Source organism: Equus quagga, chromosome 10, assembly GCF_021613505.1.
Source record: "Equus quagga isolate Etosha38 chromosome 10, UCLA_HA_Equagga_1.0, whole genome shotgun sequence".
Lineage (NCBI taxonomy): Eukaryota > Metazoa > Chordata > Mammalia > Perissodactyla > Equidae > Equus > Equus quagga.
The window spans coordinates 116,776,903-116,848,991 of record NC_060276.1 but is presented as its reverse complement, the minus strand read 5'-3'; the positions used below and the strand labels follow the sequence as shown (position 1 = coordinate 116,848,991).

At 42.9% G+C, this 72,089-nt stretch overlaps 1 protein-coding gene across 1 annotated transcript in view; it reads right to left on the bottom strand.

Moving 5' to 3' along the window:
- The window catches only part of LOC124245931 (antizyme inhibitor 1-like), a 1,366-nt gene extending 441 nt beyond the window's left edge, over nucleotides 1-925 (bottom strand). The window contains 2 exon segments of the mRNA XM_046673765.1: nucleotides 1-529; nucleotides 531-925. The exon segment at nucleotides 1-529 is cut by the window's left edge and continues 441 nt beyond it. Of these exon segments, the coding sequence (XP_046529721.1) occupies nucleotides 1-529; nucleotides 531-925 (924 nt within the window).
- Nucleotides 926-72,089: the final 71,164 nt, after the last annotated feature.

Below are 72,089 nucleotides of genomic sequence, written 5' to 3'. Positions count from 1 at the left end.
CTCATCACTTCTGGTTTTTTCTACTCCACAGGATAATTTATCATTTTCAACAACTTTCTTCGCAATGATATTAACTGCAAGTGTAAATGCAGAAGACACATAGTAGCTTCCAGGTTCTGAAATTATCTTAATGCCAGATCCTTCAGGAAAGTAGACATCCAACACAGGGCTGATAACATGATTAACCTCTTCCAACTGAAATGCAGTTCCTGTGAAGCCTCCACCAATGTCTAACATGTTCATCGTGAGGCCAAATTCTCCAGCCATGTCAAACATACATCGAGCATCAGACAGAGCATGTACATGTGCTTGAGATTCTTTGCAAGCACTTGAAACATGAAATTTAACCCCAATAATTTGGACACCAAGTTCCTTAGCACATTCCAAGAGATGCCTACAGTTCTTCGGGGTAGTGCCAAACTTCACGTTACCCTCTTCATCTCCAATATTATCTTCTGTTGCAAAACGTAGTAAGACCTTGGCATTTGGGTGATTACGTGCAATTTTCTTCAATTCAACTTCACCGTCACGCTATGATATTCACTCCAACTTTTGCTGCGTACTTTATCTGAGAGACTTGTTCGGAAGGACTTATGTAAATGATGTTTTCTGGAGATACACCCAATTCTTGCACTAAAGCCATTTCAGTTTTACTGGAACAAGCAAATGCAGTTCCAAGAGCTGCCGAGATCTCAAGTACCGCCGGGGCAGAGTCGCCCTTTACCGTGTCGAATGGCTGTATCTGAGCCACTACATTCTACCACTGACTGCGCTTCTTCACAATCTTTCCAAGATCTCCCACACAAAATGCATTTTTCCCTGTCAGGGTATGCTCATAAACATAGTTATCAATAACATTTCCAAGGTTTCTTCCTTCACCCAACAGGCCAACAGAGTAGTTTGCATCGTCAATAAATCCCTTCATCTCAGCTGTATTCCACAAAGCCGAAAGTCATAAACCAGGAAAAACAAGAGACGGGCCACTAAGACTTATGTCTGGGTCCTTAGACTATGCAACAAAATGGACAAGTTAGGAGATGGTACCCCCCTATCATCAGCTAGGTTCCCAGGGTAGCTCAGCGTTGAAGTCAACCTGCTCTCTAGACAGCACTTCTCCTAGGCCCTCTGGGTAGTTGTATACTTGGTCAGAAAGTTTGCCGTGAGATAACGGCCCAAAGAGTCGGGTAAAGCATCTTCTCTTTTTCCGTGGAATTTTTAAAGAGGGATGTCGTTACCTTGAGCAGAAATACCCAAGGCGGCCTGGGCCATGGGCTGCGCGGACGACGTGGGGGGAAAAGCGCAGCATCGACACCAGCTGTGCAGCAGTAGCGGCGGCGGCTGAACGGGAGAAACAGAACAGCGCGGGGACAAGAGAGGCAAGGGCTGGGTAGGGAGAGGATTCGGCCTCGTCACACTGCAGAGCAGGAGAGCGAGAAAGGATGAGAGGAGGAAGAGAAAGCGAAAAAGGCAAACACCGCAACCCAGCGAAGAGCCAGAGAGTGTCTCTTTTTTTTTTTTTTTTACCGTGGCACAAGTAAGGGTTTGCTAGTTGTGCCTTTGCTTTTATACAGCTAATTTAGAATTGCAAAAGAGCCTGCTCTCATCCTCCAGCAATGTCGGCCAAGACAAAAGACATACAGGTGACTGTCCCTGCAGACTACCAGATTCCTCTGTTTCAGTTCCAGACTCTCCTTACCCTGTCGTTGTTGTTTTCCTTATAGAGACTGGGTTCCTGCAGAAATGTTATATCCACAGCTTTTGTTTGCTCAAAGCCCTCCAGCATCACCCTGCGGTTTCCAGACATAATGCTACTGACTATTTTTCATTGTGTACGTTCACCTTTGTCTGCATTTACCCAGTCTGGCCTGCCTTCAGCACACGTTTGAAACTACTTCTCGCCCTGCCATTCAGTTCCTCTCTTCTTGACATGATAATTCACCTTTATCTCTCTCTGTATCTCTCTCTTCTCTGCCTTCCTTTTCACCAGAAGCTTATATCCCAAGCTATGTTTACATCAGAGTTCCTCAAACCTGTCACTATTGGCATTTGGAGCCAGATCATTCTTTGTTTGCAGGGCCTGTCCTGTGTATTCAAGGGCCTCCACCTACAAGATGCCAGTAACCACTGCCACCCCCCAGTTGAATCTCTTGATATTGTCAAATATCCCTCGGAGAAAGGGGGCAGAATCACACACGCCCCCCGATTGAAACCACTTGCCACAAGAACAATATGAAAAGGGCTCTTGGGATCCCCGCAGTGTAATTTTTAGGGAAAGCACTCACCCACACTGATGGACAGAGCCCTTGCTTAGACCCCAGTATGGGGCTCCCCAAGGCTGTGACTGAGAGTGTGACCAATGCTTGGAGACTGCTGGCTCTTCCTGAAGACACAGTCAGCCAGGCATCCCTCTGAGCAGAAAGGATGTGACATTTGGAGGTGATGATAGAGGAGAAGCAACCAGGGGTAAAAGGAGGAGATGGAGTTTGCACAGCAGGCAGGCCGGGGGAGGAGACTGAGAACGATTAGGCTAAGGCAGCACTGACCAGTCAGGTGCAAGATATCCAGGTCTGAAACAGAGCCACCGTTCTGGGAGCTACTGAGTCAGGAAGACATGGTTAGATGGTCCAGGTTCAAGTAGGCTGGACCACAGTCGCCATGGCCAAGAACCACAGAACACGGAGCTAACCCACAGAAAACACTGCTTACACCCAGCTTCCAAGGCAAGGTTTGCTTCCCATGGAGCCTTTTTCATGTTGTTGTGGAATGTGGCCCAAGCCCAAAGATGAGTCAAAGATGACTGCAAGTGAAAGATGCTTTGTGGGTGCTGGGCAGAGGAGAGGGGCCTCACCTCACCTCCACCTCCTTGCTTATCCCCTGCATGGCTGCCTCCACACCGGTCCTCACTCCCTTCCTCTGGGAAGCCTCTTATCTGTTCATGTGTCTAGAATTCCAGCACCTCACACCACTCATGCACTACTCGAGTAAATTACCCTTCAGTCAAGATACCCTAGGAAACAAAAAAGCAGAGGATAGAGAACATTATGGAGCCAGGGAGTCAAGGGTATTCTCCCACTTGGGGTACTTATTTCCACATCCCAAAACCTAGGGTTAACTTTTTTACCTAGGATAACTTTTCTTTTACATCTAAGGCCAATAGAACCAATTTGTTTCCTTTCTACCTCCCTCTCCAAGATAAAAATGTAAAGTGCTTCCCAGTAAACAAGAATGAGCTACTTACTGATCCACGAGTCAACATGGATGGACGTCATAGACACTATGTTGAGAAGAAGCAGCCAGGCATAGAGGAGCTCACACTATCTGCTTCCACTGCATGACATTTTAAGGACATATGACACTAACGGACGGTGATCAGAAGACAGAGATTGGTGCAGACACAGAGACTGGGCAGGGGTAGGAAGGGGACAGTGGGTGCTGACCATGAGCTGGTCTTGGTCTAGGTTGGTTACAGAGGTGCAGACAGATGTAAGAGACATCATGCTGTACACTTAAAGGTTAGTGCACTGCATGCCCTTTAGTAAATTATCGCCTAGTTTAAAAAATTCACATTGCTTTCAGGTAACGTAAGATACTGACAACAAAAATAACACAGGAAGCATACTGCTTCCACGAAATCTCTTCTTTTCTGACCTCAGAAAAAGGCACAATATATTTGTCCTACATGTATCAGAAAGCATTACTAATCTTCTCAAGAGAGCACCCAGTTACATTCCCCACTCTATGACGGTGACATTTCAAACTGGATGATAAGACTTTTGTAGCCTTGTTGGTAGATGAGAGGCTTGCAAAAGGAAACAGAGCAAATCACCATGAGCAGCATCAGTGCAAAGCTTCTGCGGATGGCTGCCACCTGGAAACACAGCCTGTGTAATAAACATCCTAGGGGGTGTCGTAGAGCCTTGCCCCTGATGACAAACGGATACTTGCCTCAAAAGTCCACCAACGGATCGCCTCCAATGTGGATGCAGCGCTCCAGAGGGAGGCTTCAGTAGTACCTTGAACAAAGCCGCCCCGTAACGCGATTCACAAAGACAGCAGCATTTTACTCTCCGTGTCAGACACAGCCAAGGGAACAAATTGGCATATGTGAGTCTATCTTCTCAAAATCCCTGAGTTGGAACAGGATAGAAGGCACCTGCAGCTCATTAGCACTACAGAAGAGTGGTTTGTTCTTAAGTGGACATAGATTTGAGAAAACTGAGGGCAAGCTTAGACTGATCTCAAATCTGAAATTATGTGGAGAGAGAAATCTGCCAATCGTTGATGCCAATCGTTCCTAGGCAAGGGTCTAGGTGTCCCCAAGTGTCCTCAATCAAAGGCCACACCTAGTTTCCACAGCATAACTGAATTAAGTGTTGCCCAAATGTGAGGCCTTGGGTGCTCCACAGATGCCCAGCATCTTTTTAGATAGAAGCCTCCTCTCTACACTGCAAAATAACTTGGGCTCTGATCCGTCACAGTGGTGATTCTCAAACTTCAGCAAGCACCAGCTTCACCTCGTGGGCTTTTTCAAACTCAGATCCCCGGGCTCTAGCTCCAGAGCTTCTGATTCAGTAGCTCTGGGAGAAGGCTTAAGAATTTGCATCTCTAGCAAGCTCCCAGGTGATGCCGATGCTGCTCGTCCCAGAAGCGCACTTAGAGTAGCTCGCATTAGGGCCGGTCCGCCAGAACCCAACGTGTCTCTCTGAGGACTGACTCAGAGCAGCTAAGACACCAGCCACCTTCATTCAAAGGACCTGAACCTGGCTAAGCTGATGGTTACTACCACCAAATGGGCTCATTTTTGGTGTTTTCTGGTGTCTGTGTAACTCCTAGCACTTGTCATGTTGCCACAGGAAGACGTAAGTAACTTGCATCTCGACAATTAGATGGCAAAACTACACTAGAGTCTGAAGCCTGTGTATAAAAAAGAGGGCCTAGACAACGAGAGTCATCTTTATGGCCATCCTTTTGGTACTCATGTTCTTGGATCTTTTTTTAATTTCGTTTTTTTTTTTTTCAGCTGAAGACCTGGATCTACGAATACCAATATCTTCACTGTTTTGTTGTAGATATTTTCAGGGGTAATAATGTAAACCTCTTTTCAGCCTCCAAGTTGGAAACGAAACATGGATTCCCTGGAATAGCCCGTTGTCAGAAGTAGCAAGCACACTCCTCTGGCGAGGGTCTGCAGGCCACACAGTCTCCTCCCTGAGCTGGCTGGCAGATACAGATGCGCAAGCCAGGAAAGCAATAAAAGTATGAAATAGAGATATTAAGGATGCAAGGAAGTTGTTTACCGCAAATATTGTCTCCAAGTTGTCTGCACGACACAAGCCTGGCGCTACATTCTAAAGGCACCAGTACTAACAGGAGAAATTTTAAATGTCAAGAAAATTCAAAAGAAGACAAGGAAATGATTTTCAGCAAAGTCTCACAGCATCCCTTCGAAAAGCCTGAGGTGAAAATGAGAATTTCCTGGAAATTCGGCTGGCAATACATTCCTACACCAACATTTTAACCCACTGCTCTCCCAATGCTTCTTACTTTATTCACTCCTGACTGAATTTCCCAGGTCCCTCTCCACTTATTTCCAGCTGTCACAAACACGGACTTTGGAGTCATAAAGTTCCAGGTTTGATTCTCATCTATACGACTGATTTAGCTGTGTGACCTTGAGCAAATTACCATCCTCTCTGAGCTTCTGTTTCCCTGTCTCTTAAATGGAGATAATAAAACCTATGTCCTAGGGGTCAAGAAAGATTAAACAAAGTATTCAAATGCATAGCATGCAACAAGGCTCAAAAACAATTTGTTAAATTTTATTTTATTGTGGTAGGACACAACACAAGATCTACTCTCTTAACAAATTGTTAAGTGTACAACAAGTACTGCTAACTATAGGTACCATGTTGTACAGCAGATCTCCAGAACTTAGTCATCTTGCTTAACTGAAACTTTATGCCCATTGATTAGATCCAGCAATCCCACTTCTGGGATTTTATCCAAAAGAACTGAAATCAGGATCTCAAGAAGATATTAGACTCCCATGTGCATTGCAGTACTATTCACAATGGCCAAGATGTGAAAACAACCTAAGTGTCCATCAACAGATGAAGGATAAAGAAAAGGTGGTATATAAATACAATGGAATATTATTCAGCCTTCAAAAAGAAGGAAATTCTGCTATATGCAATAACATGGATGAATCTGAGGACATTATGCTAAGTGAAGTAAGCCAGTCACAGAAGGACACATACTGTGTGATTGAAATATATTAACTAACACTTGGTCCCTTCCTGCCTTGGCACACTCCCACTGCTAAGATGGGCTGCCTGATGTCATCTAAACTCCAAAGTACAGAGTGAAGCAAACAAGCCTCGCTGAAAAAATCATTCCTTCACTAAGCCTGCTTGAGATTTATTACCCTCAACTGTTCCTTTGTGCATTTTTTTCTCTCCTTTTCTCCTAACTCCCATTTCTTCTTGACTTTTCTCCTTGCTTCAAAAATTCCCAGGCGCGAACTCCCATTTCTCTCACTGATCCTGGCTTATTCTTCCACCACCAACTACTATGCAAGCTACAAGCCCATCAGAACCACCAGGCCACAAAATCAGCCTCCTCCAGCCTTCCTGTCCCTGACGGCATGAGCAGTGTGCCTTGTCTGCAATGAGCCTATTGGGAGTTTGAGTGGAATGACTCTGGGTCTAAGAAAGGATGTTCACATTGATAGGTGTTCTAACCCATCAGCTTTTGACAAATGATAGAAACAAGAGCCGGATGGAAGGGCAACGGATACTGTCACCCACCCACCATGCCTACCCTGAGCTAGGAAGTCATGCCTTGGGTACTTGGTAAGTAGGAGAAGCAATTTAGAGAAGCATTGCTCCCACCCAGCTCTGCCTCATCACCATCTCCTAACCTGGCCATCGGCGCTGACTGTTCCCAACATAATACTCCTACCGGTTACCTTGAGAAGGAGAACTCCAAGCTTTTCTAACTCTGTTATAAACTTTTAAAGCTCTAAGTCTACACTGTCTAATTCTGGATCAATAAATGTTGAATGAGGACATAAATCTCTGGGGAAATTCATGCAGCTGTAATAACAACACTGCAATGATTAAAGATTCATAAATAAGAAAAAAATCAATTTGCTAGTCTCAAAAAGAGTTCTTGAGATACACTAAGGCTTTCATTTGAATCAGCCTAGTCGAATGTTAAATTATACTGGAAGACCAGAAATGTACATACACTCGTCATAATATCAATACATCTCTTTATCTCACTTACTAAGAGGGCATGTAATCAAAGTTTGGAGACTACTGTTTTTAATTGCCACCAGGTTACCTACTCCTTCTCAATTCTACATCCTAGGATTTTAATAAATTGTTAGTGAACAAAGTATTCTAAAATCAAGAACAAAGTTGAACATTCTGGACTTGTCTATTTTTTTTCTTGAGGAAGATTAGCCCTGAGCTAACATCCATGCCCATCTTCCTCTACTTTATATGTGGGACACCCGCCACAGCATGGCTTGATAAGCAGTGCATAGGTCCGCACCCAGGATCCAAACCAGCAAACCCCGGGCCGTCAAAGTGGAACGTGCGAACTTAACCACTGTGCAACTGGGCTGGCCCCAAGGACTTGTCTATTTTTTGAGTCCCTCATTTCCGTGCACTGCCATCACTTATCTGCCTGCTATGGCCCCAGTGCGGGAGTCGGACGCAATCAATTTGCAGCTGGGACAGAGTTGCTGACTCACTGTTACATTTTTCAAACCATGCGTCACCCAATATTTCCATTATTTTCCCATAAGGTAACCATCCAGGTTCCTCAGTATAAGGAAACAAGCAGGAATACAGTGGTAATCAATTTTCCATAAACACTCCCAAGGACAAGTGTCCCAGCAATGTAAATTTCTTACATGCTAAACTTGAGAAAATCACATTGTTCAATTGAGCTTAAAGAACAATGAAACTCAACACTTACCATTTGAAAGCACAGGAATTAAATATTTGGTGGTGACTCCTAAATTACCAACATTCATTGAAAAGCATAAAAATAGTTTCAACAAAAGCCTCAGAGAAACAAATGCTCTGCGCGGCCAGCTGTGGTAAGCATGCCCAGTGCTTCTAAAGGTACAATCCTATTTAGTTCTCACGACGATGGTAGATGGCAGAGCTGGAACTCAAATCCAAATCTTCTGATTTTAAGACTAGCAAATCTTTCTGACAATCAAAACCATCTGTATCACAACAGAAGTCACAAACTGAGTTTGCACCCATCGACTTTCCTTTGCATGGTCAGTACCACAGACAACGCAGAAGAGGGCACTGCGATAGGCAAGCAGTGGGCAGTCCATCAATGCTTGTCCTTTGCTGGTCTCAAGAGCCCAACTGAGTTTAAGACCCCTAAAGGAGACCAGCAGAGTTCCACAGTGGAGAAGGGGCATGGTCCATCCAAGAGAAGGATAGGTAGGGTTATTGAGATCCACCGGATGGACGTGAAGGAACCCGCAAAGGACTGACCTATAGAACATACTCACAAATATTAATTTCTTTTAAAAGACTGCAATAGAGAGCAGCACTTGGCCTTTCCTGCTTTTATGTCTATCTTCTGTAGAAGTGCTCTTCTCAAACTCCGTATGTTCATAATTTAACTTACCTTCTGCATGGAGACTTTCTTGGTAAATGGCACTACTATCTACACAGTTGGGTATCTTCCTAGATGCCAATTTGTTCTCCCTCTGATGGAAAAAATTCCAACCCATCCTTCAAGGTCTAGTTGAAATAACACCCATTTCATGAATCCTTCCCTAATTCTCCAACTAGTGGGGAACTCCCCATTTTCTAGAATTCCACAGTGCTGTGCAAACTCAATACATGGCATCTTGTGCTATAAATATTTCTATGCACATCATTTCTCCTTCTAAAGTGCAATCTCCTTTAAGTAAGTTTAAGCAGGAGAGCACAGTGATGTAGGAAGAGCAAAGGCTTTGGAAGCAGGCAAGCCTGGGTTCAAATTTTGACTCCCCACACCTGTTGGCTCTGACTTGCGCTACGCAGGTAAATTCTCTGAGCTTCCGTTCCTTTGTTTGTAGTGTGGTGAGAGTCTTTCAGCAAATGAACGTAAGGCACTTAGGACAGTGCTCCATCTCCCCGTACGCATACACCTTGTACCCAATAAACAGTAAAGCAATAAGAAATCAATAGATAAGCATGTGTTTTCTCCCCCAGCCACAGGGGAACTCAACCACTTGATTCCAAGGCCACTGAAGAGCGCAGTGGTTAGCAGATGGGAAGAGAATGGCAGAGTCCCTGGAGATTGAAGGCGAGAGTTCGACAGCGCACTGAGGAAGATGAGCAGTGTGGCCAGAGAGCAGTGAAATCCAACTCTATCCAGCTCTGGAGTCCAAGAAAGAAAACCAAGCAGTTAATACCTGGTCAAAAGTGGTAAATAGGAACAAAGTACTGACACATGCTACAACACAAATGAAGCTTTAAAATATTGTGATCAGTGAGGAGCCAGTCACACAAGTCCACGCAGTGTATGATCCCACTTATAGGAAAAGTCCAGAACAAGTGAGTCCACAGGGATAGGAAATAGAGCAGTGGTTACCTAAGGCTGAGGCAGGGGGGCTGGGGATTAACTGTAAACTGGCAAGAGGGGTTATTTTAGGGTATAGGAATGTTCTAAATGGAATTGTAGTGATGGCTGCACAACTCAGAAAATGTACTAAAAATCATCCAATTGTACATTTAAAATAGGTAAATGCAATGGTATGCAAATTATACCTGAAAAAACTTGTTAAAAATACAAACACAGGAAAAAAAAGTGGTATGAACCATCTCACCACTCCTAAGACATATTCAGATTTGCGTCATATGTAGACCTGCTCACTTCGCCCCAGAATGTTTTTAGCAATCAAAGAGAATGATAATATGATAAGATGAAATTCTGCATTTGCAACAACAAAACGCTCGCTTTACATTAGGTTTAACAATCATCACACCAACTTGCACCACCAATATTCCAACGCAAGTGTTGCTGGCAAGGTCCCTTTTGATCGTGTGGACCTCTTCCTCTTTAAAATTCTGCTTTCTGCTCATGTCATGAAATCACTGCTTCAGAGTCCTCTTCCTTCCTCTCTAGCATTCCTCCTCTGTCTCCCATAAGCACTCCTCTGCTTTCACTCATCCCTTCAGTGTTGATGATTTTGAGCATTGCATCTTTAATTTCTTTTCTTCTCACTCTGAGTACTTTCCACAAGAGATCTCATCCATTTTATATGTTCATAGCTCTCAAATATATATCCCATCCCAGATCTCTTATGGAGCTTTAGGGCCATAAATACAACTGCACCATGGACATATTCATGTCAAACTCAATATGCCCCAAAGTGAACATGAAAGACAGGTGTTAAAGTGGCATCACCCTCCACATTGGGTCTGGTGCTAAACTCCTGTTTATCCCTCACTCCCCATCAAATTACTCAGCAAATCTCTCTAATCCATCCATTTTCTCCAACCACGCTGTGTCTGGTACCAACCACATCTTGCCTTCCATCTGGTGTCTCAGATTTTAGTCTAGATATCCTAGAATCCAAGTTAGATGAGTGGTCTACCCAAAACATTGATCTAATCATGCAGCTTCTCAGCTCCAAATATTTAATGACCTAACACTACTTGCAAGTTCCTTTATTAACTTTCCCTTTGCTTTTCCCCAGCGTCCCTCCTGCTACCTACTCACGAGCACCCTTCTCCAGCCTTTCTGAGCTGCTTGCCATTTCCCTAAGGCACCACGCTCCTTGCTGCATTTACATGAATTATTTCACGTGCCCTGACAACCTTACGTCTTCCCTTCTCCCACTGAGCTAACTCCTCCTAGTTCATCAAGACCCACTCAGCATCAGCATTACCTTCCCCTGTGATGTTCTTTGACACCCCCAGGCTGGATTAGCTTTCTCATGCCTCTGCATCCTTCAGCACCTTGGGCATTCCTCCTCCCTCTGTTTTTATTGCCTATTCATTTCTCTGACTCATTCGCCAGATTGTGGACACCTTCGGGGCAAGGACTGAGTCTTTCTTCTCTGTATCTTCAATGCTTAAAGCAATGCCTTCTCACAATAGACACTCGACAAATCTTTACTGAAGAAATGAATGAGAGTTTTGCCTAGATGCATCAAAACCAAATAAAGTGCTATTTTTTTATTTCTCTCTCTCCCAGGTGTTGCCTTTCACATAATTACAGATTGTTGTATCATTCTGAGTTACAACTCCACCAAAACACATTGACTCTATCTTTTTGATCTTCCATCACACGTCAGTCCTTAAATTTATTTCATCATTACTCTTTCCAATGAACTCTCTCCAAGTTGTGTCTTTCAGCTACTAAAGGATCTAAGATATTTATCATGATATTTCCTTTTAATCTCACTGATTTCTTTCTACAAGATATGGTAGCCTTGAAGCAAATCACAAAATCATCCCAGAATATAACATTTCAGAGTTATTTTTCACTGATAAAAGTGAATCTAGTAACCCGGATTGACTGTATTTTTCAAAATTTAGGAGCATGGACAGCTTTATTTACCCCTTTGTGATTATCTTGACAGGAATTTTTGTTACTAATTAGGTATCATTTACCTAGAATAAAATTCCATCACAGGTGGCACTTCCACAAGTAGTCCCAACGTTATGTACACAAGAAATAAAAGCACTTTGTGTTAACCCAGCACAACAAATAACTAGAGGTTTGATCAGAAATCAGATACCAGCAGCTGAGTTAAGAAAGGAAAACTAATTTCAATCCTCATGTTTTTTAAATAAAGAAAGTATGACTCCCTTAAAACCACACTCCTTAGAAGAGCAGATTTTCTGATTTTCTTGCCTTGATAAATGCTACATCTTGGATGAGGTTTTTTTTTTTTGCTGTTATTCATTATTTCTAGAGACTTAACAACCATCAACTTTTTTCCCCCGAGTAGGAAAAACTACAGATATGTAATAGCCTCAAGTAGGTCTGTATTTGGATGGGAAAATACAGAGATGAGAAAGCGATAGCTTGAACAAGGGTTTATTTTTCTCACATAACAAGAAGTCGGGGTTTGGGGGGGGAAGAGTGGACTCTGCTCACCAAGGACCAGGGCTTTTCCCGTATCCGCCTCTCCACCCTCAGTATCTTGTCCCTGCCCATCACGGTGGTGGCCTCGTGGTCACAATGGCTGACACACATCCAGGCATCCATGAATAAAGAAGGGAGAAGGGCCCTCCATGGAGTCTTCCTCTTTTTATCAGGACAGCAAAAGCTTTCCAACACCCCACCTGGCAAATACCCACTCACATGATACCCAGCATATCACAACCCAACTTTTTTTTTTTTTTCTTAAAGATCGGCCCTGAGCTAACAACTGTTGCCAATCTTCCTTTTTTTTTTTTTCCTGCTTTTCTCCCAAAATCCCCCCAGTACATAGTTGTATATTTTGGTTGTGAGTACTTCTAGTTGTGGCATGTGGGACGCCACCTCAGCATGGCCTGACGAGCGGTGCCATGTCCACACCCAGGATCTAAACCAGCAAAACCCTGGGCTGCCGAAGCAGAGTGCACAAACTTAACCACTTGGCCACAGGGCCAGCCCCACAACCCAACTTTTGAATAATTCATAGTCAACTGGTTGGTAATCTAATCATGGGAGTGACAGCCCATCATCTTCAAAGGCTCAAAGGTCGGGGGTTACACAGGGTACATGTACCACAGGGGTGGGAATCTCTGGGACCACTTAGAACTCTGCCCACCAAATCTCCACTTTCTTCTAACAACCGCAATATCCAAACAGAAAACATCAATGTCTGGCTCCAAGCTCCAAGCCCTTTAGTGTTCTCGGCAGCAATTCAAAGTCACAAGTCATGCATTACGGATCCCTTCTGGCAATGTCATCTGAGTCCATGTGAATCACCAGAAATGGGAAGCTGTGGGGGTGTGGAAGGCTCTGGTACACTTTCACAGGACTTCCCAACAGCATTCCATGGAATGTTGAACCCTACAGGGGATGGTCACCTGTTACAGTGATAGAGAAAGAAGTAAGGAACTTGGGAAGGAAGGACAGAAGGAAAGAAAAGGGGAAGGGAAGGTGGGAGGGAAGAAGGAAGGACTAAAATAAACTTAGAAAACCCTATCTAAACAATCACGTTTCCTCTCTCCATTTATTAAACACAGGATTAAGCCAAGAACTGGGTTAGGTGCTGGGGTTACTGTGGAGAACAAGTGAGCACTCAACATGCCCTCGGGGAGATTACATTATGATGAGAAAACTGCCCACCCCCCAGAAAGTAACTAACGAGTAAAACGGTTACAGATTTTAATGTGTGCTGTCAAAGAAACCACGTGCTGCAGGAGAAAACACCTTAAATCTTTCCCTTGATGCACTACTGTTCATGGGCTAGCAGGCACCACCTCTTAGCCTTATCTATGGGCTATACATTCTGCAGAACACGGTTTAGGAAACTGCACTATTTCATGTCAAAACTGGATTAAGATCTCCAACGCCTAGCTCCCCGTGGGCAGCCTCAGACTTGGAGCAAGGACCCCCAAGAAGGACAGCTTTTCCTTCAGCAGCTGCTAACAGGTTTCCTATCTGTAGGCGTCTCAGCAGATGCCCTGCCAGGCCTGGGTCTTTGCAGTAGGTACAGATGCAGCCCTGAGGGGGCGCTGATGTGTATTTTTATTCCCTCCCCCCACCCACCCACCGCCCCCGATAGGGAGTTTCTTCTCCTTGACTCTTCCAAGTCTTTTTATTTTCTTTTCTTCCCTCTGAAATCAGGTATTCCTTTCTGGGTATGGAAACTGCATTCTTACCTAAAAGTGAGAGCCCAGATTTCCCTTCTCTTCTAGCAAGGAGACCAGTTGCATATGGAGCACGTGTGCGTCACATCTGTCTCCGGGGGAGAGCGAGCATAAGGCAGGCACACTCGGCAGACGCCTTCCTGCTGACACTCCCCCAATAGAAAGCCTATCAACCTTCAGTGCCCAAACTGCAGAGAACATTCGCATTTATCAAGGCTCCATTTTTGTTGTATTTTAGGATCCCTGTTAGTGTTTTCACGCAGATCTTTGATTTTTCAAGAACAGAAAACTCAGGTTCAGTGGAGGGTGGCTTTATACGTGTGGGCTCTCAGCCGCACTTGCCTCGCTAGTGGCACTCCTATAGGCATGTGTGACTCCCCTTAAAAAATGCCCCTTTAATTCGCCTGGGTCAACTACCCCTCGCCACTCCTGACCACCCCCAGATCCCGGGGCAGCATGTAGGTGCGGTGGGGGATGACACACTGCTGCTAGTTCAGTCTATCCAGGAACTTCTCTTCAGAACAGTCCTCTGCTCCTTTGCTAAGCTTAAGACCTACCAAAAGATCGCAGCAATGGAAAAACTCATGGGCAACACTGCAAATGCTAATTCAGGGAGGAAAGACGGGCAGGCAGCCTTTCAGAAGACTTTCAACTTGACAGTATTATTGCAAATAATCTTACTGAAAAGAGAGGGTAACACGCCCACTGTGGTTGCAGAGTTAACTCATAATGAGCTCCAATTTTAAAGGAATGTGAAGAAAAGCTCGAAGGAGGAGGCTGCGAATTGAATAGAGAAGAGTAGAGCCACAAGGAGCTAAAGCTTACAAAGTGCCCCCACGTCCATCTAAAAAGACTGCCGAGTATGGGCCAAGAAGAGTCGGAACCAGGAGGGACAGATGCCTTGCGTGGTGTAGACAGCATGGCACTAATCGAGCAGAGCAAGGAAATGTTTGGCGTTAAGGAGAATAGTTTTAAGTTATCTATTTCTCTGTAATAAATTACCTTAGTGTCATAAACAGTGTCTTAAAATAACACCCATTTATTAGCTCACAGTTTCTGTGGGTCAGGAGTCCAGACACGGCTTAGCTGGGTCCAGCGCTCAGACTTCCACAAGGCTTTTCTAGAAGGAGTCAGTGGTCTGCGTTGTCCGGAGCTAGGGGCCCTCTCACAGGCTCACACAGCTGTTGCCAGAATTCAGTTCCCTGCAGTTGTAGGAGTGAGGCCCCAGTGTTCTCACCGGCTCAGGCACTGGCTACGTGGCCCTCTCCTAACACGGGAGCTAATTTCTCCAGCGCCAGCGGGAGACTCCTGAGTCTGCCCAGGCACTGGCTACGTGGCCCTCTCCTAACACGGGAGCTAATTTCTCCAGCGCCAGCGGGAGAACCTCCGTCCAGTCTGCTACAGTGGAGTCTTCCATAACGTAATCAGGGGGACACACCATCATCTTTGCCGTATAAGGGAACCTAATCAAGAAAATGGCATTCACCATAGTCATGGGTCCCACCCACACTCAAGGGGAGGGGATTGCACAGGGTGTGCACAAGAGGCCATGGTGCTCTTGGGGGCTGGTTTAGGACGCAGTGTACCACAGCTAAAAAGGAAGACATGACAGGAAAGATGGCACCAAAACCAAGGATAGTAAAAGAAACATTCTAGACTCAGGTGAACATTCTAGGTCCATTAGACTACTGAAAGAATGTACCAAAGGAACTACAAAGAACCACCCTTTATAATCCTGGACTACAGGTAAGTTTCCAAAAGTCTAGTTGCCACTAACTCCAAAAGAGAAATCCAATAGACTTAAAACCAAAGTCTCATGAATTAATTATTAATTCTCTCCCCAAATCTCAAATACGTTAGACAGATTTTTGTAAGCCCTGGCAAATGCTGTGTTGATTACCAGGAGCTGGTACTGATTCACTAAGATGATTCATTATTTCAGTCTAACCTGCTCCTTTGACAGAACTATTTGGAGAAAATGTTGACAATATGGTCCCCTTTGAGTGTTAGATGTTCAGAGAGGTGCTCCTTATGGTGAAAACAAAGAAATACTATCTGAAATAACGTGCTCACTAGTTGATTTTGTAACTGCCGTATCCAGGAGCAGGTCAACTCAAGTGGGCTGGATGTTAATCTGAAGAATGACATCTTGCAGTGAGACAAAGCACTCAGCACTGGCCCACTCAACATTAAAACTAATATTTTGAAATGTTTGTGGATTGCCTACTTTGGGAACACTGGTCCATGAAATAAATCATAGACTAAAAATTCAACACCATCCCTATAGGTTTAACCAATGAGCAACAGTTGACTCAGGTGAGCATCAGTATCACGTACTGTCTTGCATTTGGTTGACCTTTAACCCCATAATATTGAACAGATTACAGGAAACTCCTCCACGTGGGCTCAAAACCCCCCTGGGAAAGTGCAATATGAGGAACCCCTGGCTTACCATCTTCCTTGTGATAAACACCACAGTTCTAGTTGTCTCAACGCCCACTATTAACAAGAGCCAGAGAGTTAGAGAGTTACAACAGCCTTTTTCTTACCTCTCAAAGAATATTCTCTGTATCACCTGTGCCCCACAATATTAATAGAAGATAAAAGGTGGGTAAAGTGTCTCACGGTCATATATGTGTGGAAAAGACATGGTCAAATGAAGTTAAGCAAGTTTCTTTACTATGAGCCTTTAAAATGTCAGTGTGTTTTTTGAATATCAAAGAGCGGACAATAGTTTCACAGAGAATCTCATGCAACTAGATTCTGGAAAATCTCAGGAAAAAAATAAATCATCACAGCCTCAGGCTGTCCTAATTAATGTGCAATGTCTGTATTTAAAAAGCTAAGAGTTAGGGGCCGGCTCCATGGCCAAGTGGTTAAGTTTGTGCGCTCTGCTTCAGTGGCCCGGGGTCTGGCTGGTTCGGATCCTGGGCACAGATCTACACACCACTCATCAAGCCATGCTGTGGCAGCATCCCACACAGAAGAACTAGAATGAGTTACAACTAGGATACACAACTATGTGCTGGGGCTTTGGGGAGGAAAAAAGAGAAGAAGATTGGCAACAGATGTTAGTGCAGAGCCAATCTTCCTCACCAAAAATTAAAAAAAAAAAAAAAAGCTAAGAGTCAAAGTGTCATATTCCCTGGATACCAGACTTCTGGACTGCTGAGTTCAGTTCTGGGGGCCCAGCAAGTTCAGAGTGACTCTGGCCAACCAGAGCACACCCAGAAGGGAGAGATCAGATGAAGTGGAGGATGGTTGCAAAGAACCATGCCCCTCCCTGTGTCTTGCCATATCTGGTATCAAGTTGCCTTGCTCACAAGAGTTTTGTTTTGTTTTGTTTTGTTTGAGGAAGATTAGCCCTGAGCTAATTACTGCCAATCTTCCTCTTTTTGCTGAGGAAGACTGGCCCTGAGCTAACATCCATGCCCATCTTCCTCTATTTTATAGATGGGACGCCTACCACAGCATGGCTTTTGCCAAGCGGTGCCATGTCCACACCCAGGATCTGAACGGGTGAACCCCAGGCTGCCGAGAAGCAGAACGTGTGAACTTAACTGCTGTGCCACGGGGGCGGCCCCGCTCACAAGAGTCTTACGAGCCACAGAGAATGAAGCCGGGAGAATCCTTTCCTCTTTATGGTGACACCTAATGACTCACTTTTAAGCAATCAAATTTGGCAAAAGTGATGGGATGGCACTTCTAAGAATAGGTTACAAAAGTCTGACTGACATAGAGACAGAAAGCAGAGTATGTAGTTGCCTAAGTAGAGTATGACGTTTCTTTGGAGGGTGATGAAAATGTTCCAAAATTGATTGCAGTGATGGCAAATATACTAAAAAATTACTGAAGTATACAAATTAAGTGGATGAACTGTATGGTATATAAATCATATCTCAATAAAACTGTTAAGAAAAGAACAAACTGTGACTTCCATCTTGCTTGTGCTCTCTCTGGATCTTCTCAATTCCCCTGCCCCCCCCCCCCCCCACCGGGTGAAGCAAGCTGTCATGTTGTGAGCTGCCCCCTGGAGAAGCCCACATGGCAAGGAACTGGAGGCCCTTCCAGACAGCAACCAGCAAGGGACTGAGGCCCTCAATTCTGTAAGCCTGCAAGAAAATGAAGCCCGCCCACAGCGCGTGAGCAAGTGTGGAGCAGATCCTTCTCCAGTCAAGCATGGAGACAGCTGAAGCCTGTGAGAGAGCCTGAAGCAGAGAAGCCAGCAAAGTCACCCCTGGCTTGCTACCACACGGAAACTGGAGACAAAGCCCTTAAACTGGAGGCAATTTTTTCCACAGCGACAGGTAACTAACATACTTCAGTCCCTCTGTCCTCTACTCCATTGCCTGTTCTTTGCCAGATGCCTTTCCAGCTTCCAGACAGCCTTGCAAAAACTGTCCAAGGTAAGGCTTCATGCTGGACAATTCAGACCGTTCCTGCCCCCAGGCCTTGTCTCTCACCATTTGCCTCTCCTGGAATGTCCCTTTCTTGCTCTTCAACATGCCTATGATGTCGATACCTCCTTCCAGCCCTCATATTTTCTATTAAATACAAAACCTACCTCCCAGCCACCCCTCCCTCTGCCCCAAAGTGACTTTTCCTGACTGGAAATTTCCTGGGTACAAGTTTACTCATTGATCATCAATATCTTATGCTATCTTTTAGGTGTAGTTGACAAAAAAGATTTCTTTTAAATCATTTTTTAGGAAAAAAGATGTTTGTTTACTCACAAAATTCATATTTTTGTATAAATTTTTAGATTTACATTTATTTTATTTATCCTTTGCTTCATGTCAACTTTTATTTGCCCTTCTTCAGTATACTATACACTTAAGTATACTAGCTATTTCTTAGCTATAAAAATACAGTGAAGGAATCCTCATTTTTGTCTGAGCTTTATTACATTTCATTGTATTTTTTCACATACTTAAACTCACCCTTACCCAAGTGATGTTAATTCAGAATTCCAATAGTCTATTATGCTGTAATACTGTATTTACTTTTAGTTATTCACTATTTCTGTGCAGATTTTTCGTTCCCCAAATCCCTTTTGGGTTCAGCCACTGTAGCCACTGCATCATCCATCTTTCAGATCTTCATGGACGCCCTGCCCAGTACCTTTAAACTGATTTGCACGAGATTTACTACCTTTCTTGGCCCTGGGAAGTTACGACAGCTTTTAAAGTCCTCAACTTATTGCCAGACATTTGGAGCAAAGGAAAATTAGTTCTAGTTTCTGGGGGCTCCAACTCACACAAACTTCATTTCATCCAAGGTTCTTGTTTCTTATCCTTGGATGAGATGAAATTTATGTGAAAATGTTCTTATAGATAAATAAAGGCTGATGTAATAGAAAATAAATAGTGATTGAATACACTAAGAAGTTAATAACAGGAGGAAAACGTCAAGAAATCTTTTCCAGGCTAACACATTTGAAGGCTGGCCAAGGTCATCATTAACTAGTTTTGGACTTCTCTGTCTGTTGTTCAAGGGAAGTGATTTACATTCCACTCCCATAGAGCCACATGCTCAAGTGGTCTACAATCTGATTTATACTTTGAAAGCTCAGATCCACTGTACTAGAGATTGTTTGATATGCTCTAATATAGAATACATCTTTAGAAAGCAGTTAATGAAATTTAAGAAAGTATAATTTGAAAGACAATTATATTCACTTATTTTTCATAGCTGATGTTTTCAAAGGCTCTGGCTTATAAAATCATCTATTCTCCACAAGGCCATCCACTTAAATCCACTTTACACCCACATTTCTTAAATAACAAATGAATATATATACATAATATAGTAACCATTTTTGTTCATCTCCAGTGTTTGCCTATAAAATAGAAAATCAGAAGAATAAACTGGCTCTTTTGCCAACGCATGCATGCACACACGCACTCAAGTGCTGACTTTCCTCTCAGAAAAATCTCCTCAGGGTTGAGAACACAACATCTCCTGACTCATCAGCTTCTGTGTCTTATTCTCGGTGACCCTGAGCCGAGGGTGTCATGGTAAGGAGCCATCATCCTTCAAGAGAGATGAGATCCTTCTGGGCTCAGGGAAACTGCCCTCTACTTGCTTTTGTAGAAATCAGTGCGAGACTTTGCACTGTTTTCTTTCACATGTTGCTTCCTTTAATGCGCATGTCACTTCATATTGAAAAAGTGAAGAAAAAGAATTCAAGGTTCTCCCTAGATTCGACCTCTCCCCGCAAAGGGAAAGCAACTGAACCCACTGCTCATAATCTGGGCATTCTAGAAACTCTTTATAGCTCCTGCTGAACTTCACGAGAGCAGCCTTGTCGCCTCTGCTGTCCTCCCATCCCCTCCATTCATCCAAACCTCAGCACGTGCAAATCTCATGTTACACTCACAGCCACCACAAACGCCATTCCTAGGAATGTCCCCAAGTGGGAACAGAAAGGGAGTGGAGAATTTGTTAACGTTCAAGTTCTTCTGATGTGTGCTTGCAGGGTTTAGGGTACAGATATCCCCCTTCATTTCCAGGAAAGTGGAACTCGGGGAAAGCAGGTCTCCGTGGGACCCAGGTTCTGAGAACCAGAGAGGGAACATGGCCATTCTTCCCAAGCGAAGTCCCAGGAGGGCCATAAAAACCCTTGCCCTGGTGAAACTCCACACACTTTTATTTTCACGAGTTCGAGGTCTGTTCTACTTGCAAAGACGTTGCATAACACAGACTCAGGATCTAGCAGAGGTGATGAACTCATTTTTTACATGACTTTCTCCTTGTCTGTTCTCATCCTTAAACTTCCAGTTTGCCCTGTCATTCCCTAGTTTCTTTTCCTATTAAAAAGTTACAATCGAGGCTGGCCCCGCGGCTGAGTGGTTAAGTTCGCGTGCTCTGCTTCGGCAGCTCAGGGTTTCACTGGTTCGGATCCTGGGCATGGACATGACACCACTCATCAGGCCATGATGAGGCAGCGTCCCACATAGCACAACCAGAGGCACTCACAACCAGAATATACAACTATGTACTGGAGGGCGCTGGGGAGAAGAATTAAAAAAAAAGATTGGCAACAGTTGTTAGCTCAGGTGCTAATCTTAAAAAAAAAAAAATTTACACTCAGTTAATATTAGACATTTTCTGCAGAGAAATTTTATGTTGCTTAAATTGAGCAACAGCACACCATAATAATTAAGAGCAGATTAAAATTCCTGCTGTACCACGTAATAGCTGTGTGATTGTGGTTAGGCTACACAACCTCTCTGTTGTTCTTCAGTTGCCTCTGTGACATGGGCACAGTGATGTTACTTATGTCATGGGGATTTAAGGAGTTAAAACATGTAAACCCCTGACAACAGTGCCTGAGAGATCCGGGCGGCTACCTAAGGGCTGGGGCTTCGTATGTTTACACAGCTACTCTGATGATACCACTGCTTTACCACAGCTTTCAAAGCCTCTACCTTCTCGCTCTCTTTTGCCCAGTGCCATGTGACCACTCCTCCCTGGATTCCCTCTTACCTTCATAATGAGTCCTCCTCAACCGTGATAACTAGTTCCACTCCCCTACTCAACTTTAAAGGCAGGAGGTGCCATTTAAAGGCATTGTGATGTCATTTAAAGGCAGGTGGTGGCACTTACAGGCATTGTGATGTCACGCAGAGCAAACTAGACTGAGAGACGAGCAGGCTGGGGTTGTGGTCAGGGTCCCCGCAGGAGAGAGCTGGCATTTCAAGGGGTAACTGTAGGGAGTTTCATGAACGAGGCGAGGGCACGCAGAGGCGCAGGCGCCTTACGGAACCAGCGAGGGAGGGGAAGGCTCTCGGGGTCTCACAGGAGCGTTTGCCCAGCGTTACCCGAATGTCCCAGGTCTCCCCTTCCCTCCCTGCTGCATTGGCAGCCCCCTCCTCCCTGGCTGTTGCTGGGAAAGCGTCTTGGGTTGTGCTCACTGGGAGAGGGTCTTTGGTCGTGCTCACAAACACACAAAGTCCGGCAATTCCCATGCATTGAGGATTGAGGTTGTTATGGCCTCCGGCCTGTAGCTGATCAGCATGCCCCTCTTCGCTTTCTGCGGAGCACATCCTACAAGTGACAGAGCATGACTTTAAAACCGGAGCCTGCAGTGCCATCTGGCACAACACCGTTCTGCTCATGCACAGACCCACTCCCAACTGCCTGTAGCTACCATCGCTTCTATTCAAAAGGTCTCTTTCCTGAACCGTCTGCTCCTCCCCCTGCATTCGTCAGAAGATGTTGCTCAAGGTAGAAACCACAGGGAAAATCGTGGAGTTCTGTCCTCCCTCACTGGAGTCCCGCCAGTGCTCCCTCACACCCCACACATCAGTACCTCCTCTCCAGCCTCAACCCCTCTGCCTTCTTTCCAGCTGCCACCATCCTCTTAGGCCCCTTGTCTTACCTGGCTCCCATTTCATCCGCTCAAGAACCATCTGTGGCTGATGTGGACTCGAGAACAGAGCCCAGAGCTTTCAAGCCTCCCCGACATCTGAACCCCAGGTATCAGCCCATCCTCCTTCCCAACGTCATGCTCCACACTACCACTTACCTAGATGCTCCTCACATGGGATTACTCCCCATTTCCAAAATGTTCCGGGCAGCTGCCATCGTGTTCCTTCCACTTCCACTCTTCCCTCTAGTCTGGATTCTCTCCCTACCTCCTCCACCCCTTCTGACACTTTGACCTGACGGCTCCCTTATTGTTTTTGAGATATCAGATCCAACAGTCCACGGAGCCTGCTCTCATCAACCAGCAGAAACAATCAATCCTCTCCCTAGCCACAGCTGTCAGGACTCACATCACTTACCGGCTCTGCCCTCCAGGTGAGGGCTGATTGAGGCTCTGCCCCACTCGCACTCCCGCTGACCCGTTCAAATTTAAGTTCCCTGACAGCAGAGAGCACAGAAGCAGCATCCTGGTGTCCCCAAGCTGCTTAGCACCGAATGGACCCTCCATAAATTTTGGCTGAATTTAATGACAATGCCCTGGTCAGTGTCACCTCCGCCTTCATAAGTCTTCACAAACCCTCTCCTGTAGAGCTTGGCACTAAAGGTCTGCCAAAGCGCAGGGATTTTTTTCAGCACGGTTCACTCTGTTCTCCAAGTCTGTGCCACATCAGTGATATGTAATAAGTTGTTAGCGAGTATTCACTGTATGAACAGATGAATGAATAAACATTTTAAGTCATCGCTGCAGTCAAACAGGTGTAACAATGGCCAGGACTGAGTTGGTGATTACGTTAATTGAGCATCACACTGCTGCTCAAAAAGTCTGGTTCCAAACCTGTCAGTCCACAGACATTTGCTCCTGGACCACGATGAGGCAAAGATAGAAAGTGACGATAAATGTTTAGAAACTTTCAGAGGAACTGACATTGTCACAACCTCCAATTACATGTTCTCATCTTGTTGAGCAGGGTACAGATCAGGTCCAATGTCATAGATCTTGCAGGGAAGGTCATGGGATGGACTGGAAAGTAAAAAACAAAACAAAAAACAACAAAACCACATTCCTTCACCACAAAGAACTCAAGAAGCATGGTCTTACCTTAGAGTTCCCAAGAGGAATAGCGAGATTTCTACCCCAACCCTCCTCCAATCCCCACATGACCACCCCAGGAGACACCACTTCTTCACGTAAGCGGTACTGTCTCCATTCCTCTCTAGGGCTAAGAAGGTTTCGGTGAATAATTATAACTGTCTTATTGTCAGTCCATGGGACATGCCACCATGTGCAATCAACCCAGCATTACAGAAGGGAACTGTGTGAACCGAGCGATGGAGGGAAGACCCACTGAGAAACTTTTATTCTCCTTTGTTTGCTCTCTAGAGTAAGAGGGACATATTTCAAACAGTCTTCATTCATTCATTCCTACCATGTGCTGGGCAGGGGACTGGAATTCATTGTGACAACAGAACACAGGAGGAAGAGGAGGAGAAGACAACAATCAATAATAATATAATAATAATGGCAGGCGTTTCTGAAGCTTTACTAGACACCAGTCACAGGGTTGAGGGCTTCCTGTACACGACCTCACTTAACATGCAGAAGTCCCCTGGGATATAGGAGTGAGCAAACTACTTGGTTCTCCAAGCCTGACCAGGGAAATTGTTTAAAAGGTGGGAGGGGGGTGCCAAGCAAATTCCCAGATCTGACTCATACCCTTTAATCTTAGGACTAATGAAAAAACGTAATGTAAATCAGCTTGGATCCAGGACAGATAAGCTGTAGAAACACTGTCTGCACTTCAGGAGCATATCTGCGTAAAGATATATGGAAATATAGACAAAATCCTAAAGGTAAGTATTAACATAATATAGAGAGATAAATATCAAGTGTTCAAAGCATTGAAATCTATGAAATTCTAGAAATAATTTCTATAAAGGATATTATTTTCTGATCCAAATCTAAAAATGTTCATCTGTTAATTACATTACAGGATAAAGCTCTCAAATAAAGACAGATGATTGACAGAGGGATGGATGAGTGGATAGATGACAGAGATAAAGACATATGGATAGAGACAGATAGGTAGATAGATAAGTAATGGATATATATAGTATAATCTTGCCAAATGGCTCTATGATGGAGACTTGATGACTCTTTACTTTAAAGAAAGAGCTAGCCCATAAACCCACCAAAATCAATAGGACACCTAAGTCATAAACAGTGCTGAAGACAGAAATGTCATTTAAAAGGAAAAGAGAAAGACATCCAAAATAAAAATAAAATATCCCTCAAAGATAATTGAAACGAATGTGCTTACATTTTCAAAAATTAAGCTAATACCAATCATGATAAGACCTACATCCTCAGCAGGGCTTAGAAACCCAAGAGCCATGTGGGGCCCAATAACCAAAAGAGGCTTAAGCTGGGGTGATGATAGTATCTACAAACAGATTTATTAAGAAACAAAGTCATCCAACTTCCTCTGTCATGAGACTTCCTAAGAGCAAACTTCCTCTAAAGTTAAGGAGAAATTTATGTACACCAGCTAAAACATCTACTTGGTACCAAAACAGCATCGTGTCCCCACTGCCCAAGCAAACTCTATGAGGAAACTGGAATTTATTTACATCCCATCACTCTTCTCAAAGGACCTGAAAGACAGGTGGAAGCTATTAAAGAGAAAGCCACATTGTTCCATTGTTATCCTTATCTATGACAGAGCCATTGCCATGGTCACTAAAATAGCAGAGAACCACGCAAAGCAAAAGGGAACCGGAGGCATTGTAGTAGATGGAGCAAGCACAGAGGGAAAGACTCTGCAAAGACATTGCAAGGGTGAAAATATACACCTGCCCCAGCTTGGGGCAGGGGTGGACACTGGGTGGGGGCTATCCCCAGGTGCCAGACACGAAGCAGCGATCAAAGCTCAGGTCTTAAACAGGAGACAGTAACAAGATGACGTGTATGTGGCCTCTGTGGACTGGACTCTAATGTTCACGAGGAAATAGGAAGCATGCCCTTGAGACGACGCCAGGTGACAAAGCAAGTACTGGCTTCTTGGGAATGTCTGCCCCACTCATAAAACAGATGGAAGAAAACATCCACTGGCTCAGGACAAGCAGGTTTGCTATCTGCCTAGCCTGGGTCAAGCAGGAAAAAGCAGCCATCACAAGACAAAAACCCTAGGCTTGTGCTCTATTGAGTGCACAGGCTCAAGCTCTTTCATTTCTTGGTTTGGAACCAAAACCAAGAAATTAACATAACAACTCAAGGGGGACTAGTGAGAGCAAATATAATATTGCTCCCAAGAACACTTTTACAGCCCAAAAAGGGCACACAGGACTGTCATTAACTTTTTTTTTTTGCAGGGAAGGATTCACTCTGAGCTAACATCTGTTGCCAATCTTCTTCTTTTTTTTCTCCCCAATGTCCCAGTGCACAGGTGTATATCCTAGCTGTAAGTTGTTCTAGTTCTATGTGAGCTGCCGCCACAGCATGGCAACTGACAGATGGGTGGTATGGTTCCATGCCCAGAATCAAACCTGGGCCACTGAAGCAGTGAGAGTGCCAAACTTTAACCATTTGACTGTCAGGGCTGGCTCTAAACACTTTTTAAAAACCTTCTGAAGATGAGCTACAATAAAAGAAGGTGCTGCACGAAAGAGAGTGAGAGAGCCAACACATGCTGCAAACAGGAGCGTTAGCAGCCCAAGGAAGGAAAAGAACCCTCCATCGAAAACAGACAATACAATAAGCTTATAAACAGAATTAAAGAGGAAGAATAGAAACAATAGTGTAATATCAAGATATCATTTTTTTAAAAAAGGAAATATTTACAGAAACACTATACAGAATTTTAGAAATGCACACACACATAAATGTACATATGTTCATTTGAATAAAAAACTCAGTCGAGGAAGGGAGGGGTTCCAGTTTCCAGTAACAGAGGTTAGGTTCAACTCTCCATTGAAGACAACAAAAAACCAGGATGGCTTATATTATCTAAAATCATCTCAAAACACCGCAGGGCTCCGAAGCCAGCGGGGGCCTCCCAGGCTGATGTTTAGATGAATGTGTGTGACTAGAGAAGAAAGCAGGTATCAGCCACCGAAGCCATTTGTGCCCTCCTTCACTGTGAGACCAGGATCCCTCACATCTGGCCTGTGGTTCCCAGGCCATGGAAACAGCATGAAAATGACAGAAATCTAGTGAGGCTTATAGGAGACCTAGCCCTGAAAGCTGGCCCTGCAAAGGCAGTACCCTTCAGACGAGAACAGACGGCGCAAGAGATGGGCACAATCTCCCTCACCCCAGCCCAGGGGACTGCGATCTGAGCAGAAAGGAAAAAGAAGAAAAACAAGAGAAGAGGCACATCTGTGGAAGCTGTGGCCTCTGACCCACCGTGACTAACTCAACAAGAAGGAAGATGAGGACACCTGCTATCACCTCTTCTATTGAACATTGTTCTAGAAATCTGAGAAAGTGAACCAGAGTGTTTTAATTAGATGGAGAGAGAGAGACACATATGCACACATAAATATAGATATATATTTTAATGGAAGACTGTCAAATCATAAAAATTCTAATTGACTCTACAGACCCACTCTTGGAACTAATAAAAGAGTTTGGCAAGGCTTTTGGAGACAAGATCAAAATACAAACGTGGAAAGGGTTCCTATATGCCAGCAAAAATCACTGGGAAAAAAGGTTAATAACCACATTCAAAGAAGCAGCAAAATGAGTATGTTATCTAAACATAAATCAAATCAAGGAGGTACAAGATCTATAGGGAGAAAACAACATGGACATAAAAGATCTAACAATCCCACTCCTAGGCATTGAGCCCTCGAAAGGTGAAAACTTATGTATATGCATGCATGTAGAAGTTCTATTCATAATCACCAAAACCTGGAAAGAAGAGCAATGTCAGCCTGGTGGATGAATAAACAAACATGGCACATCCATGCCATGGAACACTACTCAGCAACTAAGTGAAATGAACTACTGATACAATGAACAGCCTGGATGACTCTCGAAGGCATTATGAGTGAAAAAAGGCATCTTAAAGACTACATACTGTCTGAGTTCATTTATATGCCTTTCCCCAAAAGAAAACCATAGTGTTGAAAAACAGATCAGTGGTTGCAGGGGTCAGAGGTAGGGGAGGTTGTGATGGTAAAAGGATAGCATGAGGCAATCTTGGGGATGACGAACTGTTCCGTATCCTGATTTGGGTGGTGGTTACATGAATCAATTCATGTGTTAGAATTAACAGAACTGTGCATGTTGAAAAGTCAATTTTACTGATTTAAAAGTATAAGAAAATTTTTTAAGAGGAAGACCTAAAAAACTGTATATTATGTGATGAGAAGATAATTCAATATGCTGAAGATGTTATTCTCCTCAAATTAATCTATAAATTCAATGGATTTCACAAAAACATGGCAGAGTTTTAATAAAATTTGACAAATTGATACTAAAATTCTTAAGGAAGAATAAAGACCTAGGTATAGCTTTTTGGAGACAATTTGAAAGGAAGGAGGAAAACCATGCCCTATCACATACCACGACTTCTTATCAATCTCTAGTAACTGAAACAAGGAGGAAGTGGTGCAGAGATGGACAAACGGAACCTGAAGGAGTCACATAGCTATAGAGAAGCTTTAGAAATGGCCTATTCACCTATACAGATAGACACAGAGGGAGAGAGAGAAACAGACATAGGTAGGTAGGTAGGTAGACGGACAGATAGATAGATAGATAGATAGATCTATTTAAGGCTCCTACCTTATACCAGGCACAAAAATAAATTCCAGCCACATTAAAGTCCTAAATGTGAAAAGTAAAACTTAAAAGAGATTATAAAGAATTCCTACAAATCAATAAAAAATATAACAACAAAAATCAGCAAAGGATATGAAAAGGTATGCCCCAGACTGCCATGAGGAAAATAAAAATCAAAGCAATAAAATTCTATTTCATACCCATCAAATATGCAAAAATGTAAAAGTTTGGGATACAAAACGTTGGCAAGGATGGAGGAATGTAATTCTTCTAATGGGCTTTTGTTTTGAGAACAGTTTTAGGTTAAGAGAAAAATTGCAGAAAGCATAGAGTTCCCATAGACTAAACCACCACCACAGTTAACATCCTGCATTTGTGTGGTGATTTGGTTACAACTGATGAACCAATATTAATACATTATTAACTAAATTCCATAATTTACATTAGGTTTCATTCTCTGTGCTGTATGTTCCATGAGTTTTGACAAATGCATAATGTCATGTATCCACCATGACAGTGTCACACAGAATAGTTTCACTGCCCTAAAAATCCTCTGTGCTCCACCTAGTCATCCCTCCCCCAACGCCTGGCAATCACTGATCTTTTTAGTGTCTCCAAAGTTTTGCCTTTTCCAGAATGTCAGAGTTGGAATCATACAGTCTTTTCAGATTAGCTTCTTTCACTTAGCAATATGCATTTAAGCTTCCTCCATGTCTTTTTGTGGCTTCATAGCTCATTTCTTTATGTTGCTAAATGATACTCCATTGTGTGGATGAACCAGAATTTATTTATCTATTCACCTACTGAAGAACAACTTGGTTCCTTCGAATTCTTGGTAATTATGAATAAATGGACTTTCATATGCCATAGGCAGGAAGATAAAATGATACAACTACTTTGGAGGATAAGTTGGCAACATCTAGTGAAGTTAAAGATGTGCACATACAGAGCTCAGAACTTCCATTCCTGGGTATACATCACAGAGAAACTCTTGCAAGGAAACACAGAAAAAATGTTCATTAAGCAATTTCTGTAATAGTGAAAACTGCAAACAACCTAAAAGTGTGCCAATAAGACAACTGGACTGGGAGATAATTCTCCACAGCTCTCAAATTTCTGCATATCCTGCCAGTAGCAGCACAGACAGCTTTTGTTCTGGCCTATCTTCTCAAGGGTGCTTGTCTAGTGGACAGCCTCAGAAGATAGAGATTGTGTCTCCCTCTGGAGAAAAGTTACAGTAAATTGGCTTACTGCCCAGTATAAAAAATTTGGGTTTCCTAAGTTCAGGGTTCCTCAGCCGTGACAGAGACCCACTGCATGTGCGGCACACACTTGGACCGCTCTGCATCACCCCTGAGGAACTCAAGGGGCAAGGAGCTGGTGCAGATATGAAGCTCATGCTGCTGCTGGGCCTTGAGGAATACAGCCTTTTGTCTCTGACCCAGGAGTCTCATGTCTTCTGTCAGCATCCACGAAACTATGGCAGGCTAAACTGTTAGCATAAAAGTCAGGTCAAATCTCTCCTCAGTTCTTGACAAATGGGTAAATAAAATTCTGAAATATTTATGCAATAGGCTGCCTATGACAGTTGGTATAAAGAAATTAAAATGACAGGTATTCACATGGTTACATCTCAATAACGTATTTTTAGATGAACATAAGTAAACTGCAAAAGGATACACCCAGCATTTTCTGTAAAATAGATGTTGTTTTTGTATACACACATATACATCAAACACACATGGGAATTCACACACAATCTTCAGGGTAATGCTTAACTCAGGAGAAGCAGGATGGGGAACTGAACCAGAAGTTTTTTAAATCTTATGTAAATATGTCAAAATGCTGACATGTGTTCATCCTTTCAGCTGGATATAGAGGTTTTCTACACAGGTCCACAGTTCTCAGCAGCAATTCTGAAAAGTTTGTTCTTAATTTTTGCACCAAAATTTACATGGCAGCAAGACCCTAAAATAAAACGAGGGAAGCTATTGCTACTCTTTATTTGCTGATGTGAATATTCCTACACTTCGTTGCAGAAATCTGAAAGTGTTTGCTGATGGTGTGCTTCCCCAGGCCCTGCGGTGGTGTGGGATACTCAACGATCTATGCCCACTTTTCGCCTTTCTAAAATCTGGAAAACTCTAAATTCTAAAAGCCCCTAGCCTTCAGGGTTTGGGGTGAGGTCATGTAGTCTTGAAATACTCTCCTGAAATTTTATATGTGTATTTATTTCATAATGTAAGATAATAAAATGAGGGGGGGAAGCTCTAGCACTTTTTAACATGTAAAACCAAATGTGTGTTGCAACACGCACATGATTCTCCACAAAACAGAGCACACGGCATATGGATGGGGCCCTCAGAAGGATCACATTGGCCCTGTGTCCACTCCCAGTCTCATAGTGGCGGAGAGAATCTGTCCCTTACACACAGCACAGAGACGACCGTTCTAGAAATACTGACCCCCTGGTTTTTGTAGTACTAGAACATGTTCTAGAAAACAAAGATATTAATTATTTTTAAACATGGCAAGATAGGGTCACACAAGATTTTTCCTGTAACTATGAAAGAGCTAGTGCTTATTGTGGGCCACACTGTTACCTTTAAGACTTCTGCTCGATTATTAACATGATGCCTGTTCCAAGAGCTCCAGCTCCCCAGGTGGCAACGCACTTTAGCATCTGTGCCCTGCCAAGGGATGTCTCTTTCGCCCGATTTCAGATGCTCTTGGCCTCACCAGTCTCCCAGGCCCCCCACTGCTGCCACACCCAGCTCTGCATGGGCTCTGACCCCCTGCATGCTGCTCCTCCATGCCTCCTGTCAGCCCCATGCTGTGCCCCTCACCCGCCTGCCTCCTAAGGTCTTCTCTGTTGAGGCCGCCGCATGGGACAGCTTGCGAGTCAGCTCATCGCCCACAAAGTGCCAACCAGAGATGCAGGGAAGTGGTTGCCCACTGAGGGCAAATGTTTGATCAGCGGAATTCATCCCCTCCTCTCGCCCCGGCTGGGTGATCCTGAAAAACTACGATGGTCCTATGACTTCACAGACAATCTCACAGCAACTCCCAGTGGTGGTGGCCAATGTGATGCATCATTCTAGAATCAGCACTCCCTCCCTCCCTGCACGACCCACGCTGTCCCTGCCTCCTGCCCACGGAGGTCACTCTCCTCAGTAAAGCGCCCTCCATAAACCTCCCTCTCAGCTCATTTTGGGAGATGTAAGCCAAAACAGACGTCATACCATTCTCACATTTTTCTAGGTCCAGGTATTTGGGGAAGGGAAGAGGCTTCTTTCATAACTAAAAACGTCACGGTAATCTCAGGAAATCAAAAGTCAAGGTGCTCTCTTGCTATCCACGTTTGCATGCAGTCTCACGTGTGGCAGTGGGACACAGTTTCCTGCCAAAGTACGCAGCTGAATCAGTGCCCTCGCAGCAACCTATCAACAGACCTGCCTCGGCTTTGGTCACGTGACCCAAATCGACTAGTTAAAACGTATCTGTGGTTTCTGGACATTTTAATTTATGATAGTTGCATTTAATTTATGCCTGGCGGGCAGTGTGATTACAGTTAACAATACTGTACTACATACTTGAACCTTGCTAAGAGAGTAGATCTTAAATGTTCTCACCACCAAAAAGAAATGGTAAATATGTGACACGATGGAGGTGTTAGCTAACACTGCAGTGGTAATCATATTGCAACATACAAGTGCATCAAATCAATTTAAGTTCGTACATCTTAAACTTACACAATGTTATATGTCAACTATATCTCAATAAAGCTGGAAAAAATAATTTATGCCTGTCCGTGGTGGGACCTTTATTAGAGTGGGTACCTGCTTTGCCTCCCGCTTCCTAGTGATGAACCTGTGTTGATGCATCCAGATTTATCAGACAGTTGTGACAAGAGCCAAGTGATGGAGGGTCAGGCTCCACTTCTGTGGCCCAGAGGCAGAAACAAAGTAATTGACCCGCAGGAGGAACACACCCCCCGGCCTGGACTCCTTCCCTCGGTGTTCTCAATGCCTTCCTTGGCACAAAACCAAATCCAAACAGCAGTAAGGACACCACTCTCACCGCCTCCTCTGACCTTCTATGTCAGCACTAATTTTAATGTTTCTTCCTGGCTTCAGCCATGTTCTATGAAGCAATAAATAGAACTAAGTGTCCTTTTAGGACATTTTTATTGTGGCATATTTTTCCTGCCTCCTGCCATCTTATTATGTTATCTCACCAAATGCCAGAGAAACACGAAGCAGATGTTCCCCCAGGAGATGCTACAGAGGGAATCTCTCTTTCCAGAACTGTGACAAGGAAGCTCCCAGAACTCCACTTCACTCGCCGGCTGTATGAGCTGGAGCCCTGAATGTACAGGGAGGTGAGAGGCTCCCGTACAAAACGTAGGGCTACACTTATCTCTGTGGAGTGACATGGAACAGAAAAAAAAAATGCCTTGTCAGGTACATAAAAAAGGGAAAAAAAGAAACTAGAGATGAGATCAAATGCCTCTAATTACAAATACTTTGCGATAATATCCACATTTCTTTGTGGAAATGGAAAAAAATATGCAAAAATGTTGTTTGGAATAACTATATATCTTTGCAAACAAATATTTTTGTCTTGGCTGGCATGGCTGTGATGCATGTCAACTGAGTTTTCTATTGGACATATTTAGCACTGTAGTTTTCCATAGTGATATACACAAAAAGTCTTACCTTATGTGAGGAAGAAACATGGGAATGAGAATAAAAATAAGGAGTGGAAAATAAAAATTTATAAAGTCCTAGTTGGTTCGTTAAATATAAGAGGGGGCTATTAGATTTTTTTGGTAATCTTAGGGAATTCTATGCCTCTTTTTACAAATATAAGTAGGAATAATTAACAATACAGCTCACAGACTTCCAGTTCAATAAGGCAGACTTAGCACATATTTTATATCATTTCTCTGGACTTTTTAAATTGATGATGAATGAGTGATTAAAATAACAAATTCATGACAACAAAAATGTTATGGTGTGAAGTTATTAACAGATGTGCAATTTCAACAAGCTTCTAGATCAGGGTTTCTGAACCATAGCACAATTGACATTTGGGGCTGGATAATTCGATATTGTGGGGGCGGTCTCGTGCACTGTAGGAGGTTTAGCAGCATCTCCGACCCCTACCCACTAGATGCCAGTAGCACCCTCGCCTCACCCTCAATTATAACAAGGCAAAAATCTCTCCAGACACTGTCAAGTATCCCCTCGGGGCACCATCACCCCTGGTTAAGAACCACTAGTCAAAAGACCGAGCAAAGGAAGGAATATTTAGCTATACAGTTGAGCGGAGGACACTGCAGCCTAGAATATCTGTAGAGGGCACGATAATGCAGGAGACTGGCGAGCCACATGTCATAGCAGTGAAGACAGTCCCAACAGGGAGGCTACAGTGCAACAGAAGATCCAAGGACAGAGCAGTGAAGCAGCAGAAAACACAGGGATTGAGTGAAGGTCCATGGGCAGAAGACTAGAATAAGCACACACGCACACATGCACCCACACACGCACATGTGCACCCACACACGCACACATGCACCCACACACGCACACGTGCACCCACACACGCACACACGCACCCACACACGCACACACGCACCCACACACGCACACACGCACCCACACACGCACACGTGCACCCACACACGCACACGTGCACCCACACACGCACACACGCACTCACACACGCACACACGCACCCACACACGCACATGTGCACCCACACATGCACACACGCACACATGCACCCACACACGCACACATGCACCCACACACGCACAACGCACCTGTACACACACACTCATCCACACACTCACTCTGTCTCTCATACACACACACAAGCAGAAAAGCACACAGCCAAGCATATTCATTCCTGAGCTAAAAGAAAGAGAGCTCCTCCAACAAAATCAAAGAAAGAACTCTATCAGCCAGGATGAGTATCAAAATTCTAGCAGTGGAACACCAGCCAATCCAAATGGAAGCCTGCCAACCAGTAAGTCCCTTCCACGTGCATGGAACCTTCAACCTCCTTTCTGTTGCATAACGGGTTGAGCAAGAACCATGAGGCATTTGAGGAAAGCCTGGATTATGAAAGAGAAAGACTAAGATAAAGAGAAAAATTGAACACAACAGAAATGGAGATAAACGGGGTGGTAGGGGGTGGGAGAACAAATTAAAAAGAAAAAAATCAAATTAACATCCTCAGACACATTTAAGAAGACATTTAATTCAAAACAAAAATCAAGATCCTTCAAATAAGAAATAAATTTTAAAAATCAGAAAACAAGAGAATGCTGGGAAATTACAAACATGACAGCCAAAATGATAAGATTCATCCAGAAGATGAAACTGACTAATAGGAGCTCTTAACAAATAACAGAGAAGGCAGAGGAGGAGATTTTCAAGGAAATAATCTTTTTGATGTTTCCCAGAACTGAAGGAAGGCAAGTGCCTCCAAATCAAAGGGGCCCAGAGAGTACTGAAGAAAAGGAATAAAACGATCAGCATCCTGGCACATGTTTGAGAAATTATAGAAGTGCTGATCTAATATGGCATGTTAAAAACAAACAGTAATATCTTCAAAGTTCTGATTTAGAAACAAAGCTAAAATTCTATGCAGTCAAACTCATAATGAAGTGTAAAAACAGAATAAAGACATTTTCAGACTTGCAGGAACAGTGTTTACTTCCCAAGGAACCCTTTCTTAAGAAGGGACTAGCCATCACAAAGTATGTCAGTGAACCAAGAAGAAAAAAATTTAAGACCCAAGAAACAATGGCACCTACGCATGAGAGCAAAGGAAGACAGTCCAGGGGGATGGTTGTGACTTTTGTCCTAATGAACAATCAGTGGGTGGAAGGAGGAGGATGGAATGAGACCGTCGAGAACAAAAACAGCTCCCTCACACTAGAGCGAAGAGCCTATGCACATGCACATGAGGATGCGATGACAGATGATGAGTGGAAGGTGAAGTGGGAAAACAGTGAGCAAGGCGACCCCAACCGACTGCTCCCCTGCAGGGGGCTGGGCCTCATCAACGCCAAGCTGGGATCAAGAGGATGCTTTCATTTGGTTGAGAGATTGCATGTTGCTACTAGGTTGTAATACCTGAATTGATGTCTGCTCAGTGGAAGAGCTATGGGGTCACCAGGAGTGGGAAAGAGAGATTCAAAGCAGGAACCAGAGAGAAATGAAGTTGGAGTCTATGGGCATCCTGCTGAGACCAATTCATCCAACAAACTGGCTACATCTACAAACCTGAAAAACTGTTCTTCTCATTTTCCCACTTGCTCCCAGCTCTGTTCACACCCTTCTGTGTCCTCCTCTGTACTATAAAGCCCTGCAATTCAAATTATAGCATCTTTTGGGATTTGCTGTAAATTTAGATCTTCAGGCCCCACCCCAGACTGCAGTCATGTGTCACTTAACGACGGGAATATGTTCTGAGAAATGCATCGCTAGGCAATTTTGTCATTGTGCAAACATCATAGAGAGCACTTACACAAACCCAGATGGCATAGCCTACTACACACCTAGGCTATATGGTACTAATCTTATGGGACCACTGTCATATAAGTGGTCCTTCACTGACCAAAATGTCATTCTGTGGCACATAACTGTACTGAATAAGAAACTACATCTTATCAAAATTGGGTTAGGGTCTGCCAGAAGCGAACCTTAATACATGTATGCTTTTTAAGGTGCTGAGTCTTTGGTAATTTGTTACGCAGCACTAGAAAACTAATACAACAAGCTGATAAATCTGTATTGGAAAAATGGGCAAGAAGTGGTGAGGAGGATAGTAAGTGAAGTATATTATCAATCCTCACAGCAAGAAGCCAGCAAATAGTGTCTAAATTTGCTACACCCAGAACAAGGATTCTAAACCACTGTTTAAAACATGGAGTAATCACGGAGTAGTAAAAGCAGAAATAATTGAGTGGACTTATGAACAGGGAGAGGTGGGCCAATGGACTGTGTTGTTTCATTATAAATGTCTCATTGCTCTTTGACATTTTGATCATATCACAAAAATTCTACTTTTCCATTTAGCATTTACAGATCTTAACCAAATCTTAACATTGAGAGATATCGTAACGGTTTCCCAGTCCAACATGCCAATCAAAGCAGGAATCGCTAGAAATCTCAATCTTTTCTTGCATATGACTAGCACCTGGGTATTCATTCCAACCCACGACACAGCCCATTCTATTGAGCGATGCAGCTCATGATTAGAAAGTGCTCTCACATTGAATCCAAAAAGCTGTATCATGTAACTTTGAAGCAGAACTCCCACTGTGCCTTCTGAAGCCGTAAGGAATACATCTTCTCTCGATGCCAAATGTCAAGCCTTCAAATCATGGACAACATCTGTCACCCGTCCTGCTAAATATTCTTCAGACTAAAAGCCCCAATACATTCAACACTTCTCCAGATGACATGATGCTCAGGGTCCTTCCAGCAACATCCGTTACCCCTAACATTTCTTAGTTGGGTGTGTCTGATTTGAAAGTTGACCCATGGCACTCCAGGAATGGCTTGATTACAGCAGAGAAAGTGGGACAGTGATCTGCTGGATTGCCCACGTGGCAGACTACATTAGTCAGGCTCCAGCCACAATTAAATTCCTCAGGTCCTTTTCTCACAACCTTCTCTACTAAACCAACACTCCCTAAACATGTTCTATTTTGAAACTCAATAGCAAACCTGGCATTTTCTTCATGAGGTTTCTGCCAATTACCTGAGGATTTTTTTTCTAATTTAACAAATACTTACATAGTGCTTTTGAGGTGCCAGGCAGTGAGCCTTTCACAAATATTAAATCACTTGATCTTCATAACAACCCCATGAAGTATGTGCTAATATTATCAACATTTCACAGATGTGGAGACAGACAGATGAGTTCTTAAGTAATGTGCCAAGATCCCTTAGCAGCCGGGACGAAGATTCGAACCTTGCCAGGCCTGCTCTAGAGCATATTCTCAATGACAGCATCCAACTGCCACAGGGAGATATCTGAATCCTGGGTGTGCCACCCTGTGAAGGTACCACCCTGTCCACCTTGGTGTTACCCACAAATCTGACATGCTTGCCTCCAAAGTGGAGAGAAACATTGAGGAGGATGACCCCAGGGAAGACTCCTTTACAAGAACAAATCTGAAGAAAAGCTATGAAGACCCAACCAACACCACACAGGGAGAATTTTCTCCTCATCTGCAAGCCTCGGGGACCCCAAAGTCCTGGCGAGCAAAACTGCACTGAGTTGGCTGATGCAGAGGTAGTCTAGACCAGGTTGGAAGTGAGTTGCCCCACAGGGGACATTTGCAAAGTCTGAAGACAATTTTGGTTGTCACACCTGGGGTTGGGTGTGGCAGGAGTGCTACTGGCATCTAGAGGGTGGAGACCAGGGATGCTAATAAATATCCTACAATGCACAAGACAGCACCCTCCCCCAACAAAGAAGGATCCAGCCCAAGATGTCAAGAGTGCCAAGGTTGAGAAAATCTGGTCCAGCTGATCTACTCATATTATAAAGTCAAAAGCAATAACACATCAGAAGTTTTGACTTACTGGACCAATTGAGGAAAAGGTCCATGTAAATTAGTGAAATACATCTTTTCACTGAAATTTTTACACACAAAATTGCAAGGTGGAACAATCAATAAGTTAAAATCAGGTATGTCGGCTATCAGACTTCTCCAGGTCTCAGTTTATGACCTGCAACACTAGGGCATGCTTGGGCTGCTTTCCATTCTAAAATGCCATCAACTGCAGCTTTATTATTTTTCGAATACGTAAAGTAAGCAGAATATTTTTAACACAAGTAGCTGCTCCAAAATGCTGAGTGTTAATGACTAGTTAAGAGCATTATACAATTATCATTTCAAAGTGTCAGTCTAATTTTTGAGGTTCATTTGTTTCCATTTTTATTACAATGTTTTCATGTAAACTAACTTGTGGTTTCTTCTCTTTAACAGATAAACTTCAAATGTTACTTCTACTATGTGTTTTCTTAGTACGTTTAAACTGTCATAAATAAGATAAAGACGATTTATTTGTGTTGATGCAAAGAATCCACAACCAACGTATAAATGAAAATTGAGGTGAGTTTATTCTGAGCCAAATGTGAGGACCATATAGCCGGGGGTCTTCTTTCCCCAAGAAAGGAAGGATATCAAAGAAGTGGGGTGCACAGAGTGGTTATATACCCTCAAAGAGCATCTATCACATAGGATTGAAATGTCCCTTTTACAATAGTCACAAGACTGCTCTGTCAGCACAGCCATTGATGGGCACAGCAGGTGGTAGGTCTGCTGTCTCAATGGACACAGCAGGGTGGCAGGTCTGTTGTCTCGAGCTGGGTGGTCACAGGTGAGTGTAGCAATCAGTCCCTAGACTAGGGAAAGATGCTTATCCTTAAGGAAATGCCAATGTGGGGAGAAGTTGCACCTTTATCTTAAGGCCATTTGTTCTTGTCTTTGGGAGACAGCAAATGCTTAAAGCAGATATACAATGCATGCTCAACGGCCACGTCAGGCCCTTTTGGAAAAACAAAGTCAGGCCGAATTAGGTTTACACCAAATGGCTTCCTCAGATACTCCAGTATATCCTATTGCTTGCCATTTATTTGTCATTTGTTTGCAAACTGAGCACCTAGCAGAATGTCACCAACTAATTACTACTTTTTAATTATGTTTGATGTTTATTTTTTATAATGTTCATAACAAATCAAAACTTGTTTCTTACACTGTACATCTAATTTCTACCATTAATTATTGGCTAAAATAACATAAATAATAAAGAAGTAGGGGAAAAAATCCATCTTTTACTTCCCTACAGCTACCTGGACTATAAGCCTCGATGGGTCAGAAATCCCCCAGATCCTCCATGCCACCTAAGTCACAGTTACAAGTTGATGGCCAGTGACCTTCATTTTTTCTGATTCTTAGTGGCCAGAGAACATTGCCTTAACAATCTCTCAGTCACATGGTGATTGCAAAAGGACCTTTATACTTGATTTCTTTTTTTAGAGGTCTCTAAGAAAGTGTTCTGGAGCATTACAGAACCACGGTAATAACAACATCCTCCAGTCAAAGACCATACAGGAAAACAGCTGCACATAATTACAGTTGGGTTTATTGATTCATTGCAACCAGGGAGAACACACATCCTGGGGACCCATAGCATCTCAGCAAGGTGTTAGAAAAGACATCATAGAATACGAGCTGTGTTAGGTGATCTGAGGGAGGATTCAAGAAAGTGGGGCTTTGCTTTGAACCGGATGCTGTCAGAGAGCAGAGGAATTATTCCACTGAGCATCTTGATGAATCTTGTCTGGAAGCAGGAAGTGAGGTTGCAGCTGTATAAAGAAGCAGCAGTCACTCATTTAACCAGGAAAGTGAGATATTTGGTCATTTTGTCGTTTGGAGAATGTTTGTGTTTTCGTCCATGTTCAGACATGATTATGAAGTGGCCTTGTTTTTTTCCTGACCAGTGTGGTTTTCGAGTGGCCTTGTCTGATGCTGGTATTCTGTGAAATTGTTTCTGTTCAACAAGAGAATGCCAAGACCTAGCTGTGAAGGCCAGGCTGGCTCCCAGTGCGAGCAGCTGCTTTTCTCTTTCTCAGCAGGAACATCACCCCCAGCCGCACCTAAGGGGAGACTTGGTCTCCTGCCATCTAAATCCACAAATAGTTTGCTTCCTTTGGCTGGCAACAATCCATCCTCCGTGCTGGTTCCAAGGGGAAAAGTCACTTTGGAGACCTCTCTCACTCAAAGATTTACACCAAATCCTTAATTTGATTGTTCCCTTCTGAAAGTCGAATTTCTCACTTGGCCCCATTTCCCAGGGTGAGTAGGGAGTCACGTGGAGGCAGGCATCATATTCAAGATATTTAACAGGGGCACCAACCCATTGGGGTGGACGCCAGTTACGTCTTGGAGGTCTCCTGCTATGCCCAGCTCCAGCTCTTCAGTGGCAGGAGTTTAGGGAGGCCCGAGGCACCGGAAAAGGGGCCAGGGCTACGGGAGGGAGCTCGAGAGCTGGGAGCAGCGGTTATTACCAACTCATCCAGAGATGTTTCAATAATTTAACAACCTGCCAAACTTGTTCTGGTACATACCACTGAGCATCAGCACCAGCCTTTCTTGCAGGTCAACAAAACACTGGCCTTTGAGACTTTCTGGCATCAAGAATGACAAGAGAGATTTAATTTTTCTCTATTTTATAAAAGAATGGGCCCATTCAAGGAGGCATGCCTGTGCAATACATTTACCCATCTGTATTGTCCTTCCCAATACAGTCAGTCTAAATGTTTTAAAGAATGGGGGCAAAGAAGAAATTATTTGTGGGTGTGTTTTAAAGATCTTAAACTTCTCTTATTTGATTTTTTTTCTAAGATATAATGCTTCCAGTCATGACTAAATGCACAGAAATTTCAGTCATATGTACTAACTTAGAGATCCCTAAATTGGCTGATAGTAAATTAATTTAGTCAAACAACTTTTTTTTTTTAATGTAGTATTTCAACAAAAAAGAGCAATCTGGGAGCAGCCAAGTCAAGTACAGATCAGAAGGGAGGGTGGGGACGTCACTGACTGGCTAAGATCTTCTGCCATATTAGGAATTCCAACTACCTAGATGTCGGCCAACCCACCACTAATCTTACTCCTTTTGGTAGAACATGCAATTGATTTTTAAAAAATTATTAGCTATTAGTTATTTTAATTGTTTTATTTTTTTAATTTAAAATCAGTATTGTCATTGGATAAATCCAAACAAAATATTTCTTAAACATGGGTTCCTTTGAGCAATTAGCTAAAGTTAAGCAATTATTTATCAGGCTAAGAAAGTTCTTCTTTTTTTAAGGTCATTTTTACCAACAAATTCACGCCAACAGAATTAAAGTTCATCCTGATTACACATCAGACTAAAGGAGTAAAGGATTTCTTGGTAATTTATGCTGCCATACCTTTTGAAACATTAAGAATTTTTGCCAAAGAATTCTTAACTTTTTATTCTGAAAGACTTTAAAATTTATAGAAGAAGCACAAGAAGCCTCGAAAGTATCCCATGTACCCTCAGCAAATTCACCAACTGAAAACACTTCACCCCATTTACTTATTATCTCTTTCGTGTGATTTCTGAACCATTTGAAAGTGAATTGTTGACATCATACGCTTTACTCCTAAATACTTCAGAGTATGTTTCCTAACAACAACATGATTATCAAATTGAAGAAATTTAATACTGATATATTATTATTGTCACATTCAGATTTCACCAATTTTCCCAGTAATACTTTTATGGAAAACGTTCCCCCTGATCCACATTGCATTTAGTTTTCATGTCTATTTTCTTTGTCTTGAATGACATTAGCATTTTCCAAAAGTACAGGCCCGTTGCTTTGTAGAATGTTCTCAGTTTGGGCTGGTCTGATGCTTCCTCATGATTAGATTCAGGTTATGCATTTTTTGGCAGAAATGCTACACTTGGCAGAAATGACAAAAGCAAAGCTGTCTCCTTCTCAGGGCGTCACAGCAGCAGCAACTGGGCATTTTGTCCCACTGTTGGAATTGGTAACAAATAAGAATTTTCTTTTAAGCAGGTTTCTTAATGTTTCCTTTTGCCCATATTGTAAATACAGGCACTTACTGATTTCACAAATAAGAGTGACTTGCATGTCATGACTCCTTCTTTAAGATCTACTCTTCCGTTACATTTCTCTCCTACTTTCCTAGAACAAGTCAGTTCTGCCCATTTACCTTCACTCCCTTGAACAAAATGGGAAAGAACAAACAGATTGACACAGAAGGTTGTCAGTATGGTGATGACTACAACTGGGAACAGGTCTACAAAAATACCCAGCTCGCTCAACTTTTACAGGGGAGTCTGTCTGTGTCCGACATGCCAACAGCAATTGGGCTTGAAGGATATTCTTAGAAATCAATTATTTTAGCTTATTTTTAAAAGCAGACTAGCTGCCACAATGGAATACACATTAAACAATGCATTAACGACGTCAAATTTAGAGCCAGCTATACTAAAAATGGAAACCAAAATCCTGCCCATAGATAGTCATTTTACAAAGACCAACGAGAGAATCTTGGGACCGTGGAGTCGTTCGGCTCTACTCTCCAACCCCTATGTGGCAGGACTAAACTTAAAACTTTTCCCCAAGATTATTTTCATACCCACTGCCTAAATATCTCCCAGAAAGGAATTTTCACAGCTTCTATTAGAAATTGCTTTTAGAGTCTCAACATTTATCTAGGCATGAGAATTCAATTTGGGGCACCTGAAATTTCTCTCTTCATATTTTTTCTGGTCCCAATCTGTGAAGAAATAAAAACAATTGGTCATTCCTAAAAAATAAGCAGAAGCTTATTTGTATAACAAGCAACCCCAAGATTTCAGCAGCAATATTATTCAATAATAAGCATTTATTAGCTCACAAGTCTTCGGGTTGGCTGATCTAGACTAGAGATGGCTCTGCTGATTTTGGCTGCACATGTTCACAAGTCTAGGAGTCAGCTAGCTCAAGCTTGCTCTTTCACGCCTCACTGCATTACGTCCACTAACATTCCACTGACCAAAGCAAGCCACATGGCCAAGCCCAACACCAATAGCATGGGCAAGTATGCTCCGTCAATGAAAGCAAAGGGAGGGACTGAATACATCTGGAAAAAATCTAACTTCTAATAGCCTCACAACACAAAAACTGGCTCCCAGTTTTTTTCCCCACTCATGAACTACTGAATTAAACTCTGATGTTCCCAAAATATCACACCCTCTCTAACCTCTGGGCCTTTTTTTTTCCCCAGGAAGATTAGCCCTGAGCTAACATCTGCCGCCAATCTTCCTCTTTTTGCTGAGGAAGACTGGTCCTAAGCTAACATCTGTGCCCATCTTCCTCTACTTTATATGTAGGATGCCTACCACAGCATGGCTTGCCAAGCAGTGCCATGTCCGCCTCTGGGATCCAAACTGGCGAACCCCGGGCTGCAGAAGCAGAACGTGCGAACTTAACTGCTGCGCCACTGGGCCAGCCCCTCTGGGCCTTTATGCATGCCGTCCCTCTGCCTAGAATAACCTCCCACACTTTCCTCACCTCTTATGCCGTAAGCCCACCTCTATCACTTGCCAGGCTAAGTCCTGCTCATTCTTCCAAACTATTATATTCTAGAAGCATCTCTAGATCTCAGAGTCCAAGAACACTGCCAACCTCAGATCTTCCCATATGTCCCCATATCCCCTAAGCTTCTCCCATGGCACCTGATGAATGTTTGAAAATTGCCTGTCTCTCTTCTCACATGATAATCTCTGCAAGAACAGACTCCATCCTTCTTATTCACCTTTGTGCCCCGAGTCCCTATACAGCAAACACTCAATAAACATTGGCTGGATGAGTAATTTGGATATAGTTACTCACCCTTTGTGAAACATGAACACTGGCTATACTAAATAAATATATCCTACCTACTGACATTTTCTCCTTCCCCACTTTTTATTTTTCTTTCCTTTCTTTTTTTTAAGGTATGCTTTTTGGTGAGGAAGATTGGCCCTGAACTAACATCTGTTGCCAATCTTCCTCTTCTTCTTTTTCTCCCCAAAGCCCCAGTACATAGTTGTACATCCTAGTTGTAAGTCCTTCTAGTTCTTCTATGTGGGACACCGCCACAGCACGGCTTGATGAGCGGCGTGTAAGTCCATGCCCAGGATTCGAACCAGTGAACCCCAGGCTGCCGAAGCAGAGCACGTGAACTTAACCACTCAGCCAGGGGGCTGGCCCCCCTCAACTTAAAAAATAAAAATAATTTTAAGCTCTGCTCATGGAGAGCTATGAGTTCAAATCAAACACATGAGCTCTGACTCAATCTGAGCAATCTCCCCCACTCAACTGCAGATAATCATGTTCACTGGATGTTCACTGGAATTTTCCTATCACAAAAAATGAACTATTTGGACCAAAAATAAACTAGAAGTTGTAGTTTGAGCTCTCTGTGGGTCAGGACATATTCTAGATATTTAAAAAATACTCATTACATGGGGAGACTGACCACTCCAAACTGGAACTCCCGCTTTTATTCAAGCTACTTCTTCCTTCTCAAGCTCATCCCCAACAAAAGATCTAAAATAAAATGTGCCCCGATGACTGAATGGTTAAATAAATAATTGCTTGTAGCAAATCAGTAGCTGCCAACTAATATAAATACAGTTTACATTTGTCTTTCACAGATCTTTGTAAAAATATGAGCTTCTCATGCAAATTTACAGGCTTCTAGACTACATTTGAAGGGCTTGTCTATTTAGCATCATTGCTGAAAATAAGCACTTCATCATAAATCCATTCATCAAAACTGAACCAATGATCCTGCCTCTCCCCACTAGAATGCATCCGTTTTCCTAATGTGTGACAATACGTTCCATGGACATTAATTCACAATGACAGTGATTCTCAGAGAGAGCATTCAGCAGCATATCCTCCAAAGTATTTACTTAGGCTTACAATATGATGATCCAGAACACTTTGAAAAGGGCTGGTAAGAGGATTTCAACAATCCACTGTGCCTTCCAATCAATAACTAATTCATCGCTACCAAATGGCTTCTTCAGAGTACAGAGCTGCAAAAGAATCAACGGAACGGAATGTCTATTGCAATGACTCCATGTACTCTCTTAGCTTTTTAGAAAGCTATCTGCGAGAGGCTGGGAGAAGTCATCAATGACTCTTAACGAGCACAACCAAAGATAACTTATCATGATGTCTGTGACTATTTCTTGTTGCCACATTCTTATTTGACGACGTCTGGAGAAATTTTTGTTTGTCATACCCTGGAAGGGCAGTGCTACTGGTAGGTAGAGGGTAGAGGTCAGGAATACTGCTAAACATCCTACACTGCACAGGACAGTCTCCCACACACAAAAGATTATCCAGCCCATAATGTCAATAGCGCCGAAATTGAGAAACACTGCCCTACAGAAAATTAATAGTTGTATTTACACCTGTGCTGTCCAATATGGCAGTCACTAACCACATGTGGCTACTGAGCCCTTGAAATGTGGCAAGTCCAAATTGAGATGTACTATAAGTGAAAAATACACTCCAGATTTCAAAGACTAGTATGGAAAAAAGAATGTAGAATATCTTAATATTTTTATAAAAATTAGATATTGAAATAGTATTTTGGATATACTGGGCTAAATAAAATATATTATTAAAATTAATTTAATCTTTCCTTCTACTCTTTTAAATATATCTACTAGAAAATGTAAAATTATGTGTACGGCTCTCATTGCATTTCTTTTTGGACAGCACTGGGCTAGGAGTTCCTTCTGTTTCTTTGATAACACACTGTCTCTAGCCATGAAACCTACATTTCAATAAGTGGTTCTCTCAAAGTAAATTTAAATTCAAGAAGCACTTAGTTGCTATGTCCTTTCAAGGTGAACATCAGTGTGAAGTTATTTAATCAGATCAGAGATACATGAGCTGCAAGATGAAGTCTCCCTGTTTATACTGATTTACAAAACTGGGCTGAGAGGAAAAAAACAGTGTCGTGGACCTGTATTTTTCTTTATGCCCAAGTGGTTAGGAATTAGTTCATTGGCAAAATGTCCCACAGGTCAACAGCTTAAAAAGCTCCAAGGTAAACAAACAGGGGGAGGGGCTTTCGACAGCAGGCAAATATTTCCAAAAGGCAAGCACAGTATCTGGCTCATTAAAAAGAATGACCCTAAGAAGAGCAGAAAAATTAGACAAATCTGTTAGATTGGTCATTCATCAGACTTGTAACTCCTCTATACATAGCACCACAGGGATAGTGCTGTAGATCCACTTGAACAAACAGGACAAACAGATGGCAACATTAAATAACAAGTCATGACAGGAATGGTGATATTCCAAAGGAGAGTTCACAGGGAAAATTGGCATCATTAGGGGTGGGACTTGGGCATGGAAATAAAGGTAGAATTTAGAGTAACAGAGGGATATGTTGTGGAGGAGTCTCCAGGAAGGGGAAGGAGAGTGAGCTGACACTCAGAGCTGAAATAGGTATGAGGTTTGTGACTGAGACAGTAACAAGAACTGACTGGTCAAGGCTTTGAATTCATTTGGGTAAGAGTTCAGCAACAAGACAAACTTCTTGTCTTAACAACCAGGAAGAGAATGTGGAACTTTACCCTATAGGCAGCAGGGAGCCAGGGAATGCTACGGAAAGAGAGAGAGGTGTAAGGAGAACAACATTGTAGACATGCACCACATGAGATGGACTGGAAAGAGAAGAAATGACAGGATGACGTGTAATCACCCCAAAATGTGCAGTGATGAAGTACCAGGGTGGTGGCAGCATGCCTGGAGGAAAAGGCACCGACTGGACACCAGGAACAGAGCAGAAAGATGACTGATTTTGAGTCTGAGTAACTGGGAGAGGGCATGAGCACAGACATAACGATGAATGCTATGGAGGCATTAACTCGGGATGATAGATTGCTGACTATTAAAGCTGGGACTAGGGTTCCAAGAATAGAGCTATAAATATGGCAGTCAAACTAATATGTATATCATGTTTCCTGTTGTTTCACAGGATTTTTTTTTTTAGATTCCACATATAAGTGAGATCATATGATATTTGTCTTTCTCTGTCTGACTTATTTCACTTAGCATAATACCCTCGAGTTCCATCCATGTTGTCACAAACGGCAGGATTTCCTTCTTCCTCAAGGCTGAATAATATTTCATTGTATATGTATACCACATCTTCTGTATCCATTCATCTGTCAATGAACACTTAGGTTGTTTCCATATATTAGCTACTGTGAATAATCCTGCAATGAACATGGGGGTGTAGATATCTCTTCAAGACAGTGATTTGGTTTCCTTCAGATATATTCTCAGAAGCGGAATTGCTGGATCATACGGTAATTCTATTTTTAATTCTTTGAGGAACTTCCTTACTATTTTCCTTAGTGGCTGCACCAATTTACACTCCCACCAACAGTGCACAAGGGTTCCCTTTTCTCCACATCCTTGTCAATGCTTGTTATCTCTTGTCTTTTTGATAATAGTCATTCTAACAGGTGTCAAAAGCTTTGATAGAGGAAATAAGTAAAAGGTAATGAGTTTCACATACTTACTTTGAACTTTAATGAATGGTTATTTCCCTTCTGCCTTCTGAAATTAGATGTGTCACATAACACCATCAGCTCATCCTAACACCACAGTAATAAGACTCCATCCGCCTGAAGACATAAAAGAGACTGCATTATGGGTCCAGTATTTTTTGTCAACAAAACACTAAACAAAGGTGTACTCAGCATTTTAAAGTGAAGTGTGCCAGCCATGAGAATATCACGATGACTAAGAATTATTAAGCACAAAACTGATAACTGGTAATGGCATTTAAATATTTTATTACAAAACATCCTATTCCCTAATCTCCAAAGGCATTGAAGCCAACAATGAAACGAATCTAATTAGTATGCAGTAGGAAGTGTATCTCCCTTGGAAAAAGAAGAATGACTAATTGAAAACTAGAGATAATCAGACAAAATAACTTTTTCTGAATATCGTCAACCACTTCCTGACAATCTAATATGTTCAGAGAAGGACCTGAGTTTTCACGTGATGTGGAAATTCAGTATTTCCGCCGTTTTCCTTATGAAAGTATGAAAGCATAAAGGAGAAGAAGAATGAGTTTTTTTAAAAATTCATTGATAAAACAAGAAGTTCAACCCCAGACCTCAGAGTATCAAATTGACTGCCAGTGTCCCTGGAGATTGAGCAGGGTGTCTTGAAGAGAAGATGGAAGCCAACAAACCACAGGGTCACGCAGCAACAAAAGCACGTTTCCCAAAGACAAGGGGCATGGCTTTGTCCTAGAACCCGGATCACGTGTTTGCAAGGAGAGCAAGAAGGGTGAACCAGCTGCAGCAGGAGCTCCCTCTACCCAATTAGGTTCCAAATGCAGAAGAAACGGAATTGAACGAAGAATCACACTGACAAGTTACATTTGCAGGCACTGTTCTGTCTTTATGGCAGTGGGAAAAAGACATTTGAATTGTTAACACAGAAATTTTAAAAATCAGCCTATTTCACTGATTTAGAAGTAAAGGATAAATAAATTTATATGTAAAACCCTGGGTTAAGGGAAAAGACCAGATATCTTGGTACACTGTCCTGTCTCTTTACCACAGAAAATATCCAGAAATAAAACATATATTTATATATATATGCAAAAATCAATAGCTTTCTTATATATAATCAACATAAATTAGAACATATAATAGAAGGTAAGACATCATTTAAAATAGCAATAATAAAGATAAAATGCCTAGAAATAAACTTAGGAAATATGTAAGGGGCCAGCCCCATGGCCTAGTGCTTAAGTTCAACGTGCTCCATTTTGGTGGCCCAGGTTTGGTTCCCAGGCATGGACCTACACCACTCGTTGGCAGCCATGCTGTGACAGCGAACCACATACAAAATAGAGGAAGATTGGCACAGATGTTAGCTCTGGGCAAATCTTCCTCAGGCAAAAAGAGGAAGACTGGCACAGATGTTAGCTTGGGGGAAATCTTCCTCAGGAAAAAAAAAAAGGAAATATGTAGGAACTTTAGGAAAAATATTTTTAACTTCTTCTGGGGTGGAGGAGAAGAAAATTTAAACACATGAAAAGCATTCCAAGTCGTTGAGTATGAAGAATCAACATCATAACATGACTGTCCCTAAATCAATCTAAAATAAGACCAAAAGGATCTGTTCTGGTAATTAGTATGCTGATCCTAACTTCCATAGGGAACCACAGATAAGCAAGAACAGCCAGCAAAAATCTAAAGTAATTCAATTACAAAATGAAAACTATAAAAAATAGGCAAAGATTTCAACAGACACTTCACAAAGAAAAGATATTCAAATGAACAATAAGCACATGAAAAGGTGTTCAGCCTTATTAGCATCAGGAAAATGAAAAATAAAACCAATGTGATGCCACCATATACCCACCAGCATAATGAAAATTAAAAAGACTGGGAGCCAGCCAGTGGCGTAGTAGCTAAGTTCTCATACTCCACTTCAGCAGCCCAGGGTTCACGGGTTCAGATTCCAGGTGTGGACCTACACACCACTCATCAAGCCATGCTGTGGCAGCATCCCACATACAAAATAGAGGAAGATTGGCAGAGATGTCAGCTCAGCAACAATGTTCCTCAAGCAAAAAGACGAAGACGGGCAACAGATGTTAGCTCAGGGCCATTCTTCCTCACAAAGGAAAAAAAAAAGAAAGAAAGAAAATTAAAAAGACTGACAATATTAAATGATCTTGAGGAATTAGAGCAACTGGAACTCTCACACATGTTGGTGGAAGTGTAAAATGCCAGAACCACTTTGGAGAAAGGACTGGAGGTTTCTTAAAAAGCTAAAAACTTACCCTATGACCCAGGCATTTCCCTCATATGTATTTACCCCATCCCCCCAAAAAGGAAAAGAAACATATAGGCCACAAAATGAATTGTGCAAGAATGTTTACGGCAGCTTTATTCATAATAGCCAAAAACTGCAAACAGCCCAGGTTTGGTTAATAGGAGAATAAATACACCAAAGATGGTACATTCATACAATGGAATATCACTCATCAATAAAAAGAAACAAACTACAGATAAACGCAACATGGCTAATTCTCAAAAACAGTATGCTGAGTGAAAGGAGAGGCCCACAGAAGAATGCACACTATATATAAGGTCAGAGTAGGGGAGCCTCTGTGGGAGTGGGGGTGGGGACCAACTGGCAAGAGGCATGGGGAATTTTCTGGGGTGATGGTAATATTCCTCATCTTGACAAGAGTTTGAGTTGCACAAGCATATGCACCTGTCAAAACCCAGTGAATATGCACCTAAGATTTGTACATTCCATTGTATAAAAATTTCAGCTCAAAATATAAAAATACCATAAGCAAATACTAAACTCTAGTTAATGATAATGCATGCTAAACTATTTAGGGAGAAGTATACTAATGTCTCCAATTTACTTTGAAATGTACCCAAAAAATAAGATGGATTAGTGTATAGAAGGATAAATGGACAGATAAGTTAAAGCAAGGTTAGGAAAATGTGACTGGTAGAATCTACGTGGTGGGTAAACGGGTGCTCATTGTAAAATTCTTTCAATATTTGGCGCTGCTAGCCTTCAACTATGCCTTGCCCCTGGAAAGCCTCCATCAATCTGAGCTAGCAGGAGGAGGAAGAAGGACTGAGTGTCTCTGCGGCCCTCTGATGTTAACTGAAGCTCCTCCTGATGGGAGATCCAGAGATGAAATGTTATAAAAGCCAATGATATGCAATTCCCCAGACTTTAATTTTTTAATGTATGACTAATGGCTATAACTAGTTATTGACTGAGTTATTAAGAATTACCAAATGAAAATTAGCATATTACTTGATTTTACTGAAGATTCTAATTCAGTTTTCTACTCAGACATCTGTTGCCAAGCAACCCCGGGCAACACTGCAAAGTTTCTACTGGGCTCTCCCGCCTGCAGATTCTTGGTGGTCTCCCAGGCAGGAGTAAGGATGTTGTAACGGCTGCTGCAGCATCAGCATCATCTTGACATGAGGATGGTTTCAATTGCTGTCATTCTTAATTTTAATAATTTATATATTACAGTTGGCTTCATGATTATCAATTTTGTTTATTGATGTTTATTTGATGGAACCAAAGGCAACAATGTGATCAACTACATTTTGGCCTACAATTTCCCAATAACTGGGTTTTAAGTCATGTATACACCATGGTTCAAATGGGAGTCACCCACACTCTGATTGCTGTAGTAGACATTCACATAATTCCCACAAATATGCTTGTAGGGGTCAGTCCACTGTTAACACCTAGCGTTGGCTTTTTTTCTTTTGGGGGTGGGTATCATTTGGTTTATTTACCCCTGGAAAGTAGGAGTTGGTAGTGTAGATGTGAGGAAGGAATACAGTCTTTTTATTCTGCCTAAATGGACCACACACACACACACCCCCCCCCCCCCCCCCCCCCCAAGGAACCACTAGATGGCTAAATTTGAAATTAGGTATCATCACTTTTTTTCATCAAACTTTTTCATAAAGAGTCACATAGTAAACATTTCGGGGTTTGAGGGCCACAGGTCTCTGTTGCAAGAACTCAGTTCTGCTGTTGTACCGTGAAACGTTGGTGCCATCGAGTGCATGCCACCTCCTAGTGGTCCATTCTGTGGACAGCAGAGAGGAACCCTACCCGGGGTTTTTGTGCCACCCTCTCCCCTCCCAGCCTCTATCAGACAATGCTCCGTTGCTATTCACAGGGTTTTTGTGCCCAACTTTTCAGAGTGGGTGGCCAGGTCCTTCTTTCTAGTCTGTCTTGGTCTGGAAGCTCCACTGAACCCTGTCCCCCATGGGTGACCATGCTGGTGTTGGAAATACTGGTGGCACAGCTTTCAATATCACAGCAACAAACAGCTGCCACAGGATGACAACTGACAGATGTGTGGTGTGGTTCCCTGACCGGGAAACAAACCCAGGTGGTGGTGGTGAGAGCACCAAGTCTTAACCACTAGACCACGAGGGCTGGCTAAAAGCACCCTGAGATCACACATAAACAAGTGAGCACAGCTGTGTCCCAATACCATTTTATTCACAAAAACAGGCAGGGGCCCCCACCGACGGGAGTCTGCCAAACCCTTCTGGTCTATTATGGTGAGAATCACATGACAACATACAATGGTGATATTACTATCATCATCGATACCATTCACTAGAAAAACTCCTTCCATTCACAAGCTTCTGATGATCCTCTCAGCAGACAGAGGCCCAGCAAGCACCGCACAGCTCACTGCATAACTGAGGAAGGCAGTTCCCAAAAGGCCAGTGAGGCGCGTGGCCATGGGGTGGAGGTCCCCGGAGCAGCCTTCAGCTCCCTGACTGCTAGACATCTCCTCTCTGTCACGTAGAGAGCTCTGGAAACTTCAGCCCACTGTACAAATGTAAGATAGCATTTACACGTCATTACACCACAACCCCACTACTCCCAGCGATAAGCCAAACCTTTTCATTGCTGCGATATAAAAAACGCTAGGGGAAAAATAGAAAGGCATTTATTTATCTTATTGTAAGCTTTTAAAAATGATTTCCCATGAATAGGCTACTTTCCTCTTTTCTGTCTAGCTATTACCATTTTTATCTTCTGTTTGCAAAATATATGTTTGTGATTTGTCTGAAGAACAATGCAACCCTGTCCAATCCATCACAGAGCCCCGGGCTTGCCCATCCTCACAACTCATCAGGAGAACGACCGCCCAATGAACAAGTGCATCTGAGGCACGATGTCCCCGGGGCCGTGCAGGGAGCTCTCAGCCTCTCTCCCTCCAATAGCGCCAGCAGCGCCTGTCACGCGGTGCCAGGAGCCAGGCGGAAGGGGAGTTTTCAAAGCAGGAGAATCGCCTATTTCACGATAGCAGATTTTGTTAACACCAGTTTCCAAGCAGTTATGTGAATTAATTTGGAGAAGGTGATTTGACTCTTTCAGCCTGATGATTCTATGAAATGAAAACCTTCAGGGAGAGAGACGAAATCATCCGGTGATCTTTCTCCCACAAGGAAACCTATGTAATCTCAGGGCTCCACGGAAGTGGTTACTGTGTGTAAAGTGTCCTCGGATCATTTACTTTAAGATATTCAGGGTCAGACTAGCAAAACTGCAGTCCACAGCTTCTGTGAGTCCTGTGACCCAGACTCCAATACTGAGAGGTGGGGCTGAGGTGAATCCTATCCCTGCTAGAGAGAAAACACTTGCAGTCTACAAGCTGCAACTTGAGGTGCAAGTCACCTATTTTCTCAGATTCAGTTTCCTCACCTGTAAGATGGGGAAAAATAGAAATTGTCTTACATAATTGTTACTATATATATATATATATATATACACATATACAAACACACACACACATACCTATATATATACACACATACATACAACTATATACATACACATAGAGAAATACAGAGAAATATACATATGTAAACTTTTTAACCCCCTCTTAATTTTTTCCTTAGCCATACCACGCCTGCATGGGCTTGGAAACACAGGAAGCATAGCTGATCTAATCACTGCCCCGGTTACGACGCTGGTGAGGTTTGAGGAGTTCTGTCAGCCAGCTTTTAAGAGTCTCATAGTTGCCAAGAATGGTTCCAAGTATTTTGCCTTGATTGTGTCCCACTCTTACTCCCCTGAGGTAGATGGAGCAGTTCCTACCGTGTGGCTGAGTCTCCTCTACACTGGGGCACAGAAGTTTGCTAACTGGTCCAAGGTCTACACAGCTACACAGCTGCTGAGCTGGGATCAGAGTCGAAGCTAAGCCCCTGTTCAATCTACCTGTGATGCTTCCCCATCATCGTGAACACCAAAAGGGAAGCTCCCATGGATTCATCCAAGTGAAGGTTTGGACCATCCAGAGCTCTAACAACGATGTTCCAACATGCCTTGCCTCCCCCAGGCATGGAGAGGATCTGAATCACCAGCAACCAGGCCCAGGCACACCAGCTACCTGGAGAAAGGGTGCTCTCAGCACTCACCAAGACTGTACCACAAGCAAACCAACGCTCCGGGATGAACATCACAAAGCCTGTCTGTCCAGGGATCTCAGCCAAGTCGGAGACTTCTCTCTACCACACAGAGCCTGAACACAGGGTTTTGGGTGCTAATTATTAGTTTCAGAACCAAAATTCCTTGCTGCCAATTCTCTACACTGTCCATCCACTTCCTCCTTGAACTTCTACCTCAAAGAAACTGTCTTAATATTCTTTTTTTTCAGAACCACTCACACTTTTTGTCACGAACTGATTTTCTCTCTCGTCTCAGTTTTTATTACCCTGATACATGCCTGTCTGGGTTTCTCTTTCCCCCTTGCAGAATTCCAGTATGATGGTCTCTAAAATTAGTCCTAGCCCTTCTTATCTCCTCACCCTTCTCTCCACATTTACTTCCTTGGAGAAATTACTCTTCCCCATGATCACCCAAATCTCCTCTTTGGTCTCCCAAATTTCTGCCTCAATACTTTCACTATCTCTAAAGCTTTATAAGCATATATCTCAATTATCTCATCACCTCAAACTCAAGATTTCAAAGCCAAACTTTCCACAGTCCTCCAAAAACGCTTCCCTTCTCAACACCCCCACTTGATAACAGCAAAGTTCTTTCAGCCTCAGAATTTTCAACTTTCCCTCCCCTTTGTCTCATATTCAATCAGCTACATGTTTTATAAATTCCTTTTTTGACATGTTTGTTCCCGCATTATTGTACTATTATTCCAAATTTTAAAAATCTACTTCAGAATCATTTCATCTCACATCTCACCTAGTTTTAGCACTGGGCACAGGCAGAGGCTCAAAAATGTTTCTCTGATGTAACCAAAGGGAAAATTTCAATTCAATGTTTTTAAAAAGTTTGGTCAAAATGATTAGTGTGTGTCCACTGGCTGAGAAAACTCAGCAAGTGGGGGTAAGAGAATGAAAAAATCCAAATCAGTTGCTTGCATTGAGTAACATTAAATCGGTTAAGTGTCCATCTCATATAATCAGCTTTAAAGTCCACTTTTTAAATAATCTGATAATTATAAAAATGTAAATTAATAATACTATATTTAAACCACTTGAGAAACTCCATGTATTATTTGGCTGGCTTTTAGACTTGAATAAAACTTAAATAGCCTTCCAAAGTGTTAGGAATATTTTTCTCTTTTTTTGTAAAGAAGACAAACTGGCTGATGAAAATTAGTGACTTTGGGTCATTTGGCAGCAATTAATCAGGAGATGTTTGAATAAAAGTCCTTAAATGGCTTATCATGCAAGACAATTAAGATATAATGATTATCAACACAAATGTGAATAAATGGCCTAAAAATGTCAATGACATTCAGTTAAATCCTAGAAACAACCCGTAGACACATTTCCCATTTGCATCTATATTTATACTGGCAATATAAATTTGACTTTAGAAAATTACTGAAGTATGTTAATATTTAAATAGAGAATTATGCTTATTTGGATTTAAATTAAATCAGACTGTTTGAAGCATTATTGCTGAATATATTTGATTACAGTTCTATTTTAATTTTTGTTTATAAAATAGCGAAAATTAATCCTTAACACTAGACTTGAAGTATTTGTGTTAGTCACAAACAGTCCCACTAGTTCTCATCGTTCCAGAACCTCATCTCCTCAGCACTGAGGTCTCAAGTGTTAGCAGGTGTTTGAGGCATTTCATTTGCAGGAGCTTACATCTTAGTATAAATCCATCATGGCTGAGTTCCTTATCCACACAATGCCCAACCTCCCGATGAAAAGTGAGGACGTTAATCACTCAATCAGATTCACAGAGCCACATGTTTGGTGCCACAGACAAAAGAGGACTGCCGAACTGTTTCTTTCTCTCTTCGACCTGATCTTCCAGTATCACATTCATACAGCAAAGGAAAAGGATGGTGTTGTGGGAGAGAGGAGGAGAATGAGGCTGGTCTCATTTGCTGAGACATCTCGTGATTCTATAAGCACCGAAGGAAAGGAGACATCCAAAATTACACACAATTCTATTGCCAACTGAAGGATGTAGGCTGGAACTGCCTTATTTGCATCCAGCAGCCAATTTATTCACAGCCCTCTGTTATCCTGGGCCACTACCATGCTCTGACAAATTGTCTGCACAGGACTGTGGCTTCTCTCGGTTTGAGCCTCTGTCTTTCTGTGACTGTGTTTGAACAGAGTTTCTGAGTCCCATCAGATAGCCTAGTTTTGGTCAGACCTGTCCAGCCTGCCCTTCATAAAGTTAAGATTCACGAGCATCTCTGGAACTGCGCATGTCCTGCTTCCTATGGATCTTCATCTCGGGGGAAGCTAGCAGAAAGGATCAGAACGCTGAGGTTAATATTCTACAAACCTGTCCATGTCAGTCTCATTTCACTTATAATAGCAGCACTAGAGGAAGAATCCCTTAATTTCAAAAAGAGAGAGAAAATAGCTGGAGCCAAGGAATTCCTTAGCTTAGTGGAGCCCAGGGCACAGCACTGTAAGAGGCGCCTGGATATCTGCCCCCACATTTCAGCTTCCTACACCTTGTCTGCCTGCTTCAGACCTGACGTGGGTTCGTGAGCATTCTTCTCCATCCAAATTTGTGGGGAATTTCACAAATATTAATTTAGTAGCTCAAATGAAGGCAAGTTGATTGTATAGATCATCTAGCTTAGAAAACTGGGTCCCATTTCTAGAACCTGAATTCTGCCTCATTCACTGGCTAAACTAAATCATAAATCCCAATGTCCTAGCTCATTCCTTCAGTCTCAGGCACTATCCTAAAAATGGGACTCTATCCCAGCTCCTCTGAGATCTGTCTTCCACTTCCTCCAGGGGCTGCTGTCTAGTCCCTGACCCTGGGCAAGTACTCAGGACCCCACAACCTGTTCCCAATCGCACCCCACCCTGACTGTGTTTCTTGCCAACCAAGGCTTTCTCTCTTTCTAGGTCTAGGACACCGGGATTCACATCCTGGCTCTGTCACTTCCTAGATAATCTTGCAATCTACTTAACTTCCCGAATTCGGACTCTTCATGTGTGGAATGTAAATAACCATTCTGACAGTACGGGTTTTTTCTTTACAATCACAAAAAATAACACACTTAAAGTGCCTAGTTCAGGACCTAGCACGCAACTGGAGTTTAATAAATAGTATTTTTACGTTCCTTGCTGGACATACCTACATTAACATGAGAGCACCTTCTAAAGGACCAATGTATATTCCTATTCAAGGTTTCTCAAACTTTAACGTGTGAAAGGATTGATTATGTGGCTTGTTAAATTGCAGGTTCCTGCCCCTATTAGAAGTTACATTTGGTAACTATATGGAACCCAGGAACCTGCATTTTAAACCACCATCCCAGGTCCTTTTGTTGTGTGTGGCCATGGCATGGAGTCAGGAGGGCACAGAGGGGCAATTTCCTGCCTCACCTATGAATAAGAGGGCCCTACAAGGCAGTGATGACCACAGACAGCAGCAGCGGCTTTTACACGTCCACTCACTTCCTACCTCCTCAGATATCTCAACACCCCCTGCCCACTCATACTCTTCCACTGTGCTATGCTTATGCCCTGGACACTGAACCCCCTGAAATGGCTGGAATTTCCCATTACCTGCTGCATCACCCGCATCTCTGTGTCCCCTACCCCACCCCAGAGCAGCATCTGCCTTGTAGTCAAGTGCTGGTCCCTCCAGGCGCCCCCTCTCCTCACAGAAGCAGGTCCCACGCCCACGAGTCTCATGCACATTTGGGACACGTTAAGTGAATCCTTGGTGATAGCGATGTGACCATATGTGCCTCCATAAGCACAAATTAGAGAAAATAGCTCACGCATATGTTTCCAATATTTTACACAACTTCCAGGACAAATAAATGGAACACTTGCCTGTCTGCCCTTTGCTGTAAAAATCAATCTTCATTATTTACATGAGTTCCATTTATAGCTACGTCTTCTCTTCTCTCGTTGAGTTTGAATGACTATTTAAACCGATTATTGAACTTTTTACCCATTCCTGTGATATCCTCTCATTCTCTCAGCTGCCAGCTCTGGGCACTCCAGTTGGCCAACATCATCTTGTGCAGAGTCAGACAAAGCTACATTCTCATCCCAGCTCTAGCTCATCTTACTTTTGTGACCTTGAAGAAATTACTTACCCTCTCAAGAGAGTGTGTGTTTTCATATGTACAATAGAAGTAGTGCATGATAGACTCGTCATAGGATTAAATGTGTAGAGATGTAAAGTGCCCAAGGGCGGCTACAATACAGTAAGTGCTCAATAACTACTTTTCCTCCTTCCTTCCTTCCACTCCCCTGGGTAAGGACCATGTCATGCACTGCTTTCATTTCCCACCTCTTAGAAGTTCCTTTTCCTCTTAGTCTATGAATAAAGACATCTCTCCCATTAAAAGGAGGGCCAGAGTGCCTTGAGAAAGTAACTCAACTTGTCTGAGCTCATTGGTGCATTCTGCACATATAATACCGGCCTGGAGGGTCTGTTAAGAAAGTCCAGCATGATTAACCTCTTGCAGAGATCTCAACCAAGTGTCAGGTCACAGCAGGTGCTCAATAAATGTTAATTCCATCCCTGATCCCCTGACACCAGCGCTCTAACCCTGCCTGCCACTCCCACCATGGCATCCCATGCTGCCCTTCCCAAAGAAGAAAGTGAAACTCCCCCTCCTGCAGTGCAGCGGCTGAAGGAGGCCTTCAGAGAAAGGCCAGCTGTGAAACTGATGCGCAGCATGTTATCAGTCAAGTTCTTTTACCTTCCCAATGGGATTCGCATTGTAGGGAGGATCTTGTTAGCCCAAAGAAAGCCACCATTGGAGACATAGCTGGGAATGAAAAGGACAGACATTTTGACAGCTCCCTGCAAGGGTCCTCCTTCTTCCCCGACATCACATGCCCAGGTACAGAACTCTTCTCTGGCTGGGCAGGCCCTCTCCCCACCCAAGACCAAACTCCTTTCTTGCTTCCTTGGTCCTGGGACGAAATGAGACTCAGGACCGACCAATGAAGTTGCTCTCAGTTTCTACTTTCCTGGGCAGCTGCTCAAAAGAAAACAACTGGGAAGGCCAATTCCTTGCCTGAGCATCAACAGGAAGCAGGGTGCCGTCCAAAAAGTAGGGCTGGAGTTAGAGAACACAGTGCCCAAACCTCACTCTGATATCTCTTCCTACTGGCCAAATACTTTCCACAAACACTTCCTACTCGCCAAATATGTTTTACTTTGCATAGTTGACGAGCAAACACTCATGTTGAACCACAAGGTGTGTGGTTCATGCCCAATGAGTGCCTGCTTAACTGAAAAGCAAAATCAAACATGGCAAACAACTGATAAATACCTGTATCTTGTTTCTGTGCTGCCAAAATAAGGCTGTAGAGCAGGCGGAGGGAAAACAGCAAAAGTGGACCTGCCCACAGCTTGACTCAAATTGATTTTAATTCATAACACAAAGCTAGAGCTCCTCAAAAGATTTCACATATTGATAAGTAGATGATTAGATAGATAGAGATAAAGATATAGATATATAGAAACAGACAGAAACAGAGAGACAGAGAGAAACAGAGACAGAGACAGAGGCAGAGAGAGAGATTTGCAAACTGTGAAACAACTGAACCCCTCTTTTCTTCCTGAGGCCAGTTACCTCGCCTGCAATGCCCTCCCTTCACACTCCCACCTGCTTGGAGCCTAGTCATCACTCAAGTCCTGGATTGAGAAGCGGTAGTGATGAATACTGTGCCAACTTGGAAATAAGATTAAGTTTCAGAACTTCTTTTAAATGACATAATACCACTAACCAAATTCCTGCCACTCCTCTATGGCTGTTAAATAAAATGCCATCATTGCAAGCTCCTCATGATCTGGTGCTCTCCATCACAGCCTCCCTTCCCTGCCACTCCCTCTACAAGACCATGCTTCCAACCAGGGTGGGGCCCACTTTGCCAACACATCCACCCCCTCATCTGCACAGTGGTGGATCCCACAATGATATCAGAGGGTGGCTGCTACAGTGGTGAAAACAGCATTGTCGTGAAGCCATAGCACCCTAATTTTTGACACTGGCTTTTCATTTACCAGCTGAGTAACGATGAGCATATTGTTTAATCTCTCTTAGTCTCAGTTCCTTAGATGTAAAATGAGGACAATAACAATACCTACTTCATGAGGATGTTGTGAGACTGAATGAGATCATTTATTCAAGCACAGTTTTTAGAAGGTATCCCAAACTGTGAAGGGTCTGAAATGTTGCCTACTTACAAGTAAACAAGTTAACCTGCCACAGGTTCAAGGATGCTGGCAGCAGATGTTGACTCTTGGATCAGTGACAGAGGACTTTATTACTCACAGTAACAGCAGCGGGCAGAGCATTATCAATTAAGTCCATTCCCAGTGCCCCAATTCCCACCAGGTCGTGTGAAGGCCAGGGGACATCTGTGCACACAGTGAGTTGCGTTATGGGAGCTCACTGGAGAGGAAACCAGAGCTGAGGGAACCTGAACCTTTTATAATGGGCAGAAGCCTGCCTGATCTTTGCCCTGAAGCATAAGCAAGCTGCCCCCTACCCCGGAGGGTGACGCCATCTCCATATTCCAAGCTCTTCTCCAAACAAATATCCTTGAAAAGATAGTCTGGAATAAAAGGGCATCCCATGCCTCACTCACAGGACATGCGGAAACACGAGAGAGCCCACCACAGCTGCTTCCCCACAAGCCGTACCTCAGCACCTCTCCACTCACTTCCCTCTATTTGTTCCTGCTCTTTCTCTCACCTTGGATTTTCCTCTTCTCCCCTCCATAGATCCAAAGTGTTTGCTTCCTTCAAAGCACAAGTTAAATGCCTCCTCCTTGAGGAGCTTTTTCCAAACTTGTCAATCATTATAATCTCTTCTCAGAATCCCCTCCTCCATTTGTGGTCTGTCTCATAAAAAAAGCCATTCTCTGATTTTATAATTGCTTCAATAGAATTCAATACTTCTCCCACATATTTTTCTTAACTCTGAGTTCAGGAACATACTGTGGGGTGGTAGATGCTGGCGGTGCTCCACCAGTAGCCCCCTGAGCCTCACCACTGGGTGTCTAACAGCCTGACTTCTTACCTCCTGAGGGCTCCTCCTGGTGACTATAGAGTGTGCACCTGCAGGCCTGAAGTGCTAGAGAATTAAGCTCCACCTCCAACATCCAGCAACCAATGACAGATGCAAGTTGGTGTACAAATACCCCAGCTCCCTTGCATCTTGGGTGGGTGCATGTCCTACACTGCCTCCAAGAGTTCCCATGGGACATTAAGCTCCAGTCATCCTCAGTACAACCTGGCTCAATGATACACCATTTTGTGGATGCATTCCCTTCTCTGTTTTGCTTCTTCACTCCTCTTCCAGTCTTTTCTGAGAGGAAGGACCAGCTTCCTAATAATCTACTTGCACTAAATCCTCATTTCAGGGTCCTTTTCTAGGGGAACGTAAACTAAGAGGATGCCAACAAATGATTATTCATGGATCACATCTTGAAATTCTTACTCATTGACATATAGTTTTCAAAGTCACTGTCATGTTTATTATGAGGCATCAACTCCAATAACATCATAAATATTGTAAGATCATCCTCATGTTTCTAAAGGATAAAATAATCCCATTACAATTATAATATCACTAGAATGATGTTTGGAACCAAATTAATCTATATGTGAAAGCAGCAAAAATATCAGCAGTTGAGGAGATGCCTTTGGCCTCAGAATGCATCTGAAGTGCTTCTAAGTCTCTGGGAAAGACTCAGAGATGCCCTCCCAGCAGCCCCCTGTGGAATACAATATGGCTGGAGACACTTCGGGAATACTCTTCAGGGCACTCAAGTGCTACAGGGAAGGTTGAAAGGTCAATTGCCTCTTTCCAGGGACTTCTCTTACTACCTCTACTCCTGACACATACCCTGGGCTTTTGATGACATGAAATTCAGACTGGTAAAATGCCCCCCATCCCCTACCATTATGACACGGTGTTGACTTATTTTCCTGATGGTCAAAAGGCATGGGTCTCTGGCTTCTGAAGATTAACAGGGTCAGGTTAACCACTGTGCGGTTGTTGCCTGCTAAGCTATGAGAGGAGTCACAGTCCTGGGAGCATTTAGGATGGAGCCCCTTCACTGAATGGATCAGAGCTTCCCTGAAGGAAACATGGCATTCAATGTTTTAAAGGCACAAGGATAAAGCAACAAAAATACCTGCCATTACTCTGAGCACGGAGCTGTCTTTGCTTCCCCGTCACGCCCAGAGCAGCATCAGCGTGCAAGGCTGTTTCCATCGTCTAACACAACATGGACTCCAGTTTCAGAACCGGACATGGAACGTAACCCACGGATTCCCCGCTTGCTGCTGCCCTGGGACCTGGCCGGAGCACGTGCCACTTGGTCATGTAACCACGTAACCTGATGCAGAACAGCTGTGGGAGAGGACCTTGACAAAGACACCAACTGTTTTGCCCTGTTCACTCACACTGCACACTAAAGACACTCATTATAACTAGTCCCAAAAGAGAAACTAAAGTAACAGCGAAGGGAAATTCTTCCTTGCCAAGGCCCTAGAGATCTCTACTGAACTCTAGCATTACTGAATCCAGAAAAGATGCAACCCACTCTGCTCCTCCGAATGCAAGCTGTCTCTGATGTGTCATCCAGGAATCGATTCTTTGATGTCTCCTGTGTCCTTCACTCAGCTGCTTTTACAAAATGCATGCACACATGCACAAACACAACAAGGACACACACCCACCCCACACACAAACTCCACCATCACAGACACACCACACCTACACACCCACTACCACACAAACATCACGCACACACAATGCACAGACACTACACGTGCCACACACACTACATACATGTGCAAACACACTACACACACACACCATACACACACCCAATACCACCCACACACATACACAACACTACACACCCACACACAACACTACACACACACAAACTCTTTATCTAAGAAATGACAGTTCTAAAGGTTTTCTTGCCCTACAAGTATTGACCTTTTTCAAGTTCACCTAAAAAAAACCTATAAAAATCAGATAATCCAGAAGACATAGAAAGCAGCGGGAAAATAAGCCAGAGCACCTACCACACTATTACTGTTACAATAAGGAAACTGAAGTTTAAGAACAGGTCAATTAAAGGAGGACCCGAGAATCAGAGCCCAGTTTTCAACACCAAAATCCTTCAGACTGTATACGGGCCCAACCCAGATTCCTCCGGAGCATCACAAAAGGCCCAGAGATAGCAAAGAGCAGAATGGGGGACACATGAAAGCTACAAAGAGAGAGACCTGCTGAGTCTTAGGCCTGTTGGAGAAAACTATCAGTGCATTTAACAGAATGTGGGTGTTCTCTGCAAATAGTCAGCTATTTTAAGGAATTTGAAAGGTAAAGGGAATTAAATCCCAGTGTGAATCTCATATCTGAGCTTAATTAAGGGAAAACCTCTCCCACAGCCGCAGAGCAGGATTCTTTTGGAGGGAGATACACGTCCCCTCTGCAGAGAAAAGGTTTCCCGGGGGGAAGTATACCTGCCTGAGGTCCGGAAGTCCTCCTCTCCAGCCTCAAGCCTTTATAACGCTCAGCCGTGGTCCTTCGGCCTCGGAGCTGTGAGTGTGTAGAGGGGGTGATGGATGAGGAGAGCTGCAGACACAGGCAAAGCCACCCCATGCCTCCTGGGTGCGAGGAGGAAAGCTGTCACTCCACTCCCTCGCACCCACTGTGACATTCACAGCCCCCAGCATGGTTTCCGGGCAGGCCAAATCACGCCTTTGCCCAACCCATCTGCCTTTCTCCTCCTCTACTCTGAACCTGTTCCTGACGAGCTACTACTTGACTTGGTGCTGCAGAGAGTTTACAGCCAAATGCTTCACCTGTTCCATCCACGTGGGTCTCTGCGGTCGCTGTGGCCGGCTGCTCCCTAGAGCTATTTCCTCTTCTTTCTGAGGACACAGTCAGACTATATTGCCCAGCCTGTCTTGCAGTCACATGTGGTTATGTCAAAAGAACAACAATAATACAAGAGAAAGTCAGTGTGGAAGAGAAGAAAACGGTGGATGTTTAGATGTTTGATAGTCTGAGCTTTACTGGCACCACAAGGAAACACATTACTGTTTGCATGCGAATTCCAGGAGACACATGTAGAACATGGTATGTGGCAAGAGCATGGAGCTTCACAGGAACTCATGTTTAGCTCCAGTTCCGCCCATGACCAGCTGAAGGACCTTGGGAAAGTCATACTTCCTCATCAAAAAATTGAGGGAACTAGATTGGATGGGCTCCAAGGTTTATTCCAGCATTGGAACACCATGATGTATTGGAATGCCATGGCTAGGCTATTCTTTCTAGCAACTTACATGTGGTTGCTATTCACTCTACTAACAATTCAACTCCAGTGAGACTTTGCAGCATGCTTTCACACTTCCACCTCTTTTCCAAAGTGCATCCAGGTACACTGTCTCGTGTTCCATCTAACAGCTCTGCAAGATAAGAAATGTAAGAGGCTGGTACCCCCACCTAGAGATGGGAAAGCAAAGGCAGGAAAATTACCAACTTACCCAGAATTCTAACATTTTAGAGGCAGAGCTGCGGGTAGAACTTAGCTCTCCTGACCACTGATTTTTTTTCTTATTCTTGCTCACTATGTTACATTCAGTTTCTGCTAAAAATTGGTCATTATTGTTGCTTTATTAAATTAGTTCTTAAGTATTAATAATGTGGGACATTGCATCTTATTTTATCCTAACTGTAACTACATAAAATGATGCAAACGAAAAGAAGGCTTAAACTCCCAAATGTGTACCTAAAAGCTTTGGGGGGAAAATAATTTTAATCATCTTAGGCAGAGCTTACATTATACATGATACTTTATTAAAAAACTCTAGATGACGAGAGGTTAGGGTTCACCTTAAACATATGTGGGATTCAGGTGCCCACTCAAAGAGCCATTCTGTCAGCAAAAGTGACTCATTTCTTCACTGAAGAACATCGAAATAAACATTGGATTGTATGTCCCTCTCCAACTCAGTCATCTCTCACATAGTCTCAAACCAGTGGGCACCCCATTGGAGAAAGCGGAGCTGTCCTATATTGCTATTGGTGGGAATATAAAATGGTGCAGCTGCTTTGGAAAGCAGTCTGGAAATTCTTCAAAAGGTTAAACATGGAGTTACCATGTGACCCAACAATTCCACTCCTAGGTATATAGCGAAGAGAAATGAAAATGTACGTCCTCACGAAAGCTTGTACATGAATAGTTCATAGCTGCATTATACATAACAGCCTAAAAAGCCATCAGCTGATGAATGGATAAACAAAGTGTGGTCTAGTCACACAATGGAATGTTATTTGTTAATAAAAAGAATGAATTACTAATACATGCTACAACATAGATGAACCTTGAAAAGATTATGCTAAGTGAAAGATGCCAGACACAAAAGACCACACACTGTAGGATTCCATTTATATGAATGTCCAGAATAGGCAAATCCAGAGAGACAGAAGATAGTTTAGAGGTTGTCAGAGGCCTGGAGAAACAGGGAAATGGGAGGTGATGGCTAATGGGTATGGGGTTTCTTTTAGGGGTCACAAAACTGCTCTAAAATTAGATTATGGTGATGGTTGTGATACTCTGTAAAAACAATGTCAAATGTATGTTAGATGTCAATGTTAGAACAGTACCTAGCACATGATTAGCATTATAAGGGTTATTATATTAATATTATTACAACTACAAGATAATAATATTATGATTTCAATAATTATTCTTCTTACAATTATTATTCTAGTCACTACTATGAATAATAATCCAATGGCCTCCAAGCCTGGTTTCCTTCAGTCTAGCTCAACAAAGTAGGGCCCGCAGGCCGCATGTGGCCAATGCCTGTTTCTGTAAAGGAAGTTTACGGTCACTCAGCCACACCTATTCACTACCTATCCTCTATGGCTGCTTAGCGCTACAATGGCAGCCTCGAGTAGTAGCAACAGAGACCCTATAGCCCACAAAGCCTAAAATACTTCCTACCTGGACCTTCAGAGACAATTTGCTGACCACTCTGTTCTAGAATATACAGAACATTGTCATTTTAATCCTGAGAGAAGACAAATTACACTTCTTTCAGAGAAGCCAAGAAGCACAAACTGGCTGAGATGGAAAATGGCTGACCATTTCCAAGGACTCGCAGACCTGGCCTATCACGTCTCTTCCTCTTCCTCACCCTGCCCTTCGTCAAACACCATTTTCAAATACGTCCCCTCTAGGGACAAAAGCTATCACAACCGTGTACCTACTTGTGTGACGGTCCCTACTCTGAGTCCCGGGCCATCTCTCTTGGAAGGGCACCTGTCCCAGCTCCAGGACATCCTGTCACTCACATCCTCACACTGGGGAAGGAAGGAGTACCACTCTAGAGCTGACCTCAGCTCCTGCTTAGTCCCAAGAAAAGCATCTTCTCCCCAAGATGCTTACCACGGGGAATGGCCTCCCTCATGGAAACATGAGCTCTGAAAGCCTTATTCAAGGGAAGAGGAAAGAGGTGGCTTTAATCAGCAGGAGTTTAAACACGCCTTCAAGGACACATTCTTGAGCATCAACCAGAGGCTCCTCCCTCACAGTATCCACCATGAAGCTGCACACACCATGATGAAAGGCACCAGCTGGTTCCTGCTCAGACCCGCCCCAACGCTTGATCAATCAATTAATTAACAGGTGTTGATAAACAGGTGTTGGACACAACAGGCCACCTCAGGTAAGCTTCCTTGTGGACTGACAGTGTTATCAGGGTTTATTCTCCTAACTCACGTAGACAGTTAGCTTTTAAGAAAAACTATGTTGTTTGAGGGGAAACGATTTGCCCCAAAACACTGTTTGTGGCTATTTGATAACAACCCACATTAGAACTTCTGCTCCAAACATGAAATCAATGCTCCACAGAGCAGCCCACACCCCACTTGCCGACTTACCTGATCACTTTAGCAGCCCCATGTCAGCAGCTCTTTCCAGAACTGGTTTTCATCTGCCACATGTCTTCCACCACAGAAAAACATGCTTCAATCTACTAAAATAATATGGTAATTGATACCTACATTTTTTTAAGTTGACTGGGATTTTTAATACCAAAAAAAAAGAGAGTGAGAGAAAGGAAAAGAGGGAGGAAGGCAGGGAAGCAGGGAGAGAGAGACACAGAGAAGCAGCAAGACAAGGAGAGACAAAGAGATCAAGCTTCTGGAGAAAGAACTCATATGGGGCCCCACTTCTTTCACACATCCGTTAATCCCCCTCACACATGGGGCTCCCATTACCTTCAAAGCGAGCTTTCCCCACGCTGTGTGAAGGGATCAGCATTCAGACAACTGCATGTACACTTTCTAAAAGAAAAGAAAAGCAGACATAGAAGAACACAAGCCTTTTTGCCTGTTCCAAGGAATCAAACAATGACTCAAGAACAGGGCATCAAAATCAAAGATGACAGCAGCTTCAAAGGTTCCCAAGAAGATGAAAGGCAGAACGAGGGGAAAGAAGAAATCTTAGACGGCAGGGAGAGGGTCCTGGCAGCCAACGTGAAGCCAATATAACATTATCTCCAGGAAGTTACCTTCAACTTTTAAAACCAGCTTTAGGCTCTCACAGGGAGCTTTACGGAAAGCGCTTTAGCACAAACAAAAATGAGCCATTTTAGCACAAACACGGAAACCAAACCCTCCTGGCAGAAAACTTCCAGGACACCCCCTTGCCCGACCTCCCCAAAATGACTGTCTTGCTGGACCCTCACATATTCTTAAACGGAATTTTAGTAGATTACCCAGAGTTCACTAATATTTTGTTAGATCACAGTGGAACAGTTTTAAACTCAGTACATTTACCCTGGTGGCATTTTAAAATGTGACTTTTCTACAATCTCCCCAAGTGCTGGAAAGAAGAATGAATATTAGCTAGCCAAACATTTCTTAAACTCTTAGAATCTGGTGACTGATTTCTGTATTATTGGTCAGAAATCACCTCTCCTTCACTCTGTTTCCATTATTAAATATTTCTCCCTCTAACTCGTGTTTCCCAGGATACCTGTGCTGTGTAATTGCATAGAGGTAATTCTAGAATATTTGAGTGTGACAGTGTAGTGGATTCCACAGAATTAGTTGGACATAAGTGAGCAATAACGCCTAGTTATAGATAAAAGTCATTGGGCCTCTCACAAAGGAAAATTTCAAGGACAGTGGTGTGTTGTTCCCAACAATTGTACAAAGTGTTGCCTACAGTACTATCTCCCTTTTTCTTGCTTTGGAAACATCACTTCCAAAGGATGTTTCAAACATCATTTGAGGGAATATGATTCCCTCTAACTCTAAGGCAGCATCCTTCCCAGAATACTTTCTTCAGGGGTCCTCACTTCAGAGTGACTGCGAGGGAAAAGAACAACAGGGTCCAGAATACAGTCCAGTCCGGGGCACGTAACAGGTGTCTGGTAAAAGCTGTTTGGAAATTATTTATTTAGAAAACTTGCTGGCACTGTTGTCTCAGAGAGAAAACACAAGACACGCATACTTCTAATCTCACCATCTCCTCATCTCGATCTTTCCTGTAGGTAAAATAGATGTTTCCCATTGCCTTAGGGACTACACAACCACATGGTCCTGAAAATCGCTCTGGATACTTGAACGGCAGTTTCTACTTGAATAGAAAACTTCATTATTAAAACCCAGGTCCAGAGTAGGACGTCAACAATAATGAGGCTTCTCAAATATTTTTGCAGTCATTTCCTATGCCCTGATTCCTGCAGAATTCACAATCCTAGGACAATACACACACACTCAGTGCAATACATATAAAAATACAAAACAATCTTATAAAGTGTTTGCCCTTGTTAATATACTGAATCTTGTCAAATCATATCCAGCCTTCTACTTTTCTCCATACCTAAATACCATCTGTGTGTATCTTTGCCTTATCTGCAAAGACTGTGGGATAACCCGTAAACCTGTAAATGAGCAAATGAGGCTGGATATATTTCACCGAGCATTTCTTTATTTTGTACTGTTACACTCAGGCTATTTCTGTAAAGTGCACTCAAGTTCACCAAACCTAAAGCATTAACTTTTCAGAAAAGCTAGGTTCTCCCTAAATGTTTTATTCCGATTGTATTCCCCTGAAACAGGTTAAGGAGTTTTAAAAAACAATTGGCTGATTTTTAATGCAACCAGCTTCACAAACAGATGGTGTACGACCTGGATAGTTAGATAACACAGAGGGACTCTCATTCCCCAAATAAAACTGTCTTTTGATTGGACCTTCTACATAACACTTAAACCAGCCATAAAAATGAGTATGCTGAGAAGGGTTTTTCCCCCAATACCATCCATCATGTCATTTCCCTTCCTTTCCCTCATCCCCCTTCTGCCCTCATGCCATTTCTTCCCGTTTTTATCTGCCTGGACAAATATGAGCAAGGATGGACAAATAACAGAAGTGAGGCAATAACTCTTAACTAACCATCAGAATACCTAGAATCTGGTATTTGAAGATTTTTCCAAATCAACATTTTTCACTGCCAACCAAGCCCATGGGGATATATTTGTTTTAAATAGTGTAGGCATAGCTAAGAGGACGGGCTCTGAAGGACCATGTGGAGATATCAAATAAGAGAATCTTTCTATACTTTGATCCATGCCCCTCTAAATCCCGGTCATCCACAAGGCACACCTGGAGGCGAAGTATCACCCGGGCTCCCACCGTGTCTTCTCTGAAATGACAGCAGGCAGATCTTCTCGACCAACTCTAGTTCATTCCCTCTTTGCATGAAAAACACACCAAAAGGGCTGCCTGAGACCCTCAATTCCCCATCAATGTAGTGTATACCCAAGGCTGCTTATTCTCCCAGATTTTCCTATGGATAATTATTGGGTTGTGGCACCAAATACTGCCCCCCCACAAAAACGCATGCACATGCGCACACACGCACAGACACACACACACACACACACACACACCCACAAGCATATTTAGTTACCCAAAACAACAGGGTCTAAACCAATGCCCAGAAGAAAAACCATTTATCAGTAGTAGTTTTGTACACCACAGTGCTTAGCTCCTTCCTTTCACATCCCTTTGCTAGAAATAAAAAGGGGGTCAATTTCTGGGCCACAAGTCCCTTAACTCCTGTACTTTTCATCACACAAAGAGAAGTACCGAAAAAGACAGTTCCAGCAAGGATTTAACTAAATTCATAGCAGAGGGCCCTGGATTGTTGTTTTTCTCTAGTTCAATCTGGAGAAAAAAGAAGAAAGAGTTCATTTCTGCCACTGCTTACCATCAATGAATCCTCCTGACTCTGAATGCTATTCTCTCTCCTGACTGGGAGCATGTGGAAGGCATACCCGTGAGTTCTCCAGCCTTTTATCCCTAGCTCCTAGGACTGCGCTGAGCACAGAGGTGGTGCTCAGTGATTGCTTCTCTCCTTAAGTGTGGTGTTTGTTGGTGTCTTGAGGGCCCTCCATGCCTTGCCTGTGCCCCTTCTTCCACACTCACTTACACAAACACTGAGATCACTGCCTGCTCCAGCTATTCTTAGCTGGGCTATACAACTGTCTGTGTTCAGGGCTTAATTTTATTAGGTTATAACAATGGATTGCAAGGCCTGCCTGGGGATGAGGTTTGAACTCATTTTGTTAGGTCTCTGTGACTATCTTCATTAAATTCACACATGGTCACCATTTAATAATGTCCCAATCAGATTTCAGGAAGAAGCAGCCAAAGCAGTGGCATAATTGCTGAATGTCCCCCAATCTCCACATAAAAATGGACCAAACCAGATAGCAACCCCAAGAATGCATGCATCATATTCACAGCAAACTCCAGTGACATCATATATCCATGAACCTCAAACTACAAGACTTGAGCATCAAGTGTCTGTGTGAGAGGAAGCTGAGGGAAGCGTCAGGGATTCCGGCAGACCCAGAAACAGAAACCCAAAAAAGCCAGTAGGCTTGCACTGGCAAGCATAACAGGCCATTTTGAGAATTAAGAAAGGTTTGGTTCTGCAGATGAATACAAGACATGCAGGCAAGTCCAAAGGGGCTGAGGCAGTCGGCCCCACACACTCTTGGAGCTGGCCCACCAGGGTTCCCTTCAGGACAGCGCCCCCATGCTGGGAGTGGACTCCAATTAAGCAGGATAGGAAAAAGAGAGACAAAGAGAACAGCCAGCAAGCTCATATGTATTTTTTTAATATACATGAAAACCAGAACAGGAAGATCTGTGAACTTACAAAGCTATTCTGAACGCAGCTACTTCTAAAAGTCAGAAAACTAATTTCATGTGAAAATGAACTATAAAAAAAGAATCATTTGGGGCCGGGCCAGTGGTGTAGTGGTTAAGTTCATACACTGTGCTTTGGTGGTCTGGGGTTTGCAGGTTTGGATCCCAGGCACGGGCCTGGCACCACTTGTCAAGCCACACTATGGTGACATCCCACATAAAAGAGAGGAAGACTGGCACATATGTTAGCTCAGCGACAATCTTCCTCAAGCAAAAAGAGGAAGACTGGCAACAGATGTTAGCTCAGGGCCAATCTTCCTCAAAAAAAGAAAAAAAAAAAGGATCATAGTTGAATCTGATTCAACTTTAGTGTAAGAAAAGAGAGAATACAAAGCAGAATAACATCCTTATAGACAAGAAAAGCACGCCAGAAAATACATCCTCATGAATCACTTGAAAACAGTAATTCACTATTTCAAAAAGAGATAAAAGATACTAACAAAAATGACACATAACGTGAAAGTACAACATGAATCAGAAGCAGAAACTTCCAAAAATCAGCTGACAGAACACAAGACAACTACAAATAAGGGAAAAAAAATGTTCAAAAGTAAAGAAAAAACTAGAAAAAATATGAGAGAGAATAAACAACAAACAAATAATGACAGAAATAAAAGATAAAAAGTAGAAAATTTTAAAATAAAAAATTTGATGAACACCTATCCTTCTCAAACTATTCCAGAAAACTGAGGAGGATGGAACACTTCCTAACACATTCTATGAGGCCAAGATCACCCTGATAACAAAGCTAGACAAGGACAACACAAAGAAGGAAAATTACAGGCCAATATGACTGATGAACATAGATGCAAAAATCCTCAGCAAAATATTGGCAAACCGAATACAGCAATACATTAAAAAGATTATACACCATGATCAAGTGGGATTTACACGAGGCATGCAAGGATGGTTCAACATCTGCAAATCAATCAACATGATACACAACATTAACAAAATGAGGAACAAAAACCACATGATCATCTCAATAGATGCAGAAAAGCATTTGACAAGATCCAACATCCATTTATGATAAAAACGCTCAATAAAATGGGTATAGAAGTAAAGTACTTC